Raw genomic sequence first — 71,933 nt, 5'->3', positions numbered from 1 at the left:
CCTGACGTCGAATGTGCTGGTTTAACTCCTGGATGAAAGCTGCAATGGATCTATCCTTCTTAGTGCTGATTACTTCCCATTGCTCGTCTCGGTGCCCACATATTTGGTAGATAGTGTCCTTAAGCTCCCTGTTGTAAACTTCTCCAATGCGTCCCATGGTGATGTGAGCTGCCATAATCTTTCTTAAACTCCAGGTTGGTGCGTCGAAGGAAAATTCTATGGGTTTAGAAGTTGGCGAGAACGTCCTTCCTGGAACTTGTACTTGAATCATCCAGCGCTCCTCTTCAGGTAAAGTGGCGTTGTACGTCCCGGTGAAGCTTGGTATTCCAATGTTCAAGTACCTAGTGACTTCCTTCAAATGGCGTCCAAAAGGTGTGTCTTCATCCGGTTGTGCAAACTTGTTCTTCATCTCCGTCATCCTAAAGAGTAGAAAATGGAGAGGAGTCAGAAATGAGAAGAGAAGTGTGACCTAGGGTTTATCTTAGGGGTCGTGTCCTACACTCAGCGTGTGCTCTGATACCATCTTGTAGCGACCCGACCTCAGATGGTCAAGTCTCTGTGCTTTAGTGTCATCCCTGGATCGGTAATGCTGACACACACAGTACTCGTAGGATTTATAACAGAGTATCAATCACACACTATTACATCGAATGTCTCCAAAGAGAACTTATTACAATAACATGGCTTAAGGCCATCTAATGCGATAACAGCGGAAGGCTTGGAAGATAAGGTGAGTCCATCAACTCCAACGGCATAGCTGAGCTGCACGACAACGACCTAACGAACCTTACTTCTCGTCTAAAAAGTCTGCAACATGATACGTTGCAGGCCGAAAATGGGTCAGCACATGGAATATGCTGGCAATATAACACAGTAGAGCAGAAACAGAATAATGCTATCACTACATGCATATATGGCTGGTGGAAAGCTCTATGGTTATAGTTTTTGCGAAAAGCCAATTTTTCCCTACAACAAAGGAATAGATTTTTATTTAACTATCATGGTGGTTGAAACATCATTGAGAAGGTACCCCCAACTCAATCACAATTAAAGTGATTAACAACCCAACAATATTAATTAAACATGGTGAGATACATGTGATAACCCAAGTACTAGATACTCAAGAATTGTCCATAACCGGGGACACGGCTAACCATGATTAGATTGTACACTCTACAGAGGTTTGCGCACTTTTCTCCACAAGACTCGATCGCCTCCATTGGATTTCTCGCACTGCAGGGTGTTTGAGAAATGGATGACCGAGACACAGTCTTTCAGAAACGTTAACTCTCTACTCCGGGTAGACCATACCAAACCTATAAAACCCACTACCTGCTGATCTACCTCTTCAAGAGCTTCACGTAACTTACTCAACTATGCTAGAGCCCATAATAGCTTGTGGCTGCACACGGAAGTTTCTAGCATGAATCATCTCAGTTCCCTTTGAGCCTGGGTGGCGGTCCATAGGAAGATCACACGGGTACCCCGGGATTTCCAAAAAAATACAGACAACACTGGGTTCCCCAGGTGCCTCAATCCACCCAGTTGTTTGATTAAGTTGCCACCTTAAGTTGAACCATTAATTAACAATCTCACATCTGTCATGAATTTCACTCAAACCCAAACCACGTCTACGAGCATAGCATAGCAATATAAGCAATACATAGAAGTAACTCCCAAGGGTTTGAATATAACAGGGCAATAGGTTCTACCTCAGCAACTACTTCCCAACCCACAAGTTAATGACATCCTAATCATGCAATGTTTGAGGATTGGAACTAATGCATAAAAACTGGGTAATAATGGGATATGATCAAGGTGTTACTTGCCTTGCTGACGATCCGCGAATCCTAGAGACTCGTAGTAACACGCTTCGCACTCCGGGAATTCTATCGCAAGAAAACAATAACGTACATAAGTAACAAGCAACGATGCACAAGCAAAACTCAAATAAGAGAGGTTGACCAGAAAGTTCAACTTAAGAACTCCGGTACGCAAAAAGAATCAAATCAAACGAAGCAACGAAAGTCAAACGACGAAAGAAAGAAGCTTCGTTTACTAATCTGAAACTAGGTCAAATTTTACAGTAACAAAAACTTGTTTGAGTTGGTTAAACGGAAAGAGGGTTTCGAGACGAAACTCCAGGCACTTGAATCGCCTGATTCCGATAAACGAGCAAAAAGATAAACAGAAACTAAGATTGGATCAGAAATCGCGATCAGAAAAATTGCGGAATAAATCCGAGAAAAAGAAAAACGATGAACAAATTAACGAACGAACGTTCGTTATCTGGACCTAAACGAAGAACGCGTTCGTTAAAATGAACGAACGAGCGAACACTCGCTAAAAAAATAAACCAGAGAAAAACCGATCTAAAAAACGAAAACTAGGGTTTTGAAAAAGAAAAAAAAAACGAACGGTTTTTTTTAGAAAAACCAGCGGTTGGAACCGGCGGCTACCTCCGGCGAGGGCTTGGGCGGCGGGGCGGTAGGGTGCGGCGGCGGCGCGGGTGGCGGGCGGCGGGAGGCGCGGCGCGGCTCGGGGCGGGGTGCGGTGGCGGTGGTGGTGTGGTGGTGTGGGGGCCGGGGCGGCGCGTATATATAGGAGGGGGGCGGCGACTTGGAGTAGGGGGCAAGGCGCGGCGGCGGAGGCGGAGTCCGGCTCGGACTCTGTCCGAGGTGGCGGCGGTGGCGGCGCTCGCGCGCGGGGAGGCGGCGGCGGCGGCCTGGCGCAGCTGGGCCTTAGGCCTAGTCCGCACGGGAACCCTTTTTTTTTAAACTTCGCCGACCGAAATAAAATCCTAAAAAAACCTAAAAATACCAAAACAAATTTTCACCGTCTAATAAAATATTTAGGACGAGTTGAACATTTTCTTGGCCCTAAAATGCAATTTTGAAAACGTGTAATTTTTCTAATGCAAATAGAATCTGAATAAAACCAAATAAAATCCAATAAATGATTTTAATATTTTTCCTCTAATATTTTAATTATCTTGGAGAAGTCCTATTATCTCCACTCATTTGATTTAATATGAAATATTTTTCGGAGAGAAAAATTATAAAATCAAAATCCTCGTTTCATTATTTGATAAAAAATCAAATATGAAAACCGGAAAATCCCCAACTCTCTCTCCATAGGTCCTTGAGTTGCTTAGGATTTCGAGCATTGCGGAATGGAAATGCAACAAATCATGATATGCATGGATGATCTATGTATAACATTACAAATCGAAAATTTGGGATGTTACATACTACTTCGTCCCTCTTGCTGGATCGAGAAGGCGAGGACGTCACCGAGCCGAACGTGTGCAGAACTCGGAGGTGTCGTGCTTTCGGTATTTGGATCGGTCGGATCGTGAAGACGTACAACTACATCAACCGCGTTGATATAACGCTTCCGCGAACGGTCTACGAGGGTACGTAGACAACACTCTCCCATCTCATTGCTATGCATCACTACGATCTTGCGTGTGCGTAAGAAATTTTGAAATTACTACATTTCCCAACAATACTAGCTTTCCATTGATGATATCTCCGTATGAATCTGATTGGTCAAATGGCAACTTGTTTTACCAAAGAAATCAGTGTTAAATGCAAATACTTTAGGAAAGCTAACATCTATCAAAAAGCCGAGCAACCAAACTTTTTTGTAGGTCTAACTGGGATGTACGAAAAAATAGTTTGGTATAAAGTTATCAACACCAAAAGGGTTACTCGGTTGCATGTATAAATGATCACGACACAAATAAAAAACTCGCAAGTTATCAGGATTCATGAAACTAGAAACAGCATGCTCATAAAAACATATAACGTGGCACCAATAGGTGAACAGAGAAGAGGGCGAGTATATACCTCAACAACACAACCACATAACCCTCTACTTCATCTTCATCCTCCACTGCCTCATTATCATACTGGGTAAGGTGACGAAACAACATGTTGCAATACCACCCATTAACCACACATCCCTCACTATTGAACCAATCCGTTCCCTCTGACATCCTTCCACACCCAACAGACCCACCACCTTATCATAATCAATTGCGAGCAGCATGAAGGCGGCCGAAACGGGACTCCAATCATGGCAGGGTCCTTGAGCATCGACAAAAAAGAAAAATCAGTGCGAGATCATATTATATGCTCTAAAGATAGACAGGCGCAGAGGCATTTCCATATATACGGTAGCCTCTTATGAATTCAGGAAAACAATGGATCTCAATTTCTAATTTGGAATTGGCAGCTTAATTTAAACCGCACACATGTAAAATCGGTCGGTTATTTATTTATTTTCGAAGCAGATCGGGTCATACATAGTTACATACATATTCTAAGGCGCAAGGGGAGTTCTTCCGCGATACCTTGTTGGCGTCGGTGGTGTCGTACGGGGAGCGCAAGGAGCGCGAGGAGCGCGCGCCGACGAGAAACGTGGAAGCGGGGGTGAGACACAGAATGATGTAAGCGCAGACCCAGGACGCAGACCAGAGCGCGGGGGGAACCTCGAGCTTACCCAGGGCAAGACGCGCGATGACCAAGGCGAGGTACACTGCGCAGAGGACCCAAAGCAGCCCGCAATGCAGGAAGATGAGCACGTCGAACCTGGCGAGGAACAAACGCCTGTGCTCCGACGCCGGCATCTCCGGCTCGGGGACGGTCATGGGGGGCGAAACCCTAGAGTTGCTCTAACCATTCAACCTCAAATTGGTTCATTCATGCTTTTTTTTTGAGGGATTGGTTCGCCCATGCTCTATTAGTAGGTATAGACTGGGCTGGATGTGACCCGATTTGTGGACTGGGTCGGTGTGAGTGCGAAGCGGTCGGGCCCAAACCTGCCGTGCTTCGTGGGCCGGCCCAAACACGGCACATGCTCCGTTGGCCAATATCTGGACGGGCCCGAGGCAAGCGCGTCTTATAGAAGCCTAACATACGCGAAACCCGGCCGTTCCGTAGATCGAAACCCTAAGAGCATCTCTAGCCGCGCCCCCAAGAAGGCCTCCCGGGAGATTTTTCGGCCGCCGGTGCCAAAAAATCGGCCCAGTCGTGCTCCCAAAGGCCCAGTTTTCGCCGGCTCGGGCCGAAATTGGTGCCGGCGGACCCAACCCGAACCCGGCGCGCTGGGGTCGCTCGGGGGCGCCGGGCGAATCGTTTTTGGCGCGAAGAGCCGCGGGCCAGCCGCGTCAGCAACACGACTCCCTTCTCACCGCTTCGTCGTCCTCATCGCCTCGTTTCCCGCGGCGAATCAATGCCAAAGCTGCACGCTGCGCGCGCTGGTCAGCCTCCATTGATGCCTCACGGGCGGTGCACTGAAGGCCGGGCGACGCGCGTCCCCTCGGCCGCCACGCCATCAAGCCACGCGTAACGCGCCGGCCAAGCCTACCACGCGGCGCCTCCGCCTATATAAGCCGACCACCAGCGCGCCGGAGACACGCATAGATACTCCACCGCCGACGCGCCCATTTCTCCCCCCTTGCTCCTCTCGCCGTCTCGAGTTTAGAAGAATGGCCGAGCGCTTTTCAGGTGACGGCGCGGCGGCGAATGGCTTCGGGCACCACCATCTTCACGAGGACGAGGCTCGCCTCCTTTTCGAGGCCGAGTACCCGGTCCCGCCGGACATGCGGGTGCCCGGGCTTGGAGGATCAGCGCCGGCGGCGTGCCGGTGCCACCACCACCCACCGGGGCGGCGCGACGTGCGGAGATCGCACGTATCCGCGCGTCCCTGCCGCGGGCGGCGAGGGAGGGGCCACGGTACGTCCCCGACAGCCCGCTCTGGGAGCCCTACTTCCGCCGCCGTCACGCCGAGCAGCTCGAGGCCACCAACGGCGTCGTGCCCTCCGGCAGGCTCAATTCCGAGGGCCGGCGCCGGTGGTGGGGCGTGCCCGGCCGCACGTTGGAGGCCGTCCTCGAGTACATCGAGGGCGGCAACACGCCGCGCCTTGAGTACCCCGCTCCCCCGTCCTTCTCACGCCGCCGTGGAAGCTCCTGGACGCCGAGGCGCATGGAGCGGCCCGGGGTGTCCTCCTCCTCGTCCGGCCGCTCGTCGGGCTCTCCCTGCCTCCGCCCCATCAAGCCGAAGCCCCAGGACACGCCTGTCAGCGCGCGCACCCGCAGCTCCGGTGTCCGCATCGGCGACTCCGCCCCCCCACCGGCCGCTTCGTCCTCGTTGAGCCCAAGCCGGAGCCCGGCCTCCCCGTGGAGTACGAGGAGATAGCCCGGCGCGGCTTCTCCGACGAGGACGCCCTGCGGTGGGCGCGCGACGACTACCTCCGGACGGAGATGACCCGGCAGACCGGGGCCCTGGAGGAGATCACCGCCCGCAAGCGTGGGCGCAAGGGCGAGCACGGCGTCGTGGTCCTCGACAGCGACGACGACGACGCCCCCGGACCGTCCAACCCGCCCCGCCAACCGGGGGAGGGATGCAGCAGGGACGGCGGCGGCGGAGACGACGATGACGACAACGGCGGCGACTACACGCGGTTCTACCGCCTCCTCGGCATGTAGAACTGCAAAGGCGGGCGGCGAGCGGCGAGGTAGACAGCGAAGTAGACGGCGAGGAGCGGCGATGGAGACGGTGGGGGCAGCCCGTGCTAGTTTTTTTCATTTTTTTTGTAAAATATATTTAAATTTGAATGAACTCGCCGATGTTTGCGTTAAACTTGAGCCGTGTTTGCGCCGTATTTGACTTTTTCAAAAAAAACGTGGGCGCCGCGACTGGGGGCATCACACCCCCAGTGCACGGTTTAGCGCCGGTGCGCCCTCAGGGGGTATTTTTAGCCCCTCTCGGGGGCCCAACGCTGGAGATGCTCTAACGCAGAGAGAGAGCGGCGGCAGCGGTGGTGAGTGGCGAATCTTGGAAGAAAATTGAGGGCGGGCTCAAAGTAACGGTGTGAAAAAAAACACTGACTCTCAATTCTTTTTTTCAAAGAAGGTCAAAATTTGCCAGAATACTACTGAAAACATGTACTATGCACTAGAAGTGTTTCAGAATTTTTTCAAAATATAAAATTTTGAACCAAAAATTGGTTATGTTTAGCAAAATATGGTATCTCAAAATCTTGCAACCCAAATTACCTCAGAATTTCCCAGATACTACTGGGCACACATAGTATTTACTGTAAATTTTTGGAATTATTTGAAACTGTTAGACTTTAGCAAAATTGCCATGGTTCGAACTATAATAATACAGTAATGGTAGCAGCCTCGTGCGTGCTCTCTGGGACGATGGAAAGCAGCAACGGCCTCGTGCGAGCGAGCCAGCGAACAAGTGGTGTGGGGCTGGGCTGGAAACATCAAACGTTTGGCTGGGCTGGGCCTTAAGTGTAGTAGAAAAAAAAATTGGCAGCGCTGGAGGGCAGGCTCGAGCCTGCTAAAGCCTGCCCTGTAGATTCGCCACTGAACACCCCTATCCCCACCACCACAAGAACTGCGATGGATGGCGGCGGCGGCGTCGGCGGCAGCGGCGGCGGCGAGTATGGCAATCTCAACGACCCCATCCCTTCCCCCACAAGATCTGCGACGGCGGATGGCGGCGGGGAAGATGTCGTGGAGGGGAGCCCTCCGCCGTTCAAAATCCGCAAGCTGGGCGCTCCGGGTACGAGTTCAATTCTCGCTGAGGATCAGAGTGGGGCCATGGCTGCCAGGGACGGCAAGATCGGCGTCGAGCGGATGGATTCGGAAGAGGCCATTGAGTCGATGGCTGCCAGAGGCGGGCATGTGGATACAGAGATGACCCAATTCAAGTATGGCGAGGTTGCGGATGAGGAGCTTCGGAAGGACAAGATGAACGGAGGCAAATCAAAGCAGCAGATCAAGAACCCGGAGGAGGGGGATGTGGAGATGGACCTAGGCAAATCAAACTCCATTATCTCTGAGCAGGAGATCAAGGAGCTCTGTGCGCAGATGGCAGGAGATCAAGGAGCTCTGTGCGCAGATGGACGAGATGGTCGCTTTTATGAATTACAGGATCATACCTTCAGCCCCACTCATCTGCAGCAGCAGCAGCAAGGAGACGAAAGATGAACATGACAAGGCACCACAGTCGGGGATTGACGGCATCTTACAGCGGCTAGCGGATGTGCGCCGTGACATGTCCAAGCTCAAATTGGAACTGACCCCTTTCCGGCACAAGTATCCTTATGAGAAGGTGCTGACTTCTTCAGAGGAGAGGGAGAAGAGGATCAAGTCCAGGCAGGAGTATGAGAAGATGGATAATAAGGAGAAGGCCAGGAGGCAGATGGAGTTCGACGCGAGTGACTTTGAGGGCTACTGTCAAGGCTTGACATCTTATGTTGAACACTTTGAATTCATAAGTAAGATATGGCCAACACTCCTAATTAATCACACAGCAGTGTTCGTTCTCTAATTGCCAACCAGCAAATTCCCTCCTTGTAGCAAATACCGATTCATGGTTTATTAGGATCGATGTACACTAACTTATTTCTGTTGGCAAAACTCTGCAGCCCTAGTGAGCCCCATGCACTTTACATACTACACGCCCAGACAGATCCCACACTATCTTGCTACCTACGGGACCACCTTGCAGATCTTGTCTTTCAAAATTGCCAACATCGATTTGGACCTGAAATGGCCACTCAAAGTGTATGGCGTCGTCGCCGCACGAGACAATGTGGATCGTAGACGCAATATTCTCTTCTTGAGGGAAAGGGGGAACTTCCAAGAGATCACCCAAGAAGTAAGCGCCTGCCGTATTCTATTAATATTCCCTTAGTTTGTTGATCCATTGGTTCGTTGCAATTAAGCATGTGTAATCATGATGCCTGCAGAAACCCTTCTTGTGTTTGACTGGCCCATCTCGTGCAATTTTGGCTAAGGACCCTGTTGACCTTGAAGTCCAACTAAAACTTAAAGGCACAACAGCGTCTGAAGACAGAGTGCTGATCACTAAAAGATGCCAGTACAGTGGCTATCATACCGATAATGGTTTATATACTCTTACCTTGAATAACCGTATTTGCACAACAGAGTTAAGCCTGCAGCAACTGTACTGTCAATCAGTCCAAGCAACTTTCTTGCGTGTCGGTGGCTTTGTTAAAGGCAATACATCCCCTTTCATTCATGGAGGCCGAGTTGCCTGCTCCTCACCACCTCATGGAGGCCAAGGAACTGCCCCGCCCACCCAAGTTGTGTTGCTTGATTCTTGTTATTGTGATGGTGGGAAGATGCCAATAGGCGAAGAAGATGGTTACCTTGATCTGTCAAGGCATGTTGTTTCTGTTGAATTAAGGAGAGTTAGAGACGTTTCTGAAGAATTGGAAGAAACCTTGAATGTTTTCATAGAAGCCTACTCAGACTCTTCTCCAGACTCTCCTCCTAAAGTTTCTGCGAAAGCTGATTTCATGGTCAAGCCTCAGTATTGCGGCATAAGTGAACATGAATGTGTCCTTGCCGGCTCTACGGTGAAGATTACCATTGCTTGGTCACCTATTCTTCGAACCAACAAGGTTATTCTATGAGAGGGATATATGTTTGACAGTGCTCGGGCGTGAATGTTATGAAGTATACCTGTTATATCTATCTATTTCTCTGGTTTGCCAGTAGTATTTTGTCTGTTCAAGTATTTGATCAGCTATTTAAGATGTTGACCTATTGTTGTATCGATCTGCTATGTAAGATTTCGACCATGTGCGTATCGACTCTGTTTTACAAGTCATCTCTTGATGTGTTTCTACTTTCATTACTGCTTTAACGTGTAAGTCATGCTGTGGGAAGTATTTCTGATTTGACAGTTAAGCAGGCACATTATGCAAAGAGTCTGGAATATTTTGTTAATATGCCATGTTACTCTCCCTAGTCTAGAATAATATTTGCTTTCATTCTGTTACGACTAGATTCAGATGGATAAGCTCTGCTGGGAACTTGAGTTGCAGCAAAACACTCAGTTTTCTTTTTTGTCTTGCTTAAAACCTCTGCCCAGTCAATGGGAATATGGAATGTGTGTCACTGGTGACGTGGCTTCAGTTGTACACAGTATGAAGCCATGTTAAGTTGCTCATGAACTACTTATCAGTCCTGTTTAACATGTGATCAGCTTGGTGCACAGCTATTTTGCAGAATGTTGTGACAGAAGAATGCTATGAAGTATGGTATGATACCCTTTGCCCAGCTATATCCATCTACTTCTGTTTTGTCAGTAGATGGTTTGTTTGTTCATGGCATGGTTTGATGATGCTACCTTTCATGAGGTCGGTTGAGATTTTCTCCAAAATATCGATTGATTTATAGCAAAGTCAAACCATCAATGACCATGAAAGTTACTCTGTTCCATTACATCTTATTCATGTGATACTTTCTTGCTTTTCCTTGCCAGATTAATCAGAAATCAGAAAAATGTCGATGCATATCGAAGAAAACAAGACAAGGTCGTTACCACAAATTGTATCTGTGAGAGGTCTCATTCTATACGTTTAGTTTTGAATGCTTGGAAGCCATTGGATTTTTATAGATGAAGTTGAGCTATTAGGAATCCGTAGATGAGCTCTGTTTAGAGAGAGCCGCGACAAGGATGACTTGAACGTTTTTCATGCTCGGTTTTGAGTTTTTCATGCTCGGTTTTGTTAGACACAGATGACTTGGAACATTTTTCACGCTCTGTTTTGTTAGACGGAGATGACTTGAACGTTTCATGGAAATTTGAATGTGAAATCTCAAAACAATTTTCAAGAAGAAAGATTAATGGCATGGTTTGATGCCGCGTGATTGTGAGATCCTGTCGAGAAGATCAAAAGAACGCACACAGAAAACAACCTGCCGAAACTATGTACCTTTCATGAGGTAAGTTGAGATTTTCTCCAGAAGATTGATAGATTGGTAGCAAAGTCAAACCATCAATGACCATGAAATTATTCTGTTCCATTACATCTTATTCACGTGATGTTTTCTTGCTTTTCCCTGCCAGATTCTTCTGAAATCAGAAACGTCGATGCAGATCAAAGGGAAGAAGAAAAGGTGGTTACCACAGATTGCATCTGTGAGAGCTCTCATTCTCCACTTTTAGTTACTTAATACTTGAAAGGCATTGGATTTTTATAAATATAGTTGAGCTTTTAGGAATCCGTATATGAGCTCTGCTTAGAGAGAGCCACAACCTAGTTTAGAGCCCTGATGTTGGATAGTACTGAGCCAATTGGCAGTTTTGTAATGTGTGAGCAAATGCCAACAAATGATACTGTGATAGGGCCAATTTCCCTTACCTGATTTTATTTATAATCTGAATAAATAGGTAGGGGCAATACATTACCCAACCCTCTATCGATCTGATATGGTATCCAACTTAGTGCGTATTTGCACATTACTCAACCCTCTATCGATCTGATATGGTATCCTACTCCTGTGTTAGGGACACTTGGATGCAGACCTGAATGAGACTGGGAGAGTCAGCCAGCTGTTGTGGGATTGTATGGCTCCCTTGTATTACTACAAGACATTTAGAGTAGCATTTTTTATGTGGAAACTTCAATGTCAAGGTTGCTCGTTGGCTGTCTAAAGAAGCCAAACCAGCTGCCATATACTCATCCGAGTTGAAGCGGACACCAGACACTGCAAGAACAATAGCAAAAATCTGCAATTTGCCCAATGTTCATTCACCTTGACCCTTTCTGCTATTCAAACATTACAGCCATACACCATGTTGTTTCCATGTAATTTGTGCTAAAAATTTGTTTGATATAATATTAATGAACAAATGAGCAAGCAATTTGCATTGTAGGTTGTGTTTGATCCTGCACTTAGAGAAAGGCACATAGGAGATGTGCAGGGCCTGACGTTTCAAGATGCTGCCAAAGAAAGACCAGAGGCTTACAAAGCTTTTATGACCCATAAGAGAAGCGTGAGCATTCATATTTTTCTACTTCTGAGAAAATGTTTTATCAGTTGATTTCTTTAGTTGAAAGTTGATATTAGTTCACTGACCAGTGGAGAATACTGTACTTGGAAATGTTGCAAATGCATGGTTGGTTGTAATCGTAATCTTAAGATGTCACAAGTAGATATGCATAGATGCTACATCATTCAATGGCCTAGAGTCAACCATTTTGTAGGCTTGAATATGTTGAACATGGATTGATCTTCCAGTGGAAAAATAATGTTCACTTAATATGACGTGCTCCTAGTCCTAATGAAATGAGGTATCAATGCAAGTCACTGTTTTGGTACCCTGCCAAATACGTGCAGCTGCTTCTGAGGGAGACTTGACAGACAACCAGCTCTGCCAAATCATACTATCACTTGTTATTATTAACTTACACACGCAATAGGTTCATAGGTTTGTACATGAAAGACCAATTTTTATTCTAGGCCGATTATTATCATACAGGATGCCCATACAGCTTCTCTCTAACCAGCTGTATGCCTGTATCAGTGCTTTGATGCTAACAACTGCTGTTTTTCTCAAGACATACCTGCATGCATTAGCTTGTCTTGAAAGATTTGTTTTCTGAATTGGCTTGTCCTTTCAGGGTGGTGGAGAGAGTCTTGATCAGCTATCAGAGCGATGTGTCTCGTGCCTGTATAACAATATAACAGAGTCAAGAAACATAAAGGTAAACTCCAGGCTTCAGACTTTTCCCCGCAAAAAGCAAAACAAAACAAAACTGTGGGCTTCATTTTTACTTCGACCTATAACTGGTGAATCAGACTATTAGTTTGTAAACTTGACAATCTCGAAAAAAAAACTTGAGTGCTTACTCAGCACTTATCAAAAGGAATGCTATTCAAAGGAGGAGGTGGCTTAACCTGGCACCGTTTGGTTACCTGCATGATATTTGCTTACTTGCCTATGACCTTGTGAGTATTATTTCTGAACTTAAATTTCTCCTGCACCAACAGGAGAGCGAGTTAACCTGGTCTCCCATGGCGGAACCATCAGAGAGCTCTACAGGCATGCCAATCCCACGAGACCGCTCCATCGCAAAGAAGATGTTGGCTCTAAAGGTGACATGGAGTTGAGTGTGAAGAAGAATGCCCAAAGTATGCGGCAGATGGCGGCTGCACCACGCTGACTATCGCCGGCACAACACCTTGTTAGAGGATGCTGCTTGTGGCGGCGCACCAACTTTAACTTGGTGCGCAGCTATGCTGCAGAATGCTGTGACAGAAGAATGGTATGAAGTATGATTATGATACATTTTTACCCAGTCATATCTATCTATTTCTGTTTGGCCATAACGTATACTACTCCCTCCGTTCGGAATTACTTGTCTCGAAAATGAATGTATCTAGAACTAAAATACGTCTAGATACATTCATTTCTGCGACAAGTAATTTCGAATGGAGGGAGTACTAGCTAGCATGCGTGGCGTACAGCCGCGTACAGCGCTGGTGGGTTACTGTGGAGTGTTGTGCATCTGGTTCGGTTCATCTTTCTTTGTATTTGCTCCATAGTGTTCTTCTTTCTTTCGGGTTTTGTTGCTAGGCTGACTTGTTGTGCGAAGCTCTGTTCAGTTGGTGTTAGATGACATGTTAGAACAGATGGTGATGCGATCAGAATCTAATGGCCCTTAATTGTTCCGTGTTTAACGCTACAAACCACGCATCAAGCCACAATCGATCGATCTCTAATTTTCCCTGCAGTGAAAAAGAAAAAAAACCCGCTCGCACGACCTCCTCCTCCTCCCGCGCCATTCGCCTCGCGCAGCCGCGCCCTTCACCGCCGCCTCGTGCACCGGAGCCACGGGAAGCCGCCGCAGGTCACCGGGAGCCTGCCCCCACCGCGGGTCGCTGCCTTCCCAGCCGCGGGAGCCCGCCCCCGCCGCGGGTCACCGCCTCCCCAGCCGCCCCGCCGCGCCCTTCCCCACCTCCGGAACCGCAGCTTGGGGGCAATACCGCGGGAGGGGCCATGGCCGCGGAGATGACCCACGCAAGCGCGAAGCCCAGGTAGAGGAGGGCTCCCGCCGCGACGCAGAGGACGCGCCCGAGCGCCAGCATCGGGGCGAGGGCCACGTGCACGAGTGCCAGCACCACGATGACGATCCGCGGCGGCGGGGGTAGGGGAGGGGCGGCACCGCGTCGGCGACGGCCATCGGTCGGTTCGGGAAACCCTAGCTCCTCGAAGCTTCTCGATCGCACTCGGTGGGGGCGAAGTGGTTGGGCGGCACAGCAAGGGGATAGTGGTTTGTGGGAAATTGGGATTAATTAATGAGGAGCAGGGGATAGGGGAAGGGGGTTTTGCGGCGAGCTGTCCCGCTTCCCTTCCGGGTTAAGCTCTAACCCATTTCCTCTCTGCATGCGGATGCGGATTCAGGTTCTAAGAGCATATCTAGCAGACCCTTAAAACGCTCCAACCCGTAAAATAACCACCCGTTTACGGTTTCGGATGAAAAAAGTGGCCCGGTATGTGGGCCCACGACCTGTAAAAAAATTGGGAGGCATGGAAAATCTTCGCCCTCAACCTTCAGATACACAGGATGGGAGGCCGACCCGAGCTTGACCCTTATCGACTATGAGATTTGGCGGGAGAGACATTTTCGCGCGGTTGTTCCCACCCTAAGCCGCCAACCACCTTCCATCGCCCGCTCCGGAGCACCTTCCCCAGCTTCCTTCCACCACCATGGAAGCCTCCCGGTCGTCGGTCATCACCGTGGATATCATCCACACGCCATCCCCTTCGGCAGGTCTCCTCACCGATCATGTCGCACCCGTCGTCGTTCAAGGCTCCAATACGCTACCCCGCAAGCGGCAGGGCAACGTCGTAGTCCAGGGCGGCGCTCCCGCAGCCCCTGTCAGGAAGGCACGCACGCCCGCCGGCCCCGCCGCCTCCGATGTGAATTCGGTCGGGCACCCGCCAGCGAAGAAGGGGAAGGTTTCCGGTGCGAAATGCAAGAAGCTCGTCGGAAGACCTACCCCACCAACACCTCCCCTGGTTGCCCCGGCAAGAACTACCCCGAGGATGCCCGCCGACGGCGCTGCTACCGCCGCCCCCCGAGGTGTTCGACGGAACGGGCGTAAGGTATGATGCTTTGATTTCTTGTACTTCTTTCACTTTTCTCCATTGTGCGTGTTCATGACTTGTTGAGCAAAATTGTAGTGCCGGTTTGCATGATGCGACTGTCAACTTCGTGCAAATGTTGGACGACAACATGATCGACATCGATCAAGCCCCGATCGGTGATTACGGTTACAATGAGATGGATGGTGGCATGCACAGTCACGGTGAGGAAGAAGATGATGTGGAGGAGGTTGACGAGGGGGTGTTCGACGCAACGCAAGAAAAATCACGCGCAAGATCGAAGAACTACACGCCATTGGAAGATAAAAAAAACTTGATCAAGGCTTGGGAATCGGTGTCTCTTGATGCGTGCACCGGTGCTGACCAAACCGCCAAGCGGTATTGGCAAAGGATAGAGGATCAGTACCTCAGCATGATGGCAAAGTATCCCAACAGGACGCCACGCACCTTTCGGTCTCTCCCAGGTCGTTGGGACGTGATCAAGCCGGTTTGTAGCCGTTGGGCTGCTTGTTTGACGCAAGTCCGCAATGCACCTCCAAGTGGTACTGTTGAATCCTATTATGTGAGTTTGTTTTCATGTCCCAAGTTGTGCAAATCTTTTGTAGCCGTCGGAGTGGTTGCATAATTTGGCATTGTTTTCATTTTGTAGGACAAAATTGCGCAAGAAAAGGTACAAGGACATGGAAACTTCCCATAAAAAAGCATTCAACTAGAGCATTGTTGGAAATTTCTTAAAGATAGCGAGAAGTGGAAGGTGATTGGCAAAGAATCCCCACCGAAGAGAGGTGCACTCACCAAGAACAAGCCCGATGAAAACAAAAAGGCCAAGGACAAAATCAAGAAGGAAGCGGAGGCATCAAGCTTGCGGGACAAGTTAGATCATATGGTTAAGTCCAATGAGATATTGGTGATCAAGACATTGGAGGCAAAAAAGAAGTTGGCTGAGAAGAAGGCTCAAGAGAAGCAAGAGAAGTGACAACTACTCAACGAGGAGACCGTGCGCAAGGCCGCCATTCAGGAGAGAAGAGCCATGGCCAAGCTCCTTCAAGAGGAGAACAAGATCATGATGATGAATCAAAATAGATGGATGGTCACCAAAGAATGGCATGACATGGCAAGGTTGGAGATCTTGGAGAGGAGAAGGCTAGCCACAAGAGACCATGCAGTGCCAAGGTTCGGTGGTGGTTCGGCAATGGTGGTGGTGAAGATTTCATCTTGTGATGATGATGATGATGATGATGGCGTGATGATGGATGTGATGTCCTTTGGGTTGCGACGCAAAAACTATGTTCAAATGTCCCCAAAACTGTATTTGAATTCTCGAAATTTGTGTTTATTTGTTAAAATCGCGGTCAATTGCATTGTGTGGTTTTACGGTTATCTCTAGTTTGCGGGCTCTGTTCGGCCGCAGCCGATTTCGGCCCTTAAAACACGCTTTTCTCAGCCCTTATCCCGGTTATAAGGGTCGCGGTTTTAAATTGTCTGCTAGAGATGCTCTAACCGGGTACGTGGAAATGGTGAGTGCCTGATGCGATCCTGCACAATTACAGAATTTCTTTTTTTTACAAGAATTACTGAATTTCTTGTTCAAGCCACCGGGCCAAATGTCTAAATTTATTACCAAATTTTATTTCCAACGAAATAATACTGAGTTGGATTTCAGTTAGGGTTTTTGAATTAAAAAAACTCTCAATCGGGATCCTCAATTTGAAGTTGAAAAATTCTGAGGGAAATGGTTAACACCCAATTTATTTAGTTTGAAGTATTTTGAAAGTTTCAAGACCTAGTGTCAAATTATTATGATTGCATAATTAGGTAAATTTTCATTGAAAAACGGCTTGAAAGGAAAGGACTATATTGTCAAAAGCAACTGAAAGTCCTGATAGATCCTTTCTCCTGGAAATAGATTTCGATGATAATCGGTTTGAAAGAGAAAACACACCCAATAACTAGATAAAAATAATATAATTGCAGTTCAATACAGTGTAATGAAAAATTGATGCTATGGACCACAGTCCATTATGCATAGATCGGAGAAGTGCCTTCAGATGTTACGGTTCGACAAAAGAAAATTGGGTAAAGCATGTGACAGTTTTCAACGACACAAAACGAAGGCAAGCAGACACCTCATCCATGATGGGCAGCCCACATTGCGATTGCCAACGAGATTCAAGGATTGAGAATTCCACCAAGAACGAAAGGGAAATTCAATCGACTGAATTTCAGTAAAATGGAAGAAAAAGGGCACACGTCTTTTTTGACAGTAGCGAATCTTGCAAACAAAAATTGGATAAAAATGTCTAACCTATTTTTTGACCATTGCTTTCTAGGCTAATTCATTCTTACATTGAGAGATTTTGTGCGAAGAATTTGTCTTAACTTATTTAACAGAAAACAGAAAATAATCAAAGTTAGAGGGCTTCTTCAATTTACACATGCATTTTGTTGTCAAATTACAAATAACAAATTGATGAATGAACAAACCGATCTAGCGCGCCCTAAGCTCGTCTCTGTAACATAGATAACCAATGCAAATTTATTTACCAAATATCCAACACTGATTGCGAATTTGTATCTCTGGTCATAGTATTAATCATCATAACGTTAAAAATGTAGACGAATTTCAGCAGCCAATACGAGGATGAAAACGACAACACAAGCCTGCCAGCAGGTAGAGTTTAACATTCTAACAGAGGACCCAACGACCACGATGGCAGTAGATAAACATAACCACGAGGATAGTCGAAATGCATGGCAACGCAGACATAGCCCACTTGCAGAACGTTACTACCATGCATACAACATAAGAATGCAAACCGACGACAGTCATACCAATTCATCACCAGATTAATGTCTCATGGAATGGAAGCATTTTCTTCCAACGGGGTATTACAAACAGGACACAAATTCTACCAACATGTATACACCAATACTCCAGTGCAAACTTGTAAGCAAGTAGCCTGGAGTAGCATCGAACATCATCACCAGATCCATAATGACCCACAAACTTCACGGCTATTGATGATTACAGTCTAGTAATATCAGAAATAAGCAAGTCTACAAAAGTTCCCATGGCTAATGACGATTAGGATCTACTAATAGTAGAAAGAAGCAAGTATTCAAAGGCTGTTTTTCCTCTGAAAACTTGCATCTGTTGGGATCACTCACAACCATCAGTGGAATGGGCACTGTAGCTCCTTGCCAAATTCTGCGGACACCCTCTCTTCTTAGCTTCATCTGCCAACAACCAGGCCCAAGATTTGATTAAATTACCACATAAAAGAACATTGCCAAATCAACATTAAGCATCCAATAGTATACTCCCTCTGTCCCAAAATAAGTGTCGCAAGTTGTACATAAGTTGAGACACTTATTTCCAGACGGAGGGAATATTTTCAACTTGAAGTCGTGTAAATCTAAAGCCCATGCCACTCATTTTCCAGCAATGAAGTAACTTCTATCTTGTGAGATATTATAGAATTCGAATCTTTCTCATCCTTGCAATTGGTAGTGATAAAACACACAACTGATGATATAAACTTGAAACATCATATATTAGCTGTTCTCAAACGGACGTCTGCCAAAATGTAGTGGCATAGCACGAGGGGCTACCCTTCCTGTGGGGTTCGCCGGGCTCGAAGAATCCGGCCGTTGCTAGGCATGGCCAGCCGTGGGGATGCACCGCCGCCAGCCAAGAAGCCCTCCTCCGGTCCAGCGGGACGGGGTGGGGCAGTTCCGCCGCCGGCGGCGGGTGCCGGACGTGGCGTCCTGGCGCAGCCTGGCCAAAGGCCGCCGGCGGGCGGGGCCGTCGTGCAAAGTCACCCAGGCAGAGGCGCTGGCCCCGTGGGTGCGCGGCCTCCGGGGCAGGGTCACCTGCTGCCGGCCTCTGGGAGGGGTAGCCTGAGGCCGCCGGCGCCAGGCGCGGTGCCCGTTGTCCCTGCTGCCGGACGGGGTGGTCTGAGACCACCGGCGCCAGGCGCGGCGCCCATTGCTCCGCCGGCTGCGGGTCATGGAGGCCCTAGACCTCCAGTGCCGGGCACGCCTGGTGTGACTACGGCTGGACGCGGGGGTTTGCCGGCGACCGCAGGCAATCAACCACGGGCTGCACCTCCGCCCCATTATGTTGCTAGGCCGACGCTATACCGGTCCGGTACGATAAAGACTAATCAGCACTCTAACAACAGAGAGCCCAATGATCCACCCCAAGGTCAGTGGGGGGATGATGGGTTTGATGCGTATGGTGAGGGACGGCACCGTGGCTCCTCATCCACGGGAGGAGGTCGTGGCTATGCCTGGCAGAGTGATGGGTCGACAGAGAGACCGTTTCTCGGCCCTACAGGCGGTTTTGTTGAGGGAGCCTCAGGCCCGGATCACCGTCAGAGAGGTGGCTTTCGGGGCCATCGTGGAGGTCGGGGAGGAGGCCGTGGGAGGTTTCGTCGACCGCCCCTGCCTAAGGTGCAATTGTTGAGAACGAGGCGTCAGTACCGGAGCCCCACCACGCGCCCACTGAACTTCCTCCCCAGGCGATGGAGGTGGTGACTACTTTGGCCAGTGTGGAGGTTCCTGAGAATGGGACTATGGCCGAGGATTCCGGCAGGTCCGATGCTGACAGGCTATCCAAATATGCGCGCAAAAAAGAAAAGATGCTGTGCTACCGTTGTGGGGAGAAGGGCCATTTCATTGCTGAGTGCATGGCCGAGCTGTGTGAGACATGCGGCAAGCCGGCTCATCCCTCCAGTGAGTGCCCGTTCTTGCGTGACCAGGCTCCCTCACTGACTGTGTATGGAGTCTACTGCGCTGAGCTTATGTTCTTTGAATCACCGGCCACGCGAGAGATTCCGGATGAAACCCCGAGTTTGACCACCGGGGTTGTGAAAGCGACCCAGGGAGAGGTGACTGAGGCTCAGATCGTGCAGAGGCTTCAGGAGCTGGCTCCGGGGGACTTTCACTGGGAGCTGGTGGTTCTCGAGGATAAGGTCTATAAGGTTGATTTTCCCACAGTGGATGACTTGCAGAGGTTGTTGAGCTTTGGTTTGTGTAGAGTTCCTGGCACTTCATGCATTCTAGAGTTCCACGAGTGGAAGAAGGTGGAGCCTAAGGGAAAGCCGCTTACACAGGTCTGGTTGCGGTTTGTAGGGGCCCCGTCTAAGCCTTTGCAGGATGTTCGTGTTGTGGCCAGTCTGGGTATGGTTGTTGGGAAAACGGAGAGAGTTGATATGGCTTTTACCCGGGCTCATGGGGTGGCCCGGCTTTTAGTCAGTGTTCTTGATATTGAGTTCGTGCCTGATGTGGTCAACTGGACTTATAGGGGCGAGGTGTTCCTGCTCGATATTGAGTTTGAGGACACAGCTCTGTTTGCAGATGCGGTTAATGGGAATGATGTTGATATGCATGAGGGTGATGGAGATGAGGGCGCCAATGGGCCACAGATTGATGACCCCGCACGAGAGGGGTCTAACGGTTCTCGCCCAGATGCTCAGCGGCCCGGGGAGGGGACCGGGGTTGAGCAAGCAGTATCGCCATCGGTGCCTATGACCTCGTTGCGGTTCGGGTCCTTTGAGCCAGCATTAGCGCCACCTAGACTTTGGAGTGACCGGGTGGATTCTGAGGATTTGTTCGAGTACACGCTTCCTCTGTTGGAGTTTGAAGGGGCTGACGGTTCTGGACACTTGGTGAGGGACTCATCGGCGAGGACTCTGGATGGAGTCGGGGTGGGGGAGCCGGAGGTCGCTTCTCTTTCCCTTCCTCCTCTTGTGGTCGAGCCTCCAGTGTGGATTGCTACCCGTGGGCTGCTGATGGGGGTCGGGGGGTCGGGGCAGGAGGCCTTGACGTCTCCCCTCCACATCCGGACGCCAGTGACGTCGGTCACGTCGGGGTCGGCCAACGCCGGGGAAGGGAGCCCGAGGCAGGTGGCCTCGGCTCCTGCTACTCCGGTGAAGGCGGCGACACCTGCACCATCTGCTGCGTTGGAGGGGGGCTGGGGCAGGAGGCCCTGGCTCATCCTTCTTCCCTGGCGGTCTGGACGACCGCCTCTTCTTCGCCGACACTGTCTGCACGGGCGGATGGGGCGGGAGGAGGGCGCGGGCAGGCGGCCCCCGTAATCCCCTCTCCGTTCGCACCGGTGGCAGCGGACTCCGGCGTGGGGCACCCGTCTGTGGGGCTTGGGAGCACGCAGCCGCCTCTTCTGGTCTCAACGCCAGGCTTTACGAGGGAGGAGGTGGTTGCTTTTGGCGGGATCCCGGACCCCGTCTTGACAGGCAGACGGATGAGTGCTCGCATCCACGATCTCCCGGAGGTGGACGATATGCAGCAGCGGTGCGCTATGAGGGCGGCCAAGCTTCAGGAGGCTGCATCATCCTCTGGTATGTCCGTCAACATATCTAGCTCTTTATTGCATTTTTCTAATGAGGAGATTATAAATAATGCAAACCAGTTAGGAGTTTCACTAGGTGCCACGGATAGTGAGATCACTAATTCGGTCAATGATTTGTTAGATTTGGAGACGGAACGTGTCTTAGAGACTATTCGTAATCTTGCAGCAGTTAAACCGATGAATGATGAAGAGATTGATGCGTTAGGGGTTAGAGTGTTGACACTGATTTCGGCCAAAGTGAAACATGGTGCTTAGATATTATTAAAATAAAGTAATTTATATATAAAATAGCATGATAAATTTCTACCGCGCCACTCAATATAAAATAACAAACCCGGAAATAAAAGGAAAGGAGCAATATCGTCGCATAAATTAGTGGACATATGACTTTCATACACATACACCATCATCAACCACGAAATTCCAACATTGATACAAATTCAAAGTTTCATAGACGACGCTAATATTGCCACAATGCTATATCATATTTATGAGTATTATTCTGTCATCGCTAAAAAAAATATTAGCACAGTAATGTTCGCGTAAAATAATATAACACGCGACAATGTATAAAAAATGTCAAGTCATCATGAATGATATATCTGTGGAAAAATGCTTCCCCATGTCTAAATCTGACCAAGTGCACTTATACGAGATAGCTACGTACATGCATGCATATCCTATTCCATCAGCCGATCGCATGCAAGCATGCCCAGAGCCCACGCATTATGTGGCCTAATTAAGCCCAGCTGATGGGACATTACCGGTAATTAGTGATTAAACAAATAAAAAGGGGAAAGGAGCCAGCCACGCTCCCACGTTCATGGACACGATCCCACAATCAGAACGTGGGCAGGCGCGCGTCCAGCCGGCTCTCCACTGCTTCCCTTCGTCCCTATAAATACCAGGCCGTTTGACTGCTCTCGGGTCGCTCATTATTTCATCCACACGCCGCCGCTGCTGCTCACCACATCCATCGATCGCTCATTCAGTCCATTGCTGCCCGCTCATATTCATCAATCCATCCATCACTCACGCACATACAACAGCTGCTCGTCCGCTCACCGTCGTCGCCGCCGGCCGCTCGTCTCATCGCCGTCGGCTGCTCGTCGTCCACGTCGCCGCCGCCGTCATCGTCGCCGGCTGCTCGTCTTCCACGTCGCGGCCGCCGCCGTTGTCGCTGGCTGCTCGTCGTCATCGTCGCCGGTCACGCCGCCCGTCGGCGGCCATCTGCCCGTCGTCCGCTCGCTGTCGTCGTCGTCGCTCGCTCGTCATCCACACCGCTCATCGTCCACGCCAGCAGCTGCTCGTCCGCATCACTTCCTCACATCGTACGGGAGAAAAACTAAGGCAAGGTGAGAATACATGGCTACCTCCTTGCTCCTTTCTTGATGCATTCCTCTTGCATCATATGTCTCAGAGTACTATTGGTGTTCTACGTCGCTCCATATAGCACACCTAGTTTGGTCTCATGGGATCCAGCATCCCTTGTTGATACAAATCATGGTTAAGTCAAGTTCATCTTGTTTTGGTCTCATGGGATCATGCATCTCATGTTGATACAATTCAAGAACAAAAATTCCTTCTTGTTTTGGTTTCATGGTGATCTTGCATCCTATGTTGATACAGTTCAAGATTAAAATATATTCATCGATGATGTTTTATTTTCACCACATATCTCATATATATTCGGTTCTACCCACAAAAGTCTTCTTGTTTTGGTCTCATGGTGATCTTGATCCCATGATGATACAAATCAAGATAATGCATGAGATGCCTAGTGGTCATATATCACTCCTCAATCCTATAATGATGCAAACTAAGTGCACCCAATGCAACTAAAATTCTTCTTGTTTTGGTCTCATGGTGATCTTGCATCTCCATGTTGATACAAATCAGGACAAAAAATTATGCTGATCTTGTTTTGGTCTCATGGCGATCTTGCATCCCATGTTGATTCAATTCAAGGATAGAAATACGTCCATCTTGATTTGGTCTCATGGTGATCTTGCATCTCCATGTGGATACAAGTCAAGACCAAAATTTATGCTCATCTTGTTTTGGTCTCATGGCGATCTTGCATCCCATGTTGATACAATTCAAGGATAGAAATATGTCCATCTTGATTTGGTCTCATGGTGATCTTGCATCTCCATGTGGATACAAGTCAAGACCAAAAATAAAAATAAACCCCATATTGATTTGGTTTCATAAAGCCCTATGTTGTTGGAAATGCAGGCATATTTCTTCCATATAAGTTATAGCCTGTCCGGATCGCTAAATGCAGTCATCGTTGCATCATGTGGTGCTAGTTATGTAATCATGAAGCAAAGACCCAAAAAAATGATAATATTTGCATGCCATCTGCCTAGTTAACTTCATCATGTTCATGCGAAACATAAATCAATATATACTTCTGTTTGGTTACACTACCAGCATACAGTTTGTGCTATGTTGGTGATAATACAAGTAAGAACAAATCAGCATACTTCACTTGGTTATGCTACGCATGGGCACAATGTTGCTACATGATGTTAGTACTAATACAAGTGAAGTGAAACTTCATGAAAATATTCCCATGCACCGCAAATCCGAAGTCATATAAATATTTGACTAGATTCGCTTAGTCGCATGCCCATATATGATATGTTTGAGACTAGCAAAGCTAGTATTTAAGCATAACCCATATGTCATAAGAAAATCCCTCATACAGATTAAAATTAAATCACGTGTTCCTTTCATATAGGTGAATGCATCCACAAAACTAAAAGATAATTAGGGTCATAGCTCATGTCACTTGCACTAAACATAACATAGTGCGATTGAATATGTGATCAACAAATTTCATATAGCCCTCGCATATGATGGCTCGGTGCAACGCTATATACATTGCTATAAAGTAAACCAAATAATCCACCATTTCAGGCATGCATGCCTAAATCACATGCATGTCAAAATTAACTCATGAAAAGAGTTATGCCCCATATTGCACATACGCGCGTTAGCCCGGCTAGTTAACCATTAAATAGATTTTCATATGATTAAAAAGGACAACCACTACATATTTGTGATGGTTAATGAGCTAGGCATGAACGTGCTATATGAATGAACATTGTCAAATCATGAATGTTATGTGACGCATATGTTAGCATAGACGAAGTTCAAGGCTCTCCGAGTACGCCGACGTCGAAGACCGCGAGGAGGACTATTTATTTCTACATTTTCTAGTCTTCTTTTATTTCTACATTTTGTAGTACTCACGTGTTGCAATTATATGTAATAGGATAGTTGGAATTCTTAATCAGGGGTTTTCTCTACGGAGATGTGATTAACAGATCTTTTATGTAAATGTAAGAGTTCTGGAAATAAAGTACCTGCAATGTTTGATCCTATTTTTATTATATGCATTTACTCATTTAAATTATTCACTCTGTATCAATGACGTGGACGCGTGTTCTCATGCCCCGCCATTTTCCCGTCATCATATTTACTCATTTAAATTATTCACTCTGTATCAATGACGTGGACGCGTGTTCTCATGCCCCGCCATTTTCCCGTCATCATAGAGTGCTAGATAATATGTTTGCGGATCTAGCACCTCCAAATCATGTGTCTGAGGATGATGATGTACCCATCGAAAATGATGCTGATAATTTAAGTGAACCCGGTTATGAGGACCGAGCGGCAGAGCCTAGTAAACCAAAACGTAAGTGGAAACGGAAAATCTATCCTGATTCCGCAGTTCGTAGGAGTGCTAGGATTCGAATCACTAAAAAATTCCATGATGAATTATGAGAGGAATCTTTTGGAATAGCAGAGGTCTGAAGGACTTGGCTAAAAGAAGGTTCCTTGCTGAGGAAGCTTTAGAGCAGAAGTTAGATTTTGTTGCTCTATCGGAGACTGGTAGAGAAAACTTTGGGCCCCAGTTTCTTTCTTCTCTTGTGGGTGGTATTGATTTCGATTGGCATTGCCTCCCTCCGCGAGGAAGATCGGGTGGTATCTTACTCGGTGTGAGATGCGATTCGCTTGAAGTCCGAAGTGTAGTGATGGGTGACTTCGCGGTGAAGTTTCGAGTCAGGTCTAAGATAGATGGTTTTAACTGGGCTTTGGTGGCGGTTGACGGTGCCGCACAGCCCGAGCTTAAACCGGAGTTTCTGGCGGACATTGTTCGAATCTGTGGGTCAGAACAGCTCCCAATTTTAGTTGGAGGTGATTTCAATATCATCAGAAGGAGAGAGGAGAAGAACAATGATAACTTTGATGGTAGATGGTCGTTTATGTTCAATACCATTATTGAAAGCTTGGATCTGAGGGAGATAGAGCTTTCTGGTAGAAAGTTTACCTGGGCTAATGCTCTGCCAAACCCGACTTATGAAAAACTTGATCGAGTTCTTGCGAGCGTGGAGTGGGAACAAAAGTTCCCTCTGGTTACGGTGCAAGCTCTCTCGAGGGGAATATCCAATCACACACCCTTGTTCGTGGACTCAGGGGAGCCGAACCACGTGGGTAACAAGAACACCTTTTCTTTCGAGATGTCATGGTTCGAACGCGAGGGGTTCTTGGACTTGATTGCCAGGGAATGGGCTAGAGGTGCAGGAGGCACGACTGCGATCGAGCGTTGGCAGAATAAGATTAGGCATTTGAGAAGTTTCTTACGGGGTTGGGCTAAGCACCTTAGTGGTGTGTATAAGATTGAAAAGGATAGACTCCTTTCTCTTATACAGGCCCTGGACATAAAGGCCGAATCCACTATTTTACTGCCTAATGAGCTTCAGGTTAAAAACGAGACGGAGAAGAGGTTGAAAGAACTGCTCCGCAAAGAAGAATTGAAGTGGGATTTGCGTGCTAAAGTACGCAAAGTGGTCCAAGGGGACGCGAATACTCAATTCTTCCATTTGATAGCTAATGGCAAGCACAGAAAGAAGCATATCTTTCAGCTTGAACAAGACGAGGGCACTAGGATAACCTAAAAACAGATATTACCGAGTATTACAAGCAGTTATTTGGACCTCCGGAGGATAATTGTGTGTCCCTCGATGAGTCCAGGACTGAGGATGTGCCTCAGCTATCGGCTGCCGAAAATGATATTCTGGTTGCCCCGTTCTCAGAGAAGGAGGTGTTTGATGCTATTGCACAGATGGAAAACAATAAGGCTCCCGGATCGGATGGATTCCCGGCCGAGTTCTATAAAAAGTGTTGGCACATTATTAAGGGGGATTTGATACCTATGTTCCATGATCTGTTCTCTGGACAGCTTCAGTTATTTCACTTGAATTTTGGAACTATCACACTGCTTCCTAAGAAGACAGATGCTGTGAGAATTGAGCAATTCAGGCCGATATGCCTCCTCAATGTTAGTTTCAAAATTTTCACCAAGGTAGGGACTAATAGGCTCACACAGATTGCGCATTCTGTGGTGCAACAGTCCCAAACTGCTTTCATGCCGGACAGAAATATCCTTGAAGGGGTGGTCATCCTGCATGAAACGCTCCATGGAATTCAGTCCAAAAAATTAGATGGAGTAATTTTTAAGGTGGATTTCGAGAAAGCGTACGATAAGATCAAATGGCCATTCCTCCAACAGTCATTGCGTATGAAAGGTTTTGATGAAGCCTGGCGCCGACAGGTTGAATCATTTACGCAAAAAGGTAGTGTGGGAATTAAAGTTAATGATGACATAGCTCATTACTTCCAGACACATAAAGGCCTAAGACAAGGAGATCTGATGTCCCCTATCCTGTTTAACATTGTGGTGGATATGTTAGCAATTTTGATAGGAAGGGCTAAGGAAAATGGTCACGTAGGTGGATTGGTACCTCATCTCGTTGATGGAGGTGTATCCATCCTTCAGTACACTGATGATACAATTATCTTTATGGAGCATTACTTGGCCAATGCGAGAAATATGAAGCTTGTGTTATGCCTATTTGAACAATTGACGGGGTTAAAGATTAACTTTCATAAGAGCGAGCTGTTCTGTTTTGGTAGAGCCAAAGACGAACAAGAGGCTTATAGGCAATTGTTTGGGTGCGAGTTGGGAGAGTTACCCTTCTCTTACCTGGGTATTCCAATCCACCATCGTAGGCTGACAAATAAAGAGTGGAAGTGCATCGAGGACCGATTTGAGAAGAAACTGAGTTGTTGGAAGGGTAAGCTCATGTCATACGGAGGCCGATTAATCCTAATTAATTTGGTGCTCACGAGTATGCCTATGTTTCTCCTATCGTTCTTTGAGGTCCCAGTTGGGGTTAGGAAGAGACTGGACTTCTATCGATCGCGTTTCTTTTGGCAGGGTGATGAGCTTAAACGAAAATATCGGCTTGCTAAATGGGATGTCATCTGTAGACCGAAATACCAAGGGGGTCTCGGTATTGAGAATCTAGAAGTTAAGAATAGATGCCTTCTTAGCAAGTGGCTGTGGAAGCTCTCAACGGAGAATGATGCCATGTGGGCTCAAATTCTTCGTTCCAAGTACCTCCAGACAAAAACTTTGTCCCAGGTTACAGTCAGGCCGACTGATTCACCTTTTTGGAAAGGTCTGATGAAAGTCAAACAATCTTTCTTTAATAGGATGAAGTTTGTTATTGGAAACGGCTCTAGTACACGTTTCTGGGAGGATACTTGGCTCGGCGAGACACCTTTGGCCATCCAATATCCGTCTTTGTACCGTATTGCTCAACGACGTGAAGTGTTCGTCGCCTCGGTATTTCAATCTATCCCCCTTAATATTCAGTTCTGACGGACGCTAGCGGGCAATCGTTGGGAAGAATGGCTCTGTTTAGTTAGGAGACTAATGGAGGTCCAACTATCTCAACAACCCGATGAATTACGCTGGAAATTGACTAGGTCTGGAGTATTCACTGTTAAATCAATGTATATTGATGTTATTAATTCGAACTCCATTCCTACCTCTAAGCATGTTTGGGCTGTCAAAGTTCCTTTAAAAATAAAAGTGTTTATGTGGTTTGTCCATAAACACGTTATTTTAACCAAGGACAACTTGATAAAGCGTAGTTGGACAGGACCTACTAGGTGTAGTTTCTATGATCGGGATGAGACAATCAAACATCTCTTTTTTGACTGCCCGTTGGCCAAAGTACTTTGGCAGACTGTCCACATTGATTTTAATATAAATCCACCGAATTCTGTTAACATGTTATTTGGGACATGGCTTAATGGGATTGAGCCTGACTTAGCGAGACACATTCGGGTTGGAGTTTGTGCCTTGCTGTGGACTATCTGGACCTGCAGAAATGATTTGGTTTTTAACAGAATATCATGTATTCATTTTTTGCAGGTTTTATTCCGAACTACGGCTCTGATCCGTTCCTGGTCGCTACTCACCCAGATGGAGGCCAGGGAGCACTTGGCTACTGGGTCTTTCCGATGGGAGATGGCAGCTCGGGATATCTTCAACCGGTTTGGATGGCGGTCATGTAATAGGATAGGCATGTAGTTTACCTATCTAATTTTAGCCAGCCAATTGTGGCGTCTTTACATGGCTAGTGGGTGTTTCTAGCCCTTTTTGGCTCTGTGTGAGCTTTCTTTTGCTTTCTATTACTTTTTGGAGACCTTGGAACCATGTTTGCACTGCTTTATTTGTTTAATAAGATGGCCGTATGCATCTTTTTGATGCAGAGGCCGGGGATTTCCTCCTTTTCTAAAAAAATAGCACCACCTTATAGTACTAGATGTGCATACATTTACTGTCATGTTATTTATGTAAGTAGTGGATGAGCATACATTTACTGTCAAGTTATTTATGTAAGTGCTAGATGTGCATACATGTACTATTATGTTATTTATGTACATGATCAAACAGATTACTTATTTTTACTGAAGTATAAACGCATTAAACTGAGTCACAGAACAGCAGACAAAGGCACAATGGTAATTCTACCAAAATTTAGTGAACATAGCGCTACATAGAAGTTGATAATTGTTAAAAGGACTGGAGGAGTGACAGAACTCGGTACAAAGTCATAAATGCGAAATGCAGCTAAGAAGAGTAGACTAGTATGCCATAGACAAAACTTCAAAACTTTGGGTCTTCCCATTGGTTTCAATGGAGAAATTAGCAATGACAAGAAAACTAAGAAAGGTGCTTCCATACAGTTTGGAAGCATGCAAACATTGTTATATAATCTCACTCGCTGCAAAGATACAACGATCACAGGGGACGATGGAGCGTAAGCAATTAATATTGCTTATTTTTATAATATGTAAAAGGAATGTCATTTTTATTAACATCACTTCGTAACAAAAGTGATCAAACTGTTCACTTTCCATCTTTGGGAAAGCTATCTCCATCGATCCGGGAGTGGATGGAGATGTGACACTGGCAGTGTCAGCATAGGCTGTTGGATGCTGGCGCGCAATGGAGACATGCTCTCCATTATGTCAGGCCTTAACCTGGAGATTGTTTGCTGCAATGATAGGGGGCCTAATAGTCCAGCAAAGAGTAAGGCGCTTAGGGAGTTTGCTGACTCATTACATGCTACAATTTTCTGTATCAAGGAGACTAAACTGGCAATGATCGACCAGTACACTATTATGGAATGTTTGGGTCGTCTTACAACGGTTTTGCTTACCTTCCTGTGTGCAAGACTAAGGGAGGGGTCGTTATCGCCTGGAATTCCTCCATGCTACAGATTTCTAACTTTGTGAATGATACAAACTTCATCACGGGCTATGTTTTGCCATCTGAGGGTGCGCCTTGGTGGCTTTCGGTGGTTTACAGACCATAAGAGGATCAGGAGAAGATCTCAGCTCACCACCAGCATTTCCCTGGCCTACTGTTGGTGTTAGGGGATTTTAACCTGATTCTACAGGCATCTGACAAGAATAATGCTAACCTGGACTGATGGGAAGATTCAAGCAGTTCATTGATGATAATGGCCTCAAAGATCTGTACTTGCATGGGCACAGCCACATGTTTACGTGTAACAAGCTGGAATCACCCACGCTTACCAAGATTGACAGAGTTTTTGTCTCAGTCGATTGGGAATTGGAGCATCCGGACTGTTTCCTTCAGGTGCTATCCACGGCGTACTCTGATGATTGTCCATACTCTGATCATTGTCCGCTTCATTTGACGCTGAGTGAGCACATTCAACCAAGGCGCCACCTCAGGTTTGAGATTTCCTGGGCAAAACTTAAGGGTTTTGAGGAGGCGGTCAAGGAAGTGTGGGCCTGCGACACTGCCATTACTGACCCGTTCAAGCACTTATATTTGCTGTTGAGAAACACAGCACGTTATCTCACAGCTTGGGGACAAAAGAGCAGTGGGAATGTGAAGCTGCAGATCACCGTCGCAAATTATGTGATTTTGCGCCTCGATTGTGCTCAGGATTGGAGATCTCTCTCGGCGGAGGGGAGGTGGTTGAGACGCACGTCGAAGCAGCTAGTGCTGGGTCTTGCATCGCTTGAGCATATGATTGCGAGACAATGCTCACGTATAAGATGGCTAAGAGACAGAGATGCTAATACGAAGCTTTTCAATCTTTATTGCCAATGGGAAGAAAAAAAGCATACCGGCAATTACCCATGGGGGTGACACCATTACGGATCAATACGGGAAGAGGTAATGGCAAAGCCAAGATCTAGGGTGGACTGGTTACACAAAGGTGATCGCAACACTGGATTCTTCCACGCGAAAGCAGCTGCTAGGAAGAGCCAGAATCGCATTGTCTCACTTGAAGATGGTGCAGGTGTTCTTCACGAGAGTAAGGAGGAAGTTGTGGCAGAAATTCAAGGTTTCTATACCGGACCTGTACAGAGCATAGGAGGAGCTAGATATTGAGGCAGTTTTACATCACATTCCGATAATGGTTACAGACCAGATGAACGAAATGCTTTTAAGGCCGTTTACAGCAGAGGAAGCGCGTGCATCACTTTTCTCCATGAAACCATCAAAGGCGCCGGGGTGGATGGATTTAATGCCAGCTTTTATCAGCGGCATTGGGACCTCATTAAGGAGGATGTAACCCAGGCGGTGCTCGGGTTTCTACATGATGATCATATGCTGGAAATGATCAACAAAACGGCAATAGTTCTTATACCGTAAGTGAAACACCCAAGGAATACTACCCGGTATAGGCCGATCTCCTTATGCAACATCATTTACAAATTATGTTCTAAAGTTTTGGTTAACCGCCTTCGTGAGATCCTTGACGAGATTATAGCAGAAGAACACAGTGCATTTGTACCTGGGAGACTGATCACAGACAATGTACTCAGCTTACGAGTGCACCCACTCTATGAAGCGAAAGAAGGGTAAACATGGATGGTGTGCAGTTAAAATCGATATGATGAAAGCTTATGACTGAGTCGAATGGCCATATTTACAAGGTGTTATGCAGCAGCTTGGTTTTGCAGAAGTATGGTTTCTCTAGTTATGAAATGTGTTACCTCAATCAGCTTTCAGGTAAAGGTGAATGCGGAGCTTCTTCTCTCTTTTAAACCTACAAGAGAGTTTACACAAGGGGATCCCATATCCACATATTTTTTCTTGTTGTGTGGGGAAGGATTATCACGTCTGCTCAAGAATTATGATGCGGGATGGATTGACAGAGGAATTCGAGTGGGCTTCACGGCCCTGTGGGTCTCATATATTTTATTTGCAGTCGATTGTCTTGTGTTCATGAAGACCGATGTTAGGAGTGCAACTCGGCTGATTGAAATTCTGAGTGTTTATAGTGAAGGTTCGGGACAGCGAGCAAATAAGCAGAAGAGCTCGATCTTTTTCAGTGGGAATTATGGAGCTTCTGTTTGAGTGGGTGTACGAAATGCATATTCAGCGAGAAGCACTCACAGAAAAATATCTTGGGCTACCAACTCCCTCTGGTAGGCTCACAGAACGTCACTTTGAGCACATCCATGAGTGTTCAAGATGCAGGGTGCAAGGCTGGTGTGACAAAAAACTTTCATGTGTAGCAAAGGAAGTCCTTCTTAAGACAGTGGTTCAAGCTTTACCAACCTACGCTATGACCTATTTCAAGCTCACAAAGGGGGTGTGCAGAGAAGTCATGACAGTGATGTCCATGTACTGGTGGGTGGGATCACTGGATAAAAGAGAAATGCACTGGCAGTCATGGGATAAAATGTACATCTCAAAATTTAGAGGGGGGGGTGGAATTTAGAGATTTTTAACGATGCCATGTTGCCAAAGCAGGCATGGAGGCTATTGGAGAAGCCTGACAGTTTGTGTGCACATGTACTAAAAGGGAGGTATTATCCTAATGGTGAGTTCTTGAGTGCACATTGCCCAAGGAGTGCATCACCTACATGGAGAGCCATCATTGCTGGCAGAAGCATGTTGAAGGAAGGCCTGATTAGGCGCGGCGGCGACGGAAGGACGACTGAAGTATGTCATGGCAAGTGGATAGCTGGAACTGTGTCCATGAAACCCATATGCCGTCTATCTGATGAGCCAGTACACATAGTTGCTGATCTTCTTGATGAATCAGGGCAGTGGAACACAAGTTTGGTTCGGAGTATGATTATTTCCCCTGACGCGGATGCAATCTTGAGCATGCCGTGACCAAGAGTTGTATGCCCAGATTTTTGGGGTTGGGCATGGGAGAAGTCTGGGTCGTATACGGTCCGATCCGCTTATAGAATGGCAATGGACAAGAAGTTCAATTTGCAAGTTCAGACTTCATCCTCTGATAGTGGAGGGGAAACATGGAAGGCTCTATGGAAACTACAAGTACAACCAAAAATTCATGTCTTTGTGTGGAGAGTACTGAAGGATATGTTACTAGCACATGGGGAATAATACATGCGTCATATCAGATCGGATGCAATTTGCCCAATGTGCGGAGGAAGCAATGAATCCTTATTTCATGCGCTGATAGTTTGCGATCATGCACTGCTGTTTTGGGACACAGCCAGTGGTTTTATTGAGTTAAAACTTCCTACGTTACACCATGTGACATCGGCGAGAGACTTACTAGATCACAACTTCGTGAGTAAGAAGGATGCAGCGGTGGCTGCGTCGGTTTTGTGGGTGATTTTGAACAGCAGAAACAAGTACACAAACAGGGAGATCGGCTATCAACCGCACAGACAAGAACTTGTGAGAGCGCTGGACATTCCGGCAGTGGAGGTGCTACACGCTAAACCACAGCCTAAGTGGGAGCCTCCGGACGCTGGCTGGATCAAAGTTAACACTGACAGTGCAATCGGATGTGCACAAAAGTGTGCGGGGACTGGGGCGATCGCGAGGTATCAATCAGGTACATTTGTCGCAGCACAGGCAACTAAGGTATGAAGCTATAACAGACCCATTCATCATTGAATCGTTAGCCTGTCAAGATTGCGTGAGCATGGCTTTGGAAAAGGGTTACCGGAAGGTGATCATGGAGACAGATTGTCAGATGATTGCAACGGCATGGGAAGCGGGATATGATGGCTCCGAGGCCGGACATATCTTCAGAGAGATGAAGACGTAGCTCTCACAATTTCAGGGATTTCCTTTAGTGTTTTCTAATCGTAGTGCGAACTTTGCTGCTCACCTGTGTGCAAAGGAAGCACTGAGCTTGGAGTGTTGTAGCTCCTTTTTTGATGTAATCCCTGCCTTCTTGATTGCCCAAGTGCAATCAGAAGTTGTTCCGCCAACTCAGTAATAAAATTCCTTGATGGCGGTTTAAAAAAAACACGGCGAGGCGTTATTCATGCTTTTGTGCACATCAGCATTTGTTTCTCCATGGGGTGTTTCCTCCTATCTTAATGAATGAAATCAGCAACTCTGCTGTTTTTCGTCAAAAAAAGTTTTGGAATTCCTTAACATTGCCCAGGTGGATCTTAGTGATCAAGACCTGATTTTGTTTTAATTAAGAGGAAGTCTGGGCGGTAATCAAGGAGATGCCGGCCAAACGTGCACCTGGCCCCGTGTTTTTTTGGCTTGTTCTACTAGAAGGTGTGAGCGATCATTAAAGGAGGTGTCATGGCAGCGATTCATAAGCTGTTTCTCTATGACGGCCGCGGTTTTGGTAGATTAAATCAAGCCCTGATCATGCTGATTCAAAAAAGCCGGATGCATGCATGATCGGTGAGTTTCATCCGATTAGCTGGGTACACGGTATACTGAAGCTATGTGCTAAATTGCTCGCGACAAGACACAGCCGACGTATGAAAGATCTGATAATGGTGAATCGATCGGCGTTCATAAAAGGGAGAAATATACATGATAATTTCATGCTTGTCCAGCAGTTAACGAGGAAGCTGCACAAGTGGAAGGCCAAGGGACTCATGGCCCTTTTTGTTTGAGGTGCTACGAGCTAAAGGATTCTCGAAGATCTAGAGAGTTTGGGTTGCTACTACTCATGACGGCTAGTAATCGAGTGGTGGTAAATGGCTCGGCTTGGGCGAAATTCATGCACTGCACATGGGCTTCATCAGGGAGATCTGCTCTCGCCCCTCCTTTTTGTGATCGCCATGGACACCTTGACTTCCATGGTCACCCGAGCATAGGAATGTGGAGTGCTCAGTGCATTGCCAGGATGATCACCTCGATGCGGTACTACTCATCAGGCAGATGGCAATCGATTTGATGTGTGTCCATGAATCTGTACGCATTTTTGGAGCTGTCTTCAAGTGAATTTCAACAAGTCTTCGGCCATTATGATCTGTGCGGAAGAGGGATATCAGGAGATGGTGGCTGCGGCGTTGCCATGGAAGATGGGAGTTTTTCCCTGCAAATATTTGAGGCTACAACTCTCCATCAAACAGCTCACGAGGTCGGAGTGGCAACCGATAGTTGATTCGCTGCTGCGATTTCTTCCGACATGGCAGAGAGGTTTGATCACCAGGCCGGGACGGCTGATCCTTGTGAAAAATGTTATTAGAGGCTGTCCTATGCATCACCTGATTGTGGCAGACGCTCAAAAGTGGGCGCTTGATTGTGTTGACAAGGACTGCAGGGCCTTCTTTTGGGCTGGGACAGAAGAAACCCATGGCGGGAAGTGCCACGTGGCTTGGTGGCGTATTTGTAGGCCAAAATGCCTCGGAGGCTTGGGAGTGATTGATCTCAGGAGGCAAGATATTGTGCTGCACCTACATTGGGAATGGTTGATTGAAGCACACGGACGATACTGGACCCTGGAAGGGATTGAACATGCCCCCTGATCCTCGGGTTCAGGAGGCGTTCGACAGGTTGGTGCATTAGCAGTGGGAGCTGGGGATTGAGTTTTATTCTAGAGGGACCGTTGGATTAATGGTGCTAGGCTGGCAGAAATTACGCCACACGTCTGGACCCAGGTGGTCAATCGCAGATTGGTTAAGGAGGGCTTGTATCTTCACAGCTAAGCATCTGACATTGTGGGAGAGCTCTCTACCGATGGGCTAGTGCAATTCATCCGGCTCTGGGCGATTCTACTGCCCATGCAAAACTCCCCTGGCCAGGAAGATGTTGCGATATGTATGTGGAACGTTCAGGGCAGCACACCTCGGCTTCTCCAATCACATGCCGTGAGAGGGTGCCATCAAGTTCCAAACTTCCAATGTGCATCGGCAGTTTAGCAGTGTTGGGCTCCCCTGTCATGTAAGATATTTATGTGGCTTGCGCTGCAATATCGACTGTGGACCTCGGATTGGAGATTGAGGCACGGTTTGCAGGATCAGAGCTCATCGTGCTTTCTATGCGATCAAGAAGAAGATATTGTGGATCATATTTTGCTGCAATGTGTCTAGTTAGGTATGGTATCTCTGCTTCATGAGGGGAGGATTGATTTGGCGCTGCTGCCAATGATGACGGATCATCTTGAATCTTGGTGGAGCTCTAATCGCAAACGCATTCCTAAAAGGTACAACAAAGGGTTTGTTTCGATGATCACTATTGTGTGTTGGAGTAATTTTTTTTGAAAGATCTAGCAAATTGCTGGCTTCAATTAGATTTAGCAGAAAGCAGCGGAAGAAACAACATGAGGAGGATCCGAAGATCAAAGGAAAAAGGAAAAGGCAGCCCTATTAGCTACAGAACAACACTACACTTACAAGACGGAACGCCATCCGCCCACCGCAAGACAATGCAGCTCCAACTCCGGCGGAGAAACTACGGAGAACAAAACGTTGGCGTCACAGGAGATAGCCGAACGGACCACATGTCGCTCGTCATCGTACGCTACCAGAGCCCCGCACCGCAGCTTCGACTTCACAGCAACAAGCAGCCGAGGTAATCTCAAGGACACGCCGGAGAAGAGCCGACTACCATGAGAAAGGCCTCCGACAATGCTCACCACCGTCATCGTTGCCACAGAAGTCAAAACCTCCCTCATCGCCGGACATGACCAAGCAGCAGGAACAGTAGCCGAGTATTTGGAAGCAACGTAATGGATGAGTGTTTGGTAGGCATGACACGGTATCTGAATGGGTATTGGCTTCAAAAATCTTTCAAGAGCTCAAGTTGTGGGCTCTTGCCGGAGCTAGAGGAGTTCAACACTTTAGCGAAGAGTGGTGTATGGTTTTAGGAGTTTCTTTGCTCTTGCACTGGCTTGTGTTGAGAGTGGCTTGGATATTTCTTGTACATTTAGCTCTGCCTTCTATAAAGCTATGGTACGCAATTTGCATACTCCTGGTAAAAAAATAGTTCACTTCTTTTACCAGAGTGAGGGAAACATGGCACAAAGTCATAAATACCAAATGCAGCTAAGAAGAGTAGACTCGTATGCCATAGCCAAAACTTCAAAACTTTGGGTCTTTCCATTGGTTTCAATGGAGAAATTAGCAATGACAAGAAAACTCAAGAAAGGTGCTTGCAAACGGTTTGGAAGCTACTCCCTCCGTTCCGAATTACTTATCGCAGGTATGGATGTATCTAGATGTATTTTAGTTCTAGATACATCTATTTCTGCGACGAGTAATTTGGAACGAAGGGAGTAGCATGCAAACATTGTTATATCTCACTCCCTGCAAAGATAAAACGATCACAGTGAACGGACTGTAGGCAATTAATTTGTTTTTTTCTAATATATGTGCAACTGATCACTTTTATTATCATCACTTCATAACAAACACATACTGTAGAACTGCACTAGTTCGACTACTTGCACAATTAAGATTGATGTCAATCCCAATTTAATATGCAATGACCAGAGGAAATAGAAAAAACCTCATTGGTTTTATATGCAATGCTCCATCTTAACAAATATCAACAACAGTAAGCTGTAATCAACAACACTAGAGGACTGTTTTCATTCTATGAGGAGGATACAAAAAATATACAGATTATAATTGAAAAGACCATATGGCTGATGCAGGGGCAAAGCAAAGGGGGGTAGTATACCTCAACAAAACTGCGATGGCGCTTTCCTGTCCTCCTGGCCCCCTTCCACACACTAAGAATGAGCGCTGGGATGATAACAAAGCAAGCTATCGCGTGCATACCAAATAGTGCCACATCCATGATTACAGAGGCGACCATTTCACCCTGAGACATCGAACCCTCCATGTCCGGCGACATCATCACTACCAGAAGACCAGCAACCACTAGAAGGAAGAAGGCCACATCCGCAACCAATCCAAGCACCGCGGTGCGCGGAAGCCTGAACGATTCTGCAACCGACTCCTGCGTGAATGCTTCTAGAGCGCTCTGAGGACAACAATGTCAACAAAACCATAGGTATGAAATGAACATGAGTATGTACAGAATGGTTCGGAAATGGAAGGATGCAAATGAAGTGATGAACATGAACACACATGGAAAAAACTAGTCCCACTGATCAGGATAACCTGAACTGTATATGGCAACTTAGTTCGAACATAATGATAACACAGGGCTCATCCACTGGCGTATGTATTGCATTACTGCTGTAATTCGACTACAATAAAGATCACAGGGAGTGAATTTGTGTGATGCCTTCTTGAATCCCGAAGTGGATACAGATACAGCTGCAATCATGTAGGCCACGCACACCAACAGGACGAGAAGCGCGACAAATGCAAGGATGCTGTAGATGAGGACCTTGAGAGCCCCGTATGTGAGGGCCTGGAGGAAGAGGAAGGGGTCGGAGCTCTCGCCCCAGGAGCGGCTCGCCACGATCTGTCCAGCCGTGGCCGCGGAGATGACCCACGCGAGCACGAAGCCCAGGTAGGGGAGGGCTCCCGCCGCGACGCAGAGGACGCGCCCCAGCGCCAGCATCGGGGCGAGGGCCAAGTGCACGAGCGCCAGCACCACGACGACGATCCGCGCCGGCGGGGGCGGGGGAGGGGGCGGCCATCGGTCGGTACGGGAAACCCTAGCTCCTCGAAGCTTCTCGATCGCACTCGGTGGGGGCGAAGTGGTTGGGCGGCACAGCGAGGGGACAGTGGTTTGTGGGAAATGGGGATTAATTAATGAGGAACAGGAGACAGGGGAGGGGGTTTTGCGGCGAGCTGTCCGGCTTCCCTTCCGGGTTCAGCTCTAACCCATTTCCTCTGCCAGCGGATGCGGATGCGGATTCGGGTTCTAAGAGCATATCTAGCCGACCTTTAAAACGCGCCGATCTGCAAAATAACCACATTTTTACGGTTTCGAACGAAAAAAGTGACCCGATCAGACAAGGCCCGTGACCTGTAGAAAAAATTGGGAGGCACGAAAAATCTTCGCCCTCAACCTTCAGATACACAGGATGGGAGGCCGACCAAGCTTGACCCTTCTCCGCTGCGAGATTTGGCGAGGGAGTCATTTCCGCGCAGTTGTTTCCGCTTCCCCTTCCTTAAGCCGCCAACCACATCCCTTCGCCCGCTCCGGAGCACCTTCCCCGGCTTCCTTCCACCACCATGGAAGCCTCCCGGTCGTCGGTCATCACCGTGGATGTCATCCACACGCTATCCCCTTCGCAAATCTTGTCGCCGGTGATGTCGCGCCCGTCGTCGTTCAAGGCTCCACTACGCCACCCCGCAAGTTGCAGGGCAACGTCGTCGTCCAGGGTGGCACTCCCGCAGCCCCTGCCAGGAAGGCACGCGGGCCCACCGACCCCGCCGCCTTCGATGTGAATTCGGTTGGGCACCCGCCATCGAAGAAGGGGAAGGCTTTCGATGCGAAATGCAAGAAGCTCGCCGGAAGACCTACCCCACCAACACCTCCTCCGGTTACCTCGGCAAGAACTACCCCGAGGATGCCCGCTGATGGCGCTGCTACCGCCGCCCCCCGAGGTGTTCGACAGAATGGGCGCAAGGTATGATGCTTTGATTTCTTGCACTTCTTTCACTTTTCTCCATTGCACATGTTCGTAACTTGTTGAGCGAAATTGTAGTGTCGGTTTGCATGATGCGACTACTGACTTCGTGCAAATGTTGGACGGCAACACCATCGACATCGATCAAGCCCCGATCGGTGATTACGGTTACAATGAGATGTATGGTGGCGTGCACGGTCACGGTTAGGAAGAAGATGATGTGGAGGAGGTTGACGAGGGGGTGTTCGACGCAGTGCAAGCAAAATCACGCGCAAGATCGAAGTGTTGGGCAACGTATAAATTTCAAAAAAATTCCGGACCGATCAAGTACCGAATGCACGGCACCTCCGGGATAGTGGTTTGTGGGAAATGGGGATTAATTAATGAGGAACAGGAGACAGGGGAGGGGGTTTTGTGGCGAGCTGTCCCGCTTCCCTTCCGGGTTCAGCTCAACCCATTTCCTCTCTACCAGCAGATGAGGATTCGGGTTCTAGCAGACCCTTAAAACGCGCCGACCGGTAAAATAACCACCCGTTTATGGTTTCAGACGAAAAAAGTAGCTCGAGCAGACACTGTATCAGCCCATGATCTGTAAAAAAAATTGCGGGGCACGGAAAATCTTCGTCCTCAACCTTTAAATACAGCCTTATCGGCTGCGACATTTGGCGGGAGGGGCATTTCCGTGCGGTTGTTCCCGCTTCCCCTTCCCTCCGCCGCCAACCACCTCCCTCCGCCCGCTCTGGAGCACCTTCCCCAGCTTTCCTCCGCCACCATGGAACCCTCCCAGTCGTCCGTCGTCACCGTGGATGTCATCCACACGCCATCCCCTTTGGCAGCTCTCGTCGTCGGCCATGTCACGCACGTCGTCGTTCAAGGCTCCACTATGCCACCCCGCAAGCGGTAGGGCAACATCGTCGTCCAGGGTGGCGCTCCCGTAGCCCTTGCCAGGAAGGCACGCGCGCCTGCCGGCCCCGCCGCCTCCGATGTGAATTCGGTCGGGAACCCACCAACGAAGAAGGGGAAGGCTTCCGGTGCGAAACACAAGAAACTCACCGGAAAGACCTACCCCGCCAACACCTCCCCCGTTTGCCCCGGCAAGAACTTCCCTGAGGATGCCCGCCGATCGCGCTACTACCGCCACCCCACGAGGAGTTCGACGGAATGGGTGCAAGGTATGATGCTTTGATTTCTTGCACTTCTTTTACTTTTCTCCATTGCGCGTGTTTGTGACTTGTTGAGCGAAATTGTAGCGCCGGTTTGCATGATGCGACTGCCGACTTCGTGCAAATGTTGGACGACAACACCATCGACATCGATCAAGCCCCGATCGGTGATTACGGTTACAATGAGTTGGATGGTGGCGTGCACGGTCATGGTGAGGAAGAAGATGATGTGGAGGAGGTTGACGAGGGGGTGTTCGACACAGCGCAAGCAAAATCATGCGCAAGATCAAAGTGTTGGGGAACGTATAAATTTCAAAAAAATTCCTACGCACACACAAGATCATGGTGATGCTTAGCAACGAGAGGGGAGAGTGTGTCCACATACCCTCGTAGACCGAAAGCGGAAGAGTTAGCACAACACGGTTGATGTAGTCGTACGTCTTCACGATCCGACCGATCAAGTACCGAACGCACGGCACCTCCGAGTTCAGCACACGTTCATGAAGGAAATATTCCCTAGAGGCAATAATAAAGTTATTATTTATTTCCTTATATCATGATAAATGTTTATTATTCATGCTAGAATTGTATTAACCGGAAGCATGATACATGTGTGAATACATAGACAAATAAAGTGTCACTAGTATGCCTCTACTTGACTAGCTCGTTGATCAAAGATGGTTATGTTTCCCAGCCATAGACAAAGAGTTGTCATTTGATTAATGGGATCACATCATTAGGAGAATGATGTGATTGACTTGACCCATTCCATTAGCTTAGCACTTGATCGTTTAGTATGTTGCTATTGCTTTCTTCATGACTTATACATGTTCCTATGACTATGAGATTATGCAACTCCCGTTTACCGAAGGAACACTTTGTGTGCTACCAAACGTCACAACGTAACTGGGTGATTATAAAGGTGCTCTACAGGTGTCTCCGAAGGTACTTGTTGGGTTGGCGTATTTCGAGATTAGGATTTTTCACTCCGATTGTCGGAGAGGTATCTCTGGGCCCACTCGGTAATGCACATCATTGTAAGCCTTGCAAACATTGCAACTAATGAGTTAGTTGCAGGATGATGTATTACGGAATGAGTAAAGAGACTTGCCGGTAACGAGATTGAACTAGGTATTGAGATACCGATGATCAAATCTCGAGCAACTGGGCAAGTAACATACCGATGACAAAGGGAACAATGTATGTTGTTATGCGGTTTGACCGATAAAGATCTTCGTAGATTATGTGGGAGCCAATATGAGCATCCAGGTTCCGATATTGGTTATTGACCGGAGGCGTGTCTCGGTCATGTCTACATAGTTCTCGAACCCGTAGGGTCCGCACGCTTAAAGTTCGATGATGGTTATATTATGAGTTTATGTGTTTTGATGTACCGAAGGTAGTTCCGAGTCCCGGATGTGATCACGGACATGACGAGGAGTCTCGAAATGGTCGAGAAATAAAGATTGATATATTGGACGACTATGTTCGGACATCGGAATAGTTTCGGGGAGTATCGGGCATATACCGAAGTACCGGGGGGTTACCGGAACCCCCAGGGGAGACTAATGGGCCTATTGGGCCCTAGTGGAGAAGAGGAGGGCGGCCAAGGGGCAGCCGCGCGCCCCCTCCCCCCCAGTCTGAATTGGACAAGGAGGGGGACGGCGCCCGCCTTTCCTTTCCCCCCTCTCTCCTTCCCTCTCCTCTCCTACTCCCACATGGAAGGGGGAAGTCCTACTCCCGGTGGGAGTAGGACTCCTCATGGGGCGCTCCAAGGGTGGCCGCCTCCCTCCCCCTCCTCCACTCCTTTATATACAGGGAGGGAGGCACCCCTTGGAGACACAACAATTGATCCCTTTGATCTCTTAGCCGTGTGCGGTGCCCCCCCTCCACCATATTCCACCTCGATAATATCGTAGCGGTGCTTAGGCGAAGCCTTGCGTTGGTAGAACATCATCATCGTCACCACGCCGTCATGCTGACGGAACTCTCCCTCAAAGCTCGGCTGGATCGGAGTTCGAGGGACGTCATCGAGTTAAAAGTGTGCTGAACTCGGAGGTGTCGTGTGTTCGGTACTTGATCGGTCGGATCGTGAAGACGTACGACTACATCTACCGCGTTGTGCTAATGCTTCCGCTTTCGGTCTACGAGGGTACGTGGACACACTCTCCCCTCTCGTTGCTATGCATCCCCATGATCTTGCATGTGCGTAGGAAAATTTTGAAATTACTACGTTCCCAAACAGTGGCATCCGAGCCAGGTTTTATGCGTTGATGTTATATGCACGAGTAGAACACAAGTGAGTTGTGGGCGATACAAGTCATACTGCTTACCAGCATGTCACACTTTGGTTCGGCGGTATTGTTGGATGAAGCGGCCCAGACCGACATTACGCGTACGCTTACGCGAGACTGGTTCTACCGACGTGCTTTGCACACAGGTGGCTGGCGGGTGTCAGTTTCTCCAACTTTAGTTGAACCGAGTGTGGCTACGCCCGGTCCTTGAGAAGGTTAAAACAGCACTAACTTGACGAACTATCGTTGTGGTTTTGATGCGTAGGTAAGAGCGGTTCTTACTCAGCCCGTTGCAGCCACTTAAAACTTGCAACAACAAAGTAGAGGACGTCTAACTTGTTTTTGCAGGGCATGTTGTGATGTGATATGGTCAAGGCATGATGCTATATTTTATTGTATGAGATGATCATGTTTTGTAACCAAGTTATCGGCAACTGGCAGGAGCCATATGGTTGTCGCTTTATTGTATACAATGCAATTGCCCTGTAATTGCTTTACTTTATCACTAAGCGGAAGCGATAGTCGTAGAAGCAATAATTGGCGAGACGACAACGATGCTACGATGGAGATCAAGGTGTCGCGCCGGTGACGATGGTGATCATGACGGTGCTTCGGAGATGGAGATCACAAGCACAAGATGATGATGACCATATCATATCACTTATATTGATTGCATGTGATGTTTATATTTTATGCATCTTATTTTGCTTTGATTGACGGTAGCATTATAAGATGATCTCTCACTAAATTTCAAGATAAAAGTGTTCTCCCTGAGTATGCACCGTTGCCAAAGTTCGTCGTGCCCAGACACCACGTGATGATCGGGTGTGATAAGCTCTACGTTCATCTACAACGGGTGCAAGCCAGTTTTGCACACGCAGAATACTCGGGTTAAACTTGACGAGCCTAGCATATGCAGATATGGCCTCGGAACACTGAGACCGAAAGGCCGAGCGTGAATCATATAGTAGATATGATCAATATAGTGATGTTCACCATTGAAAACTACTCCATCTCACGTAATGATCGGACATGGTTTAGTTGATTTGGATCACGCGATCACTTAGATGATTAGAGGGATGTGTATCTAAGTGGGAGTTCTTAAGTAATATGATTAATTGAACTTAAATTTATCATGAACTTAGCACCTGATAGTATTTTGCATGTCTATGTTTGTTGTAGATAGATGGCTCGTGTTGTTGTTCCGTTGAATTTTATTGCATTCCTTGAGAAAGCAAAGTTGAAAGATGATGGTAGCAATTACACGGACTGGGTCCGTAACTTGAGGATTATCCTCATTGCTGCACATAAGAATTACGTCCTGGAAGCACCGTTAGGTGCCAAACCTGTTGCAGGAGCAACACCAGATGTTATGAACGTCTGGCAGAGCAAAGCTGATGACTACTCGATAGTTCAGTGTGCCATGCTTTACGGCTTAGAACCGGGACTTCAACGACGTTTTTTACGTCATGGAGCATATGAGATGTTCCAGGAGTTGAAGTTAATATTTCAAGCAAATGCCCGGATTGAGAGATATGAAGTCTCCAATAAGTTCTATAGCTGCAAGATGGAGGAGAATAGTTCTGTCAGTGAGCATATACTCAGAATGTCTGGGTATAACAATCACTTGATTCAACTGGGAGTTAATCTTCCGGATGATAGCGTCATTGACAGAATTCTTCAATCACTACCACCAAGCTACAAGAGCTTCGTGATGAACTATAACATGCAAGGGATGGATAAGACGATTCCCGAGCTCTTCGCAATGCTAAAGGCTGCGGAGGTAGAAATCAAGAAGGAGCATCAAGTGTTGATGGTCAATAAGACCACTAGTTTCAAGAAAAAGGGCAAAGGGAAGAAGAAGGGGAACTTCAAGAAGAACAGCAAAAAAGTTGCTGCTCAAGAGAAGAAACCCAAGTCTGGACCTAAGCCTGAGACTAAGTGCTTCTACTGCAAGCAGACTGGTCACTGGAAGCGGAACTGCCCCAAGTATTTGGCGGATAAGAAAGATGGCAAGGTGAACAAAGGTATATGTGATATACATGTTACTGATGTGTACCTTATCAGAGCTCGCAGTAGCACCTGGGTATTTGATACTGGTTCTATTGCTAATATTTGCAACTCAAAAAAGGGACTACGAATTAAGTGAACACTGACTAAGGATGAGGTGACAATGCGCGTGGGAAATGGTTCCAAAGTTGATGTGATCGCCTTCGACATGCTACCTCTACATCTACCTTTGGGATTAGTTTTAGACCTAAATAATTGTTATTTGGTGCCAGCGTTGAGCATGAACATTATATCTGGATCTTGTTTGATGCGAGACGGTTATTCATTTAAATCTGAGAATAATGGTTGTTCTATTTATATGAGTAATATCTTTTATGGTCATGCACCTTTGAAGAGTGCTCTATTTTTGATGAATCTTGATAGTAGTGATACACATATTCATAATGTTGAAGCCAAAGATGCAGAGTTGATAATGATAGTGCAACTTATTTGTGGCACTGCCGTTTGGGTCATATTGGTGTAAAGCGCATGAAGAAACTCCATACTGATGGACTTTTGGAATCACTTGATTATGAATCACTTGGTACTTGCGAACCATGCCTCATGGGCAAGATGACTAAAACGCCGTTCTCCGGAACTATGGAGCGAGCAACTGATTTGTTGGAGATCATACATACTGATGTATGTGGTCCAATGAATGTTGAGGCTCGCGGCGGGTATTGTTATTTTCTCACCTTCACAGATGATTTAAGAAGATATGGGTATATCTACTTAATGAAACATAAGCCTGAAACATTTGAAAAGCTCAAAGCGGAACACCACAGCGTAATGGTGTGTCCGAACGTCGTAATCGTACTTTACTAGATATGGTGCGATCTATGATGTCTCTTACTGATTTACCGCTATCGTTTTGGGGTTATGCTTTAGAGACGTCCGCATTCACGTTAAATAGGGCACCATCAAAATCCGCTGAGACGACGCCTTATAAACTGTGTTTTGGCAAGAAACCAAAGTTGTCATTTCTTAAAGTTTGGGGCTGCGATGCTTATGTGAAAAAGCTTCAACCTAATAAGCTCGAACCCAAATCGGAGAAATGTGTCTTCATAGGATACCCAAAGGAAACTGTTGGGTACACCTTCTATCACAGATCCGAAGGCAAGACTTTCGTTGCCAAGAATGGATCCTTTTTAGAGAAGGAGTTTCTATCGACAGAAGTGAGTGGGAGGAAAGTAGAACTTGATGAGGTAACAGTACCTGCTCCCTTATTGGAAAATAGTTCATCACAGAAACCGGTTCCTGTGATGTCTACACCAATTTGTGACGAAGTTAATGATGATGATCATGAAACTTTAGATCAAGTTGTTACTGAACCACGTAGGTTAACCAGAATAAGATCCACACCAGAGTGGTACGGTAATCCTGTTCTAGAGGTTATCATACTAGACCATGACGAACCTACGGACTATGAATAAGCGATGGTGAGCCCAGATTCCGCAAAATGGCTTGAGGCCATAAAATCCGAGATGTGATCCATGTATGAGAACAAAGTATGGACTTTGGTTGACTTGTCCGATGATCAGAAAGCCATCAAGAATAAATGGATCTTCAAGAAGAAGACTGACACTAACGGTAATGTTACTGTCTATAAAGCTCGACTTATTGCAAAAGGTTTTCGACAAGTTCAAGGGATTGACTACGATGAGACCTTCTCACCCGTAGCGATGCTTAAGTTTGTCCGAATCATGTTAGCAATTGGCACGTTTTATGATTATGAAATTTGGCAAATGGATGTCAAAACTGCATTCCTGAATGGATTTCTGGAAGAAGAGTTGTATATGATGCAACCAGAAGGTTTTGTCGATCCAAAGGGAGCTAACAAAGTGTGCAAGCTCCAGCGATCCATTTATGGACTGGTGCAAGCCTCTCGGAGTTGGAATAAATGTTTTGATAGTGTGATCAAAGCATATGGTTTTATACAGACTTTTGGAGAAGTCTGTATTTACAAGAAAGTGAGTGGGAGCTCTGTAGAATTTCTGCTATTATATGTGGAGGACATATTGTTGATTGGAAATAATATAGAATTTCTGGATAGCATAAAAGGATATTTGAATAAGAGTTTTTCAATGAAGGACCTCGGTGAAGCTGCTTATATATTGGGCATCAAGATCTATAGAGATAGATCGAGACGCTTAATTGTACTTTCACAAAGCACATACCTTGACAAAGTTTTAAAGAAGTTCAAAATGGATCAAGCAAAGAAAGGGTTCTTGCCTATGTTACAAGGTGTGAAGTTGAGTAAGACTCAATGCCCGACCACTGCAGAAGATAGAGCGAAAATGAAAGATGGTTCCTATGCTTCAGCCATAGGCTCTATCATGTATGCAATGCTGTGTACCAGACCTGATGTGTGCCTTGCTATTAGTTTAGCAGGGAGGTACCAAAGTAATCAAGGAGTGGATCACTGGACAGCGGTCAAGAATATCCTGAAATACCTGAAAAGGACTAAGGATATGTTTCTCGTTTATGGAGGTGACAAAGAGCTCATCATAAATGGTTACGTTGATGCAAGCTTTGACACTGATCCGGACGATTCTAAATCGCAAATCGGATACGTGTTTTTATTGAACGGTGGAGCTGTCAGTTGGTGCAGTTCTAAACAAAGCATCATAGCAGGATCTACATGTGAAGCGGAATACATAGCTGCTTCGGAAGCAGCAAATGAAGGAGTCTGGATGAAGGAGTTCATATCCGATCTAGGTGTCATACCTAGTGCATCGGGTCCAATGAAAATCTTTTGTGACAATACTGGTGCAATTGCTTTGGCAAAGGAATCCAGATTTCACAAGAGAACCAAGCACATCAAGAGACGCTTCAACTCCATCCGGGATCAAGTCCAGGTGGGAGACATAGAGATTTGCAAAATATATATATAGATCTGAATGTTGCGGACCCGTTGACTAAGCCTCTTCCACGATCAAAACATGATCAACACCAAGGCTCCATGGGTGTTAGAATCATTACTGTGTAATCTAGATTATTGACTCTAGTGCAAGTGGGAGACTGAAGGAAATATGCCCTAGAGCCAATAATAAAGTTATTATTTATTTCCTTATATCATGATAAATGTTTATTATTCATGCTAGAATTGTATTAACCGGAAACATGATACATGTGTGAATACATAGACAAACAGAATGTCACTAGTATGCCTCTACTTGACTAGCTTGTTGATCAAAGAAGGTTATGTTTCCTAGCCATAGGCAAAGATTTGTCATTTGATTAACGGGATCACATCATTAGGAGAATGATGTGATTGACTTGACCCATTCCGTTAGCTTAGCACTTGATCGTTTAGTATGTTTGCTATTGCCTTTTTCATGACTTATACATGTTCCTATGACTACGAGATTATGCAACTCCCGTTTACCGGAGGAACACTTTGTGTGCTACCAAATGTCACAACGTAACTGGGTGATTATAAAGGTGCTCTACAAGTGTCTCCGAAGTTACTTGTTGGGTTGGCGTATTTCGAGATTAGGACTTGTCACTCCGATTGTTGGAGAGGTATCTCTGGGCCCACTCGGTAATATACATCATTATAAGCCTTGCAAGCATAGCAACTAATGAGTTAGTTGTGGGATGATGTATTACGGAACGAGTAAAGAGACTTGCCGTTAACGGATTGAACTAGGTATTGAGATACCGACGATCGAATCTCGGGCAAGTAACATACCGATGACAAAGGGAACAACGTATGTTGTTATGCCGGTTTGACCGATGTCGGTGTCAAAACCGGCGGATCTCGGGTAGGGGGTCCCGAACTGTGCATCTAGGCGGATGGTAATAGGAGACAAGGGACACGAAGTTTTACCCAGGTTCAGGCCCTCTTGATGGAGGTAAAACCCTACGTCCTGCTTGATTAATATTGATGATATGGGTAGTACAGGAGTAGATCTACCACAAGATCAAGGAGGCTAAACCCTAGAAGCTAGCCTATGGTATGATTGTTGTATGTCGTCCTACGGACTAAAACCCTCCGGTTTATATAGACACCGGAGAGGGTTAGGGTTACACAAAGTCGGTTACAATGATAGGAGATCTAAATATCCGCATCGCCAAGCTTGCCTTCCACGCCAAGGAAAGTCCCATCTGGACACGGGACGAAGTCTTCAATCTTGTATCTTCATAGTCCAGGAGTCCGTCTGAAGGTATAGTCCGGCCATCTAGACACCCCCTAATCCAGGACTCCCTCAGTAGCCCCTGAACCAGGCTTCAATGACGACGAGTCTGGCGCGTAGATTGTCTTCGGCATTGCAAGGCGGGTTCCTCCTCCAAGTACTTCATAAAAGATTGTAGACACTAAGGATAGTGTCCGGCTCTGCAAAATAAGTTTCCACATATTGCCATAGAGAGAATAACATTTACACAAATCTAATCTGCCTTTATTCGAATCGTTTTTACTTCCCCACCTCAGCGCATTTTGCGAGGCGGTTTCCTTCGCACGTCTTGTCAAAGCAGAGATCGTGTCCCCTTTATTTACGGGATTCTCATCAATACGGACGTGGGTAACCCAATCGTGCCCGTTAGCATGTTTTCTCGATTAAAGGCGAGTCCCAAACGGTTACGGGGAGGGCCCTTGGTATTCAACCTCTTATAAAGAGACCAAGGCCTTACTCCTTTCTTTCAATCTCAAATGAGTTCGCCCGTCGCCTCGAGTTCCAACACCCTAGGCTCTAGATTTCAGGCGCTTCGGACCTTCGACAATGTCCGGTTCTGACCTTCGAGGCCGATGGATGCCCTCCTCCGTCACGGAGGAGGACGTGCTAAAGTTGAGAGAGGCCAAGTTCTTGACCGGTGAAATTTCGCATAGGCTGCCCGCTCAAGGGCAGGCTATTCCCAGTCCCTAGCCTGGTGAGAGCGTGGTGTTCGTGTCTCACTTCCTTCAGGGGTTAGGCTTCCCAATGGATCCCTTCGTGAGGGGGCTGATGTTCTATTATGGGTTGGAATTTCACGACTTAGCTCCGGAGTCCATCCTCCATGTTTCCTCATTCATCGTCGTGTGTGAAGCATTCCTCCGTGTTACTCCTCACTTCGGATTATGGCTCAAGACCTTTAAAGTAGAGCCGAAGATGATTGAGGGACGGCACGCAGAGTGCGGAGGCGCTGTTATAAGCAAGAATGCTGATGCTCCATGGCCCGAGGGCCCTTTTCAAGAGGAGCTCGGCTTATGGCAACGAGAGTGGTTCTATATCACCGCTCCCAGGGGCACCAAGTGGGTGGCGCCGCCTGCCTTTCGCTCGGGTCCCCCAAAGCAGCTAGGGTCGTGGGTCAATAAAGGCCTAGATTGGGGGCCATCCCAGGACGTGCCTTTGTTGCAGGGCCGCATCAGGGATCTCTTAGAAAGAGGTCTCAGCCTGGTCAAAGTGACGCAAGTCATGCTGATCCGCCGAACACTGCCCGGCAAACGTCGCTCCCTTCATCTGTGGGAGTTTAATCCGGAGGGACCACGAGCTCTCCAGCATTTTATGGGCGCAACGCCCGCGGAGATGTATAAACTGTTCTTCGGATCACAAGAAACGTGTCCGGATTTGACCGAGGACGCAGGTCTGAGCTGCAATCGCCCGGATACTCAAGTAAGTAGCCTTGTGCCCGGAATCGCCATCCATATACTTGTCATAAACTTGCCCCTAAAAGAGCTGTCCTTTTAAACAAGAGTGGATAGCGAAAGAAAAGCTGATTAGGTGTCCGGCTCCCCTCCCCGAGACCAGGCCGGATCCCGTGCTAGTCAGGATGTTGAAGATTGTGCCTTTGAAGGAAAGTGAGGGAGGGGACAAGGAAACTACGGCCTCCTCAAAGGAGGCTGTTTGGAAGGAAGGAACTGAAAATTCCTCTCCTCAGGGGAAGAAGAGGACCAGCTCTGAAAACCCGGAGGCCATGGCCTCAAAGCGGGGGGGAAAATCCTCGTCTGAGGGTCCTACGCCGGGGGGTACCTCGGCCGAACTACGCCCTCAAGGGGATCAGCCCTCCAGCGAGCCGTAAGTAGAGAAAGATTTTCTTTTTGAGAGATGAGAGAAATCCTTGCTTTATATCTCAGAAGATTAACCGAAATTTTACCTTGTAGCTCAAACCTCAGCCCTTCTCAGCAGAGCTCGTCTTCGGGGAACCTTCTTCCGGAGATGATGGAGAGCGGAACGCCTCCCCCTACCGTACCACCTAGCGAGGCAGGCGACCCTGAGGTGTCGTGGCGGAGGGTTTCTCCGAATCCGGCAGGGGCGGAAGGTAGCCATATGGCCCCCCAAGGTTCTCCATGTCCGGGCTTCGAAAGGGGCCATAGGACGAGTCCGGCACCGTCCGGTGCTCGGTCGGAGGAGCTGAAGAATCTGCTAGGGCGAGCTTCTATCTCAGAGGAGCACCATGCATTGATGGGCACGGTGATTGAAAGGATTTCGTCCGCGGAAAGCGGATTGCATGAGGCCGTCAGAAGTTTACTGACAGGTTTTGAGGTACGTGAAATAATGTACACTTTCTGACAGTTGCACATAAATAAGATGCGCCCTGTGTAGATAGTAGCCCCTGAGACTCTGTGCGTTGTCAAAAGTGACGGTGCGCAGAGGATCATAATCCCAGGTCTAAAATGTCGCCTTTGTATGTAGGTGGCGAAGTGTCCGGAATCCGCCGGACTGATGAATTTGCCGAGCTAAAGCGGCAACTTGACGTGGCAGATGCCGACATCGCGCTCGTCAACAAGTGGCTTGATGAGGCACAAGGTATGTAATTCCTCGGGCAGCACCTGGTAAGAGGAGCTTTATGCCAGTATCTTACAATGTGTGTGCTTGATGCAGATGGTGCGGCCGCCGTGGAGAGTCTTCGGGCAGAACTTGCCCGAGCCAAGGAACAAGCCAGAAAAAGTGATGCGGCTGCCGAGAAGGCCCTTGAAGAGCTGAGAGCCGAACAGGCTGCTCACTTCCGAAGCAAGAAAGAGATGGCCGAGATGGCCGTGAAGCTAAAGAGCGCTGCTGACCGTTGCAAGCTTCTTGAAAAAGAAGACCGGGCGGGACAGACAGACTTAGAGAAGGCCGTTGCCGATGCCAAGGATGCTCGCTCTGCGATGAGAGCTGCAAAGGAGGAGCTACGTCAGGCTGGAGAGATCGCAGCTGGAAAGCCCTTTATGCGGCGGAGGATGTTTGGTGATCCTAAGCATGCTCCGTTATACCAGTTGTGGAGTACAGCGGACACCTATCTGGATTTGGCAGCGAGTGCTGCTGATGCGACCGAACACTTTCGAGATCAAGAAGATCGCGAAGTGGAAAAGCTTTTCTGGTCGCAGTTCCACAATCCAGAGCGTCCACTGTCAGTGGCCGATCGTCTGGCCGAAGGGGCCGAACTGAATAGGTTGTCCGGACTCGCCATGAAGTGCGTCATGAGTCACCTGTGGCCGGGGAGATCGGAGCCGAAGAGTTATTTCAGCTTGGTGCAGCAGTTCCTTGGTGCGGTGCCACGTATTAATACAATTAAGAGGTCAGCATGCATAGAGGGTGCGCGGATGGCTCTTGCCCGTGTCAAGACATACTGGGTGGAAATGGAGACCATCGCTGTTGCATCTTGAGATTCGGACATAAGCCGAGTACCTGCCGAGCACTATTTTTCAGGAAGTTCTGCAAGGCGCTCGTGTAATAGAGACGCAGTGCTCAAAGGATGCTATGTTCGAGTAGCATATGCGATTGTAAAATGGTATTTTGATAAATTGTAGGAACTTTTTATACTTGTGCCTGGAAGTATTGTAACACCTCCTATGCGGCCGTTTAAAATATATAAAATCTGAAAGATGGCAGTCGTCGGCTTCAGCCCCCACGCAAATAATGCGGGGGTGTTCGCAGAAGGCGCATTTTCACACTTGATCCAACGTCTTGGTCCTACAAAGGAGGTGATAGCGCAGCGAACTAGGCAATCGGACTATAATGCTTTATCACTTTCACTTAGCCATAGGAGCTTGATAGTGAGGCTACTTAGATAGCCCCTGGTGGCGACTGCGCTCGCCCGAATTCGGGGCGCGTGTGTGCCTGGCCGAGAAATGGCCCTTCGTTAATGCAGAGGAATCCTATAGATTCTGGTGAGTCATCGAGTGGTTGACCAGTCTCACACTATATCATGACAGTCAGTTTTCGGCTTTCTCTACTGAGGTGCTCGCCTGGCCGAACCGGGGCACAATCGCAGTAGTTCTCCTGGTGCCGCCTTAGCCGATAGAGCGGAACGTAAGGCAGCCGAACACAGGAGCCGGGCAACCCAACATTTGACCACAAACATGATTCGGAGTTGATGCATATAAGGCCAAACTTGCGACGCCGAACACTCCCTAAGGTATTCGGTCTTTATGAGGGCGGGCGAGACAACGCCCTTAGGTATAAGCCCCTAGTGTCCAGGTACGCGCAGAAATTCTGAGTGGCCACATGCCAAGACGCCAGCCTCCTCCTTGGTTATACCAGAGAAAACCAGGGGATGTATATCAACAAGAGACAGTAAAAAAGGTTTTCGCAGGGTCTTAATCTGAAAAGAATCCTTGGAATGGGTCCCTGCTGCACGTCTGTGCCTGTGTCTCCGTTGTGCCGTATCCTGGATGGGCGCAGCACGATATTCATCTGTAAAAGAGAGGAACTAAGTTGAAAAAAGGTCGTGCCGAATAGAAGTTATACTAAATAAACAAAGTATAAATTGAAATGGGTAAAATTGAGCTTGATTGTCTCTTATTTTATATGTGCGGAGCCCCTAGAGTAGGGGTATGTGGCTATTAAGCCTTTATCAATGATATTTTTGTGCCAGACTCGTCTAGCCGTGTCCGTGGTCTTAATGACCTGTTTAGATGTTTTGGCTGGTGAAGCCGTTTTATTGTGGGGCTGTTAAGGCGGCCGCACAATCTTCCGCGCGAGGGGCGCACTAAATGCTTCCCCTTTAATGCGATGATGCCTCGTGGACCGAGCATCTTAAGCGTAAGAGATGCGTAATGCGGTATTGCGTTAAAGCGGGCAAAAGCTTCGCGTCCCAGCAGTGCTTGATAGCGACTTGAGAATGGGACAATGTGGAAAGTTAGCTTTTCGCGACGGAAGTTATCGGTGGAGCCGAATATAACTTCGAGCCAGAGAAAACCCATGCAATGGGTATCCGGGCCTGGCGTTACCCCTTGAAAGGAGGTTTTGTTGTGGCGAATTCTTGTTGGGTCTATCCCCATGTGGCGGATTGTGTCCTGATATATCAGGTTTAGACCGTTGCCGCCGTCCATCAGGACATTTGTAAACTGGAGTCCGCCAATTATTGGATCGAGTACCAAGGCAGTCCAGCCTGCATTCTTGATACTTCTAGAATAATCCAGATGATCGAAGATGATTGGTTTTGACAACCAGTGGCGAGACTCCTTTGGGATAGGCCGTATGGCGCGTACCTTTATGGGCACCGCACGTTTTGTTATGTGAAGTAAGTTTACTGTTTTTACTTCTTGTGGAAAATTCTTTTGTTTCCTGGTGCTCTTCTTTTGGGGTTCATCATCGTCTTCGCTTGGTGTGTCGAGCCCCTTGTGTTCGGCGTTGAGTCTGCCGGATTGTTTGAAGACCCAACAATCTTTGTGGGTATGGTTAGCAGGCTTCCCGGGAGTACTGTGTATTTGACACATCCTGTCTAAGATTTTGTTTAGGTTGGATAGCTCGTCCCTGTTATCCTGGAGGGGCGGATTTTTCTGATTCTGCCGTGAGCTTTTGAATCCGGCGTTGACTGCCGTGCTCTTCGGACTGTTTTCCTTAGTCCGGCGACGATCCTTGTTGCGTCGCGGTTTTTCATTTCCATCCCTAGTTTCGGATGTACTTGGGTCGCTGGTGCTACATCTTGCCAACCAACTGTCCTCTCCTGCGCAAAAGCGGGTCATGAGGCTTGTTAATGCGGCCATTGTTCTCGGCTTTTCTTGGCCGAGGTGTCTGGCGAGCCATTCATCTCGAACGTTATGCCTAAAAGCTGCTAAGGCTTCGGCGTCCGGACAGTCAACTATCTAATTCTTTTTAGTAAGAAATCTATTCCAGAATTGCCGAGCTGACTCTCCGGGCTGTTGAGTTATGTGACTGAGATTGTCTGCATCCGGAGGGCGGACATAGGTCCCTTGAAAATTTGCTCGGAAAGCATCCTCGAGCTCTTCCCAACTTCCAATTGTGTTTTCAGGAAGGCTTTTAAGCCAATGCCAGGCTGGCCCTTTAAGCTTGAGGGGTAAGTATTTTATGGCGTGGAGGTCATCTCCTCTAGCCATATGTATGTGGAGGATATAATCCTCGATCCAGACTCCAGGGTCTGTTGTTCCGTCGTATGCCTCTATGTTTACGGGTTTGAATCCCACTGGAAATTCATAATCCAGGACCTCATTGATGAAACATAGGGGGTGTGCAGCACCCCTGTATTTGGGTGTGCTGTGGTGTTCAGATACTTGTTTTGTTGCATTGCTTACGAGAGCTTGCTTTCTTGGCCCATAAATAGATCTGGCTGGGCCATCTTTTTGATGCGAATCCTTGAGTGGGTCGCATGCCGGCTTGAGTGCGGCGCCGCTTGCTGCTTTATGCTGGCCATGGGGTCGTCTATCCGACCGGGTGGCTTTCTTACTTTTTGAATGCGAGGGCTTTAAGGCCTCTTCGTCGAATTCAGGCAGTAGCTTTCGCTTCGGATAGCTTTTAGTGCGGCGACTGCCGCCGTATTTGTCTGCTGTATTGATTACTTTTCTCCATCTGATTCTGAGTGCATCTTCCGCCGTTTTTAGCTTCCGCTTCTGCTTTTTCAGGCTGCGTGCGGTTGCAACGAGCCTTTTGTGGAGGTTCTTCTGCTCCGTGGGCTTATCCGGCGTAAGGTCGTCCGGAATGCCGTTTTTGCCGGGGACGGGTTGTTCGGTTTCTTTATCCGAGTTTCCCTATTCGGAGGTTGCTCTAAGGCATGCTCATCGTCTGCCGACTCATCCTGCTCTATGGCTGGGTTTGTATCGAGGCGGGGCTTGGAGCGGCGTTTACGTCGCCGCTTTGATTGCTTTTCGAGAGATCGATCCCTCGTTGCATCCCCGTGTTCCTCGTTGTCGCTTCCTTTAGGTGTATCCACCATGTACACATCATGAGATGAGGTGGCTGTCCAATGCCCTATAGGCGTTGGTTCATATGCGTCTCCTGCATCGTCGTCCATACCGTCGATGTCTTCGGAGTTGAAACTGAGCACGTCGTTTAAATTATCGACGGTGGCTACCAAATGGGTGGTGGGTGGGTTTTGAATTTCTTCATCATCCGTATCCCAACCTTGCTGACCGTAGTCCGGCCAGGGCTCTCCTGATAAAGAGAGAGAGACTTCAGTGACTTCAGAATATCGCCAAAGGGCGAGTGCTGAAAGATGTCCGCGGCGGTGAACTCCATGATCGACGCCCAGTTGGATACGATCGGCAGGGGCGCGGCAGTCTCGGAGTCCGGGGTGGAGTTCGGCGCTTTGGAGTCACGGGCTTCGCAGAGGACAAAGCTGGTGTTCGGCTCAATCGCCATAGAGATTGCATCCCCCGAGGCGGTGTCCAGCCACCCATCCTCGATCGGCGCAGTTGGTTCCGAATCGAGGGTCGGAACCGATGCGTGTGCGGCCTCCAGGGCACTGTTCGGCGGCAGAGCTAGATCATGCCCATCGTGACAGTGCGGCGCGCTTGGCTGAGGCTCGAATCCGTCGAAGATCAAGTCCCCGCGGACGTCAGCCGTGTAGTTTAAACATCCAAACCTGACCTGATGGCCAGGGGCATAGCTTTCGATCTGCTCCAGGTGGCCAAGCGAATTGGCCCGCAGTGCGAAGCCGCCGAAGACGAAGATCTGTCCAAGGAGAAAAGTCTCACCCTGGACTACATCGTTATTGGTGATCGGGGGAGCCATCGGGCCTAAAAGTGACGACACAGAGGAACTCTCAATGAAAGCACCAATGTCGGTGTCAAAACCGGCGAATCTCGGGTAGGGGGTCCCGAACTGTGTGTCTAGGCGGATGGTAACAGGAGACAAGGGACACGAAGTTTTACCCAGGTTCGGGCCCTCTTGATGGAGGTAAAACCCTACGTCCTGCTTGATTAATATTGATGATATGGGTAGTACAAGAGTAGATCTACCACGAGATCAAGGAGGCTAAACCCTAGAAGCTAGCCTATGGTATGATTGTTGTATGTCGTCCTACGGACCAAAACCCTTCGGTTTATATAGACACCGGAGAAGGTTAGGGTTACCCAAAGTCGGTTACAATGGTAGGAGATCTAAATATCCGCATCGCCAAGCTTGCCTTCCACGCCAAGGAAAGTCCCATCCGGACACGGGACGAAGTCTTCAATCTTGTATCTTCATAGTCCAGGAGTCCGGCTGAAGGTATAGTCCGGCCATCCGGACACCCCCTAATCCAGGACTCCCTCAACCGATAAAGTTCTTCATAGAATGTGTGGGAGCCAATATGAGCATCCAGGTTCCGCTATTGGTTATTGACCAGAGACGTGTCTCGGTCATGTCTACATAGTTCTCGAACCGGTAGGGTCCGCACGCTTAAAGTTCGATGACGGTTATATTATGAGTTTATGTGTTTTGATGTACCGAAGGTAGTTCGGAGTCCCGGATGTGATCACAGACATGACGAGGAGTCTCCAAATTGCTGAGACATAAAGATTGATATATTGAACGACTATGTTCAGACACCGGAATGGTTTTGGGGAGTATCGCGCATATACCGGAGTACCGGGGGGTTACCGGAACCCCCCGAGGAGACTAATGGGCCTATTGGGCCCTAGTGGAGAAGAGGAGGGGCGGCCAAGGGGCAGCCGCGCGCCCCCTCCCCCTAGTCCGAATTGGACAAGGAGGGGGGCGCCCCCCCTTTCCTTTCCCCCCTCTCTCCTTCCCTCTCCTCTCCTACTCCCACATGGAAGGGGGGAGTCCTACTCCCGGTGGGAGTAGGACTCCTCATGGGGCGCGCCAAGGGTGGTCGGCTCCCTCCCCTTCCTCCACTCCTTTATATACCGGGAGGGAGGCACCCTTGGAGACACAACAATTGATCCCTTGGATCTCTTAGCCGTGTGCGTTGCCCCCCTCCACCATAATCCACCTCGATAATATCATAGTGGTGCTTAGGCGAAGCCCTGCATCGGTATAACATCATCATCATCACCACGCCGTTGTGCTGACAGAACTCTCCCTCAAAGCTCGGCTGGATCGGAGTTCGAGGGACGTCATCGAGTTGAACGTGTGCTGAACTCGGAGGTGCCGTGCGTTCGGTACTTGATCGGTCGGATCGTGAAGACGTATGACTACATCAACCATGTTGTGCTAACGCTTCTGCTTTCATTCTATGAGGGTACGTGGACACACTCTCCCCTCTCGTTGCTATGCATCACCATGATCTTGCCTGTGCGTAGGAAAATTTTGAAATTGCTACGTTCCCCAACAGTTCAACTCGATGACGTCCCTCGAACTCCGATCCAGCCGAGCTTTGAGGGAGAGTTCCGTCAGCACGACGGCGTGGTGATGATGATGATGTTCTACCGATGCAGGGCTTCACCTAAGCACAGCTACGATATTATCAAGGTGGATTATGGTGGAGGGGGGCACCGCACACGGCTAAGAGATCCAAGGGATCAATTGTTGTGTCTCCAAGGGGTGCCTCCCTCCCCGTATATAAAGGAGTGGAGGAGGGGGAGGGGGCCGACCACCCTTGGCGCGCCCCATGAGGAGTCCTTCTCCCACCGGGAGTAGGACTCCCCCCTTCCATGTGGGAGTAGGAGAGGAGAGGGAAGGAGAGAGGGGGGAAACGAAAGGGGGGCGCCGCCCCCTCCTTGTCCAATTCGGACTGGGGGGGAGGGGGTGCGCAGCTGCCCCTTGGCCGCCCCTCCTCTTCTCCACTAGGGCCCAATAGGCCCATTAGTCTCCCTGGGGGGTTCCGGTAACCCCCCGATACTCCGGTATATGCCCGATACTCCCTGAAACCATTCCGGTGTCCGAACATAGTTGTCCAATATATCATTCTTTATGTCTCAACCATTTCGAGACTCCTCGTCATGTTCGTGATCACATCCGGGACTCCGAACTACCTTTGGTACATCAAAACACATAAACTCATAATATAACCGTCATCGAACTTTAAGCGTGCCGAACCTATGGGTTTGAGAACTATGTAGACATGACCGAGACACATCTCCAGTCAATAACCAATAGCGGAACCTGGATGCTCATATTGGCTCCCACATATTCTATGAAGATCTTTATCGGTCAAACGCATAACAACATACGTTGTTCCTTTTGTCATCGGTATGTTACTTGCCTGAGATTCGGTCATCGGTATCTCAATACCTAGTCCAATCTCGTTACCGGGAAGTCTCTTTACTCGTTCCTTAATACATCATCCCGCAACTAACTCATCAGTTAAATGCTTGCAAGGCTTATAGTGATGTGCATTACCGAGTGGGCCCAAAGATACCTCTCTGACAATCGGAGTGACAAATCCTAATCTCGAAATACGCCAACCCAACAAGTACCTTCAGAGACACCTATAGAGCACCTTTATAATCACCCATTTACGTTGTGACGTTTGGTAGCACATAAAGTGTTCCTCCGGTGAACGGGAGTTGCATAATCTCATAGTCATAGGAACATGTATAAGTCATGAAGAAAGCAATAGCAACATACTAAACGAGCAAGTGCTAAGCTAACGGAATGGGTCAAGACAATCACATCATTCTCCTAATGATGTGATCCCGTTTATCAAATGACAACTCACACTAGTTGAAAAAGGGCCATTTGTCCCGGTTCATAAGGCCCATCTGTCCCGGTTGGGGAACCGGGACTAAAGGGTCGTTACTAATGCCTAGGCCTTTAGTCCCGGTTCTTATACTAACCGGGACAGATGGGCCTCCACATGGCCGGTGCTGCGAGCCTAGGCAGGAGGCCCTTTAGTCCCGGTTGGTGGCACCAATCGGGACCAATAGGCATCCACGTGTCAGCTGTTCAGGGGCTAGGGTTTTTGTTTTTTTTTGAAAGGGGGGGTGGATTTGGGGGTTTTGTATGGTTAATTAAGGTGTTTCATATATTGTGTTAGGTAGCTAATTAATTAATAGAGAGAAGTGTCCTCTCTTATCTTCCTGCTTGGTCGATGCTACGTACTATACGTATAGAGAGGCCCTCGACATGCTAGCTGGTAAGAAAATGAAGGAAACCATTAAGTACAGAAGTTTGTCATGCATACTGAGAGAAGTGATCGACCTCTCCTTCTCCGAGAGATTGGTCGAACAAGTTTTCGTATTATCTATGCGACGCTACTGGCTACATACATATACAATATGTAAGATCTCTTACAATCCCCTAGCATTTGAACTCAACTTCCACATGGTATTCTTCGGCTTTATTGATGACGTGGTCAAGAAAGAATCCCGCCAATTCCTCTTTTATTGCTTTCATGCGATCTTGTGGTAGGAGTTCATTCCGCATCTGCCACGTCTAATTTGAAGAAGGGGGTTAATACATATATATGAATGAAACTCAACAGAAATGATGGTGTAATAAAATGAAATTGTGAATATTACTGCTTACGCACTTCATATTGTCTTTTAGAGTAGCCCCGCTTATCTTTGCAAGTCGCATTGTAGATGAACTCGCACACGTAGTATCCACAGTAATCATTCCCTTGTTCCTGCCACAAGCACTTTACGAGAAACAGAGGTCAATCGAATTGATAATGAAGCATTATAAATGGCATTGATGAAAGTAGCTAGAATCAATGGGAGATGAGCGCAACTAGCTAGCTAGTAGTACTTACTTTCAGGTATGTATATCGCAGCTCCTTCGGCAGTCCCGGAGCTTTTGCGGTGAACTGTTTCCAAACCCTGCAAGACAAAGAAAATAATTATTACTTGAGATATCAGGAAATGAACAAAAAGTTGCCGATATGGTGCGATAATGATCGATTGAACTTACTTGTTGAGAATTTTAGTCATGTCCGCATAGGTCTCGGGATCATTTTGTCTCGAGTCTAAGACGGTTACTAGTCCCCGCTCAAGCTTAATCTCCAGGAGAATATAGTGGAAGCTGCGCACGCATGCATAACTCATCAATTACATTACTATAACCTGGCTCGAGTAATAAGGGAAACCGAATATGCACACGACAGTAACACTCACTTGAAGTTGTAAGGAAATAGTATTAAATCTTTGTTTTGATTTATTAACAATGATTTGAGCAAGTTGGCCTCGGCATCTTCGGCGTTCTTTTTAACCTAAAATTCATCTATGAGATTTGTGTTAATGAACCCAATATCATAAATTTATGCTTTTCTGCACTCGACGATCTTCAATCTGCATAATGTAGTGAGGATAATTATAAATACATGCAATGAAAGAGCTGAGCTATATATAGAGACTTAATGACAGAAGTAGTACTTACAGACAGTAGCAAGTGATCGTTAATTTATCGAGGGCCTTTTGATTGAAGAACTAGAAGAACTCCTCAAATGGAACATGTAACAGATCAATTCCAACGAGGTCGTGCTCCTCTTTAACTCTCAGATACAAAATATTCGTCCCCCAGACTCTCTGCAGGCTTTCATGTACCAATTATGGAATCTTCGCATCATCGTTGTTAGAGATTTTTCATCTTTGACGAGAGGCTTCCCGTACTCATATCTGTGTTCGTCCACCTCCAAGAAATCATAATGTACATCGTCGGGCATGTAATCTCCAAGATTTCTATAACTAGGCACCATCCCCGGAGCATTAGCGACGATGTCGCTAGACACATTGAGCGGGGGGCACGATTGGTTCGCTTGTTCACCGAGCTGGGCAATTTTTTTCCCAGCTGCTCGTCGTTCTTTTAACCTTTGATCACTAACAGTACTTCCTGACCGCTCCTCTTCGAGATATGCCTTTTCAGTAAGGCGCTCATAGTTGGTTTTCGGCGGATACTTTGGTGGTTTCCTTAGGGCATCGATAGTGCGCTTTGCTTTCACCGGATCTACCTTCTCCTCCGGAGGTGGATGTCTCTCTGCTTTCGCCCCTTCAAAGAAGTCCTTCACTTCTTTTTGCATGATCTTCTTTTTTTCTTCCACGGTCATCTCGTACGTTAACTTCTCTAGAGGCTTGAGAGGTGGACCGTATCTGTATTACGTCCCGCCATTGGCTGTACTGCTAGACGCCGGAGCAGACGGAGCGGCTGCGGCTGTCTTCTTTCGCGCTTGCTGACGAGGCGGAGAAGGACTACGACGCGCCGGAGCAGCCGGGGTGGCGACGGGTCTCTTCCGCCCTTGCTGGCGAGGCAGAGAAGGAGGAGGCTGGTGGCTGCTCGGGCGCGCCAGCGCAGGCAGAGAAGGAGGCGGAGTGCTGCCACGCGCCGGAGAAGGAGGCTGAGTGCCCTGATCGTCACTCACCGGAGGAGGAGGCGGTGGAGGAGGTGGAGTGCCCTGACTCGCCGAAGGAGGAGGAGGAGGTGGAGGCATCCAGTTCAGAAGGTTGATGAGCTCCTTCCGCCATAGGCATGGAGTCTTCAGACAAGAACCCAACCGAGTCTCCCCGTCACCTGTAGGGTGGTCAAGCTGGAGGTCCTCAAATCCTTCTGTGATTTCATCCACCATCACCCTAGCATATCCTTCTGGAATCGGCCGGCAGTGAAAAGTTGCGCCAGGTTCAGGAGGTGCAATAGAGCCAACAGCCGCCCTGACTTTCAATTCCATCCACTGCATCATAAGGTGGCAATGTTGAGACTCCGTGATAGCATCTATGGGGTAGCTAGCAGGAGGCGTGAAGACAGGCTCCTGAAGCAGCTCCGTGGAACCCACGATGCTTCTCTGCTGAGATGGCGGGGTAGCTTCGGGTGTAGCTTCGGCAGGTCGCGTGGTGCGAACTGCCTCTCGTTCCTCTAGCACTTGTACCCTTGCATGCAGCGCCTGTAGTTGGGTCAACTCCTTTTTCTTCTTCCTCTCCTGGCGTTTGTAACCGCCTGCGTCGGGAAATCCAGCCTTCCACAAAAGGGAGCCTGGCGTGCCTCGTGTCCATCCGGGGTGCTCAGGATTCCTGAGGGCCTCTGTGAGCTCGTTGTTCTCTCTGTCCAGAACGAACGTCCCTTGCTGCACCTTTTAGATATACTCTTGAAGCTTCTCGATGGGTGTGTTCAGCTGCTCGTTGGTCCAAACGCACTTCCCTGTTACAGGGTCCAATTTTCCCCCAACCCCGAAGAACCAAGTCATGCAACAGTTTGGCCAGCGTCGCGTCTCTGGTTCGATCCCTTTATCAATGAGGTCATTCTCAGCCTTGTCCCACAATGGCCGGGTTTTCAGGTAGCCACCTGACCCCGTGCGATGGTGATGCTTCTTCTTTGTAGCATTTTTCTTGTTTTTCGCTGACATCTTCGCTGCTCTCTCAGATTTCGTTTTGGTGACAAATTCGGGCCACTGATCTTTGATCTTCTCAAATCGGCCGATGAATTCTGGAGTCTTGTCTTGGTTAACAAACGATGATTTCAGCTCATTCTTCCACCTCCGGAATAGCTCAGCCATCTTCTTAAGAGCATAAGCCTTGATCATTGGCTTTCTAACTGGATTCTCCGGATCCTCCTCTGGCGGGAAGGTGAAATTTTCCTGCAGCGCGGTCCAAAGATCAGCTTTCTGCCTATCGCTGACATTAGACACTTGAGAGTCTTTGTCCTTAGGCTTCAACCATTGCTCGATGCTGATCGGGATCATGTCCCTCTGTAGAACCTCGCACTGAGCAATAAATTTTTGCTTGGTCCGGAGGGGTTCAATCGGTTGGCCAGCGTGATCAATTTCGATGATCATGTACCTTTCATCTGTGTGCAACTTTCTCTTCGGGCCTCATCTCGTTACCGAAGTGTTGCTCGATTCGGAGGGCTAGAAAAGAAGAAAAAGAAGAGAGCTAATATGTGTACATATCAAAAACAATTGATGCATCAATTAGCTATAGTCAGCACATGCTTAATTAATTAATATATATACCTGGCCGGACTCCGTTCGGTCACCGGAGCCATCATCACGGTGTCCTTCCCCCTCCATTCGGTCACCGGAGCCGTCATCACCGTGTCCTTCCCCCTCCATTCGGTCACCGGAGCCGTCATCACGGTGTCCTTCCTCCTCTATTGTCTGATCATCGTCATAGCCTGCTTATTCATCCTGTCTTTCCAGACCATCGGTGCATGTGTCGTTGAGAAACGACAAGACGGCATCACTTCCGTGTGCGATTATCTCCCCCAACACCGCTTCTTTTGCTTCGTCTCGGGGGTGCGGATCCATAGTTTCTGCAAATATTTACAACATGGCAATTATTATTCAAACATGACAGATGGATATATTATCGGCAAACGTTGAACTAGCTAGCTAAGCACAAAGGAATCATATTAGTGGCCTAGCCTCGACGCTTCTCTAGGGTTTGGGGTGGCCTCCGCAACACTGCAAGGGTTTGGGGTGGCCTCAACAACGCTTCAAGGGTTCGGGGTGGCCTCGACGACAATGCTCTTTTAACTTGGTAAATTTGGGTGGCCTCAAGAGAGTTTGTCGATCGGGTAGGGACGCGGCGGGAGGGGGTAGGAGACCGACATTGTTTTTTTCTAGGGTTTGGGTGTCCTCGAGAGTTTTGGTCGAGCGAGAGGGCCGGGGGGTGCTCCGGACGCCCCCCCTCACTTTAACAAAGAACTACCTTAAAAAAAGACTTGCTTCACCGCGGGTCCTTCTTCATTTTTTTCTTTGTTTTTTCCTATATGTTTGTTTTCGTTTTCATTCTACATTTTCGTACATATGAAAAAAAATAAAGTTTCTATACAGAAGTGCACAATTTTTATGAACAAATTACAACATCTAAATTAACTATACATCTAAATAAATATACCTATACATCTGAAATTTTCCTAATCTTAAAAGTAAACTAAACATAAACTAAAATAATCTAAAAAACATGTAAAAACATCTAAAAATAGCATCTAAAAACATCTAAAAATCTAATAGCGCTAGCACCCGGCAGGGGCGGAGGGGCACGGCGGAGGGGTCGGCGTCGGCGCCGGCGGGGTAGGGCAGGGGCGCAGGGGCGCGGGACAGGGGAGGGGCACGGGAGCAGGCTGGTGCTCACAGGGGGCGGCGGGGCATGGTGGGCGGCGCGTCGGGGCCGGCAGGGGCGCGAGGGTCGACGCCATCGTCGGGGCAAAGGGTGTCAGCGGCGGCGGCGGCGACGTTGAGCAGCCTGACGGCGTTGGTGGCGGCGACGACGGCGACGTCGAGCAGCCTGACGGCGTCAGTGGCGGCGGCGGCAAGGTAGAGCAGGGCGTCGGGTGGCGACGGCGAGGAGGAGCAGGGGCTTCAGGGGAAGAAGTGATGGATTTGGTCGAAACTGCTAAGTGTTTTCTTATATACCCCGGGCATTGGTCCCGGTTCATAGCAGCAACCGGGACCAAAGGGGTGGCATTAGTCCCGGTTGGTGCCGCAAACCGGTACCAATGCACCCCTTTAGTACCGGTTGGTGCCACCAACCGGGACCAAAGGCCTTGTGCTGCTGCGCCCGCGTCGAAAGTTTGGTCCCACCTCGCTAGTTGAGAAGGGCGCGCAGTGGTTTATAAGCCCCACTGCCGCACCCCCCTCGAGCTTCTCTCCATTGCAGGCTTACAGGCGTAATTGTGACTGCTATGCCTGATGGGCCTATTGGGCCTTATGCGGGCCTGAATCCTGGCCCAGGGATGGGTTTCTACTCGTATTCAGGCCGTGGTGGCCCAGTAGGTGGCAATTTTTTATTTTTTCCTAGTTTTTTTGTTTACTTTTTTGCTTTATTTTTTTGTTTCTACTTACAACAAAATACTTATTTATTTTATTTTATTTTATTTCTACTTATATATTTGCTATTAAAGTTTCTAACAAACAATGTTCTTTATGAAAATTCTTTTTGCTTTTAATGATTTTGAACAGAAAATACTTTGATAATTTTAGTTGCATCAATTTTATATAATTTTAGTTTCATAAATTTTAAAGGTTGCTTATAATGTTTTGAATAGAAAATACTTTGTTAATTTTAGTTTCATAAATTTAATTTATGTTATTAAAGTTTATTTTATTTTATTTTGTTTCTACTAATATATTTTATTAAATTTTATATTATTTTCTTTCAAATTACTTGTTTATTTTATTTTATGCTAACTCTTTTTGCTATTAAATTTTCATGCATTTACTGATTTTTTTCGAAGTATTAGGGTTTCATACGGAAACTCGTCCGTTACAAAAGGATTTCATTTTTTGAACTTATTTGAACTCCATACTTTTTCTGTGTTCAAAATGCACCATTCAAAGCCACATCATCAATTTTCAACCCTTTCTGACTTCATTTGTTATTATTCATGCATTTACTGATTTTTTCAGCTATAAGACCCTGAAATTGAAAAGCACTACAAATGAACTCTGAAAAGGTTAAAAGTTGGCATGGTATCATCATTTCACCCACATAGCATGTGCAAGAAAGTAGAGAGGCTTACGGCAAAAACTGGATGCACTTCGTGTACAAAACGGACAATCTCTTTCGAAGTATCAGGGTTTCATACGGAAACTCGTCTGTTACAAAGGGATTCCATTTTTTGAACTTATTTGAACTCCATACTTTTTCTGTGTTCAAAATGCACCATTCGAAGCCACATCATCAATTTTCAACCCTTTCTGACTTCATTTGTTATTTTTCATGCATTTACTCATTTTTTCAGCTATAAGACCATGAAATTGAAAAGCACTACAAATGAACTCTTAAAAGGTTAAAAGTTGGCAGGGTATCATCATTTCACCCACATAGCATGTGCAAGAAAGTAGAGAGGCTTACGGCAAAAACTGGATGCACTTCGTGTACAAAACGGACAATCTCTTTCGAATTATCAGGGCTTCATACGGAAACTCGTCTGTTACAAAAGGATTTCATTTTTTTGAACTTATTTGAACTCCATACTTTTTCTGTGTTCAAAATGCACCATTCAAAGCCACATCATCAATTTTCAACCCTTTCTGACTTCATTTGTTATTTTTCATGCATTTACTGATTTTTTCAGCTATAAGACCCTAAAATTGTAAAGCACTACAAATGAACTCTTAAAAGGTTAAAAGTTGGCATGGTATCATCATTTCACCCATATAGCATGTGCAAGAAAGTAGAGAGGCTTATGGCAAAAACTGGATGCACTTCGTGTACAAAACGGACAGTCTCTTTCAAAGTATCAGGGTTTCATACGGAAAATCGTCTGTTACAAAAGGGATTTCATTTTTTTTGAACTTATTTGAACTCCATACTTTTTCTGTGTTCAAAATGCACCATTCAAAGCCACATCATCAATTTTCAACCCTTTCTGACTTCATTTGTTATTTTTCATGCATTTACTGATTTTTTCATTGATAAGATCCTGAAATTGAAAAGCACTATAAATGAACATGGATAGATAAGTGACCAAATTAATAGTAGTTCATCATAACATTAAAACCAAAGTACATACATAGTTCAGATTGAACAACATATAGCTCTCCACAGCATCTAGTTAAACCATACATTGAAACTATGTAAAACCTTTCAATGCAACAACAAATGCGATCATAATCACAACTAAGGTAACAATTGATCCAACAGCATAATGATACCAAGCCTCGGTATGAATGGCATATTTTCTAATCTTTCTAAACTTCAACCGCATTGCATCCATCTTGATCTTGTGATCATCGACGACATCCGCAACATGCAACTCCAATATCATCTTCTCCTCCTCAATTTTTTTATTTTTTCCTTCAAGTAATTGTTTTCTTCGTCGACTAAATTTAACCTCTCGACAATAGGGTTGGTTGGAATTTCCAGTTCAAGCACCTTCTACATAAATAAAATCTATGTCACGTTGGTCAGCATAATTGTCATAAACAATAAATGAACCAAATAGTTATAAAAAGATAATATATACCACATCCGAATCATAGACTGGACGAGGGCCGACGGGGGCGGATACTAGAACCATCGCACTATATAATAACAAGGAATAATAAAAGTAAGAAAATTAGACAAGTATCTATCTCAAGTAAGAAATTTTTTTCTTTCAGAAAGAAGATAAGAACAAGAGGCTCACCACGGTGGTGCCCGCGACAAGATTGGCGCGGGCGTTCGACGGTGGTGAAGACGGCGATGGGACGTGATGGACCACTAAACCTAGAAAAATCTCGGTGAAAATGGAGCTCGGAGGTCGAGTTTCGAGAGAAGAAATATTAACTAGTGTGGCTCAGACATTTCATCGAACACCTCATGTGCATAGGAGCTGAGCTAGAGCACCCAAATGCCCTCCCCTTGCCGGCCAGCAAAAAACAGAGCAGGGTGGAGTGCTCTGCTCGCTGGCGATGGGCTATATATAGGCAAATCATTTGTCCCGGTTCGTGGCTGGAACCGGGACCAATGGTTATGGGCCTGGAGCGAGGCCCATTGGTCCCGGTTCGTTCCTTGAACCGGTTTTTGTGATGAACTACTTTCCAATAAGGGAGCAGGTACAGTTACCTCATCAAGTTCTACTTTCCTCCCACTCACTTCTTTCGAGAGAAACTCCTTCTCTAGAAAGGATCCATTCTTGGCAACGAATGTCTTGCCTTCGGATCTGTGATAGAAGGTGTACCCAACATTTTGGGTATCCTATGAAGACGCACTTCTCCGATTTGGGTTCAAGCTTATCATGTTGAAACTTTTTCACATAAGCATCGTAACCCCAAACTTTAAGAAACGACAACTTTGGTTTCTTGCCAAACCACAGTTCATAAGGTGTCATCTCAACGGATTTAGATGGTGCCCTATTTAACGTGGATGCAGCTGTCTCTAATGCATAACCCCAAAATGATAGTGGTAGATTGGTAAGAAACATCATAGATCGCACCATATCTAATAAAGTACGGTTACAACGTTCGGGCACACCATTACGCTATGGTGTTTCCGGTGGCGTGAGTTTGTGAAACTATTCCACATTGTTTTAAATGAAGGCCAAACTCGTAACTCAAATATTCGCCTCCATGATCAGATCGTAGAAACTTTATTTTCTTGTTACGATGATTCTCCACTTTACTCTGAAATACTTTGAACTTTTCAAATGTTTCAGACTTGTGTTTCATTAAGTAGATATAACCATATCTGCTCAAATCATCCGTGAAGGTCAGAAAATAACGATACCCGCTGCGAGCCTCAACACTTATTGGACTGCATACATCGGTATGTATTATTTCCAACAAGTCTGTTGCTCGCTCCATTGTTCCAAAGAACGGACTTTTAGTCATCTTTCCCAAGAGGCATGGTTCGCAAGCATCAAGTGATTGATAATCAAGTGATTCCAAAAGCCCATCAGCATGGAGTTTCTTCATGCGCTTTACACCAATATGACCCAAACGGCAGTGCCATAAATAAGTTGCACTATCGTTATTAACTTTGCATCTTTTGGCTTCAATATTATGAATATGTGTATCACTATGATCGAGATCCAATGAACTATTTTCATTGGGTGTATAACCATAGAAGGTTTTATTCATGTAAACAGAACAACAATTATTCTCTAACTTAAATGAATAACCGTATTGCTATAAACATGATCAAATCATATTCATGCTCAACGCAAACAACAAATAACACTTATTTAGGTTCAACACTAATCCCAAAAGTATAGGGAGTGTGCGATGATGATCATATCAATCTTGGAACCACTTCCAACACACATCGTCACTTCACCCTTAACTAGTCTATGTTCATTCTGCAACTCCCGTTTCGAGTTACTACTCTTAGCAACTGAACTAGTATCAAATACTAAGGGGTTGCTATAAACACTAGTAAAGTACACATTAATAACATGTATATCAAATATACCTTTGTTCACTTTGCCATCCTTCTTATCCGCCAAATACTTCGGGCGGTTCTGCTTCCAGAGAATAGTCCCTTTGCAGTAGAAGCACTTAGTCTCAGGCTTAGGTCCAGACTTGGGCTTCTTCACTTGAGCACCAACTTGCTTGCTGTTCTTCTTGAAGTTCCCCTTCTTACCTTTGCCCTTTTCTTGAAACTAGTGGTCTTGTCAACCATCAACACTTGATGCTTTTCTTGATTTCTACCTTCGTCGATTTTAGCATCACGAAGAGCTTGGGAATCGTTTCCGTTATCCCTTGCATATTATAGTTCATCACGAAGTTCAAGTAACTTGGTGATAGTGACTAGAGAACTCTGTCAATCACTATCTTATCTGGAAGATTAACTCCCACTTGATTCAAGTGGTTGTAGTACTCAGACATTCTGAGCACATGCTCACTAGCTGAGCTATTCTCCTCCATCTTGTAGGCAAAGTATTTGTCAAAGGTCTCATACCTTTCGACACGGGCATGAGTATGAAATACCAATTTCAACTCTTGGAACATCTTATATGCTCCGTGGCATTCAAAACATTTTTGAAGTCCCGGTTCTAAGCCGTAAAGTATGGTGCACTAAACTATCAAGTAGTTATCATACTGAGCTTTGTCAAACGTTCATAATGTCTGTATCTGCTCATGCAATAGGTCCGTCACCTAGCGGTGCATCAAGGACATAATTCTTCTATGTAGCAATGAGTACAATCCTCAGATCACGGACCAAGTCCGCATCATTGCTACTAACATTTTTCGAGTTAGTTTTCTCTAGGAACATATGAAAAAACGGGGAGCAACATCGCGAGCTATTGATCTACAACATAGATATGCTAATACTACCAGGACTAAGTTCATGATAAATTAAAGTTCAATTAATCATATTACTTAAGAACTCCCACTTAGATAGACATCCCTCTAATCATCTAAGTGATCACGTGATCCAAATCAACTAAACCATGTCCGATCATCACGTGAGATGGAGTAGTTTTCAATGGTGAACATCACTATGTTGATCATACCTACTATATGATTCACGCTCGACCTTTCGGTCTCAGTGTTCCGAGGCCATATCTGCATATGCTAGGCTCGTCAAGTTTAACCCAAGTATTCTGCGTGTGCAAAACTGACTTGCACCCGTTGTAGATGAACGTAGAGTTTATCACACCCGATCATCACATGGTGTCTCGGCACGACAAACTTTGGCAACGGTGCATACTCAGGGAGAACACTTTTATCTTGAAATTTAGTGAGAGATCATCTTATAAAGCTACCGTAGAACTATGCTATGATGTATAAAAGATAAACATCATATGCAATCAAAATATGTGACATGATATGGCCATCATCATCTTGTGCCCTTGATCTCCATCTCTAAAGCATCGTGATGATTTCCATCGTCACCGACATGACACCATGATCTCCATCATCTTGATCTATATCAATGTGTTGTCACATGGTCGTCTCGCCAACTATTGCTATTGCATAGCGATAAAGTAAAGCAATTATTTGGCGCTTGTATCTTATGCAATAAAGAGATAACCATAAGGCTTCTGCCAGTTGCCGATAACTTCAACAAAACATGATCATCTTATACAACAACTTATATCTCATCACATCTTGACCATATCACATCACAACATGCCCTGCAAAAACAAGTTAGACGTCCTCTACTTTGTTGTTGCAAGTTTTACGTGGCTGCTACGGGCTGAGCAAGAACCGTTCTTACCTACGCATAAAAACCACAATGATAGTTCGTCAAGTTAGTGTTGTTTTAACCTTCTCACGGATCGGGTGTAGCCACACTCGGTTCAACTAAAGTTGGAGAAACTGACACCCGCTAGTCACCTGTGTGCAAAGCACGGCGGTAAAACCAGTCTCGCATAAGCGTACGCGTAATGCCGGTCCGAGCCGCTTCATCCAACAATACCGCCGAATCAAAGTGGGACATACTGGTAAGCAGTATGACTTGTATCGCCCACAAATCACTTCTGTTCTACTCGTGCATATAACATCTACGCATACAACCAGGCTCGGATGCCATTGTTGGGGAACGTAGTAATTTCAAAAAAAA

General features: G+C 47.1%; 3 protein-coding genes across 3 annotated transcripts; 1 reads left to right on the top strand and 2 right to left on the bottom strand.

The window, feature by feature from the left end:
- Positions 1–3,783: 3,783 nt before the first annotated feature.
- On the bottom strand, positions 3,784–4,653 carry LOC125541032. Its single transcript, XM_048704529.1, has 2 exons — positions 4,358–4,653; positions 3,784–4,091 (listed from the first exon to the last, which is right to left on the bottom strand). Exons 1-2 carry the CDS (start codon positions 4,631–4,633, stop codon positions 3,972–3,974), a joined length of 396 nt encoding a protein of 131 aa, XP_048560486.1. The 5' UTR covers positions 4,634–4,653; the 3' UTR covers positions 3,784–3,971.
- A 2,711-nt stretch (positions 4,654–7,364) lies between these two features.
- LOC125535769 lies at positions 7,365–9,663 on the top strand. The gene is made up of 4 exons (XM_048698843.1): positions 7,365–7,871; positions 7,903–8,302; positions 8,453–8,685; positions 8,777–9,663. Exons 1-4 carry the CDS (start codon positions 7,422–7,424, stop codon positions 9,464–9,466), a joined length of 1,773 nt encoding a protein of 590 aa, XP_048554800.1. The 5' UTR covers positions 7,365–7,421; the 3' UTR covers positions 9,467–9,663.
- A 27,805-nt stretch (positions 9,664–37,468) lies between these two features.
- LOC125535049 lies at positions 37,469–63,682 on the bottom strand. The gene is made up of 5 exons (XM_048698110.1): positions 63,345–63,682; positions 60,770–60,836; positions 38,187–38,579; positions 37,614–37,919; positions 37,469–37,492 (listed from the first exon to the last, which is right to left on the bottom strand). Exons 1-5 carry the CDS (start codon positions 63,680–63,682, stop codon positions 37,469–37,471), a joined length of 1,128 nt encoding a protein of 375 aa, XP_048554067.1.
- Between the last annotated feature and the right edge of the window lie 8,251 nt (positions 63,683–71,933).

The sequence above is a fragment of the Triticum urartu genome, chromosome 2 (genome assembly GCF_003073215.2).
Source record: "Triticum urartu cultivar G1812 chromosome 2, Tu2.1, whole genome shotgun sequence".
In the NCBI taxonomy this organism is placed as follows: domain Eukaryota; kingdom Viridiplantae; phylum Streptophyta; class Magnoliopsida; order Poales; family Poaceae; genus Triticum; species Triticum urartu.
The sequence above is the reverse complement of the archived record's forward strand: the minus strand, read 5'-3'. Positions and strand labels throughout refer to the sequence as shown.

Coding starts and splice junctions, on each gene's coding strand:
- LOC125535769 (XM_048698843.1), top strand. CDS start 7,422: ATGGATGGCGGCGGCGGCGTCGGCGGCAGCGGCGGCGGCGAGTATGGC. Junction 8,303..8,452: donor TGAACACTTTGAATTCATAA/GTAAGATATGGC, acceptor AAAACTCTGCAG/CCCTAGTGAGCCCCATGCAC. Junction 8,686..8,776: donor TCCAAGAGATCACCCAAGAA/GTAAGCGCCTGC, acceptor TGATGCCTGCAG/AAACCCTTCTTGTGTTTGAC.
- LOC125541032 (XM_048704529.1), bottom strand. CDS start 4,633: ATGCCGGCGTCGGAGCACAGGCGTTTGTTCCTCGCCAGGTTCGACGTG. Junction 4,092..4,357: donor ACACCACCGACGCCAACAAG/GTATCGCGGAAG, acceptor TCGATGCTCAAG/GACCCTGCCATGATTGGAGT.
- LOC125535049 (XM_048698110.1), bottom strand. CDS start 63,682: ATGATCCCGATCAGCATCGAGCAATGGTTGAAGCCTAAGGACAAAGAC. Junction 38,580..60,769: donor TGCGATATACATACCTGAAA/GTAAGTACTACT, acceptor GCGATCGAGAAG/CTTCGAGGAGCTAGGGTTTC. Junction 37,920..38,186: donor CCACTTCGGGATTCAAGAAG/GCATCACACAAA, acceptor TGTTGTCCTCAG/AGCGCTCTAGAAGCATTCAC.